Genomic DNA, 60984 nt, shown 5'->3' with positions numbered 1-60984 from the left:
GACATTAAACGTCCTACTTGTACAGTATGTTATATTACATCCTAAAACGCTGACTGACATTAAAAACAGTCGACAAGCATTAACTGCAGATCAATTATCTATATTAATTAGATTTTATTAACGCAGGCTAATCATTCTCAGCTAGTAACTCAACTAGGGATCACAATTAAACAGACGTATAAGACGAAATAAATGTCTGATTTTACATTATTTTGCGCAGTTAATGCATAATTCTTAAATGGATTTGTTTGGATCAGCATGCATTTATCTTACATGACTAATTGAATAATGAATAATTTAATTGATACTGACGGACATTATAGCTTTAGGGAAGGACGGATGTTGCAAACATTTTTTCTACTTTGCTTACATTGTCTAAATTCATAAGAGCCCAGTTAAATAAAACATATTTTGAGGATTTAATTAACCAATAAGTGAAAAAAAGTTTTATTTGTTAAACTTATTCAAGTTTTACCTTTTAACATGCAGGAGCAGCTATGAAGAATCCCGTGCTTCCGTCGCCAACTGAAGCAGAGGCTGAAAAACACGTTAAGGATTATCTCCGCTTGGCCCCAGGGAGAATGCCTTGTTAACCAACTTGCTTTTTTTTTGTGTTTGTTTGTTTCATGGATTAAAATAATAATAATAATAACATAAACGACTGCTTATTTTCATTCACCGTTAATAAAATGATACAAATCATTCAACAGCATGTTGTGTTCTTTCATTCTGAGTGGAAAATACTTGGGTTTAGTTATCATACTTATCACATATGTGTAGACGCATGCATAATCAGTGTAACTAAAGCTGTTATCAATAACAGTAAATATGAAGGAACGTCTAAAATCGTATAATTAAGAACGACGTCTATGCTATGTAAATCAGATGTCTAATAGACGTAACATTCTAATATTAAACGTCTGTAGTACGTCTACCGGATGTGGCTGGAACGTCGGAAATGGACGTCTATGCGACGTATTCCAGATGAGCAAACGCCCTAAAAAATACGTCTCCCAGATGCAAACGCATACATCGCACAGACGTCCCCGCGACGTACGCGTGCTATCTGGGTCGCATACATCGCACAGACGTCCCCGCAGTATCACATAACTTAAACCAAACTTATTTTAAAAACGAAAACTGTAACTTACATCAGCGTGATAAAATCTACGTTAAATTACATAAAACAAACAAATATTTAAAGTGAAATTCCAATTAGATTACATGGAGAGGACGGGGTTTATGACCTTTACTGGGACTGTTTTGTGATCGTAGCTCCGTCTAGCTTTGTTTTTCTGTAGAATCTTTATATTACTATCACGGTCTGTTGTTTAAAGTGATAAAATATAACTTAATTCCCCACCATATTTCTGATATTATCTATCAGTCTAATCTGATTAATTTGATTCTTCACTTTTATTCTAAATCCGTGAGTGCAGTGCTCCTGCAGCGTGTTAGCATTCGTTAGCTTGTCATTAGCGTTTCCATTCGCGCCTATCGCTGTTTTCTTTTGTTTTTCCTTTTTCACAAGTTCATCAAACAACTGTGGTAAGAATCTTTCATCAAGCACGTGGGTAATGGGCTTCTCCTGCTATTGTTATTTGCACTGCTTGCAACATGCTTCATGCAGCCATATCACCCTGCAGCCCAAGACTGGTTGCCCCACTGAAGCTAAGCAGGGTTGAGCCTGGTCAGTACCTGGATGGGAGGCCTCCTGGGAATGGGCCTTGACCTCTCCAAGTCCCTATCCCGGGTCCTGATCACTGTGGAAAAAAACAGTAAACAGATCAGCAGGAGAGAGGGGAGGGGCCAAATGGAAAAAGAGACCAATGTTTTCACACTTCAGGACATCAATACTCTGAAATGGTTTCCTGTTCTTTTTTATGTTTTTGTGAGTAAGACCATGAAGACTAGAATCTCTGACTTGAATGTTTTATTAAGTTAATATGATGTCTGTCACGTAATGTAACAAACATAATTCTTCAATTAAAACATATAAAAAACAAGTAATTTAAACAAATGTGTTTGCACATATCTGTTTGAAGTATGATTGGATGCACTTTACAAATAAACTTTAGACTTTTAGTTACAATGTTTTACAGATCACTGAAAAAATCTTAGAAACTATATTAGGCTTCTTGAACAAAGTGTAATTTGCTCATATCTGAGATATTATTCACTCTATAGCCCTATTCGCCCTGTAGGGAGCATGTAAAATGTGCACATAAAAGGGCCTTAATGGAATTTTAGAAAAATACTTTATTTTTACCTTACTGGTAAGTAATTCAGCCTCTATTATACTCAATACAGTTTCATGTAACAGTCTTTACATGAAGAGGACAATCAAGTGGACAAATGGGAAAACAGCAGTGAGAGGAATCATATATTTGGAAACATCTCTTTTTTATTATTTTGTTCAACAATATATATCTACATATCAGAAATAAATAACACACAATAATAATAACACAGGTAACAAGGTAAACAGAATAGAATTAACATTAACTAATTTAGCAGAAAAATATAGCAAAATAGGTACTTATAAGTTTTATATTTATAGGATTCTTATTACAAGATTTATACATGTACACACTGAGCAATATACAATATACAGTACATACAATATATACAAGGGAATGAGGTAATGCAATGCAATAGTATGAAATGTTAAGCATATATTTACATTCACTAAAAACATCTTTTTTTTTTTCTATGAGAAAATAGGTATGTGTTTCATAGATGGTGTATAATGAATCGGTGAATTGGTATAAGAGGCAGATATAGTAGCAAATATGACTTATTGATATTTTAGCCTTATAATGAGAATATAACTAACATGGCAAATTAAACATTGTACATTGTAACCCACAAAGTGTAAATAATGTTGAGAAAACATGTAAATCTCTGTGCACAGGTAATTGTGAGGCCAAATACAAAGCATACACAAAATAAATTGACGACAATTTTAAGAGAAACTAAAAGGGACTATTATAATAAACGATTGAAAGATAATAAAGGAAATATGAAAATAACATGGAATATATTAAATAATATAATAAAACCAAACTCACAACATATTAAGTTACCTGAATATTTTTGTGTATAATGAACTGTTATGAACAATAGCATAGATGTCGCCAATGAATTTAATTCATTTTTTTATCAATTTGGGGGAAAATATTGCCAAATCAATTGATATATCTAACCAAAGTCAAAATGTTACTTGTAGAATGGAAAAGTAGAATAATGCAGTCCATGTTCCTGGGTGAGGTTCAGGAAAATGAAATTTTATCTATTGTTACTAAATGTGAAAATAAAACTTCTACTGGTAGTGATGGACTTGACATGGCCATTGTAAAATGACCATTGACTGTATTATTAATCCACTGACTTTATTTTTTATTTGTCTATACATTCGGTGGTCTTTCCTGAGAAGATGAAGGTCGCTAAAGTCGTTCCACTTTTTCAAAAATGGAGATGTACATCATTTTAACAACTACAGACCAGTGTCATTGCTTTCTCAGTTTTCAAAAATCCTTGAAAAGTGGGTTGCTCAAAAAACTAAATATTTTTTTAGAAAAACATTAATTAAATATAGCTGCAAGCAGCGATGGCGGGCTCCAGCATCAGCGCAAACGCCGCCCCGGTGGCATCAGGAAAATTGTGCCCAGCGGGCACATGCATTTACAGTAACTCTATGGCAGTCTGGTTTTAAGGATTCGGCAATTAAAGGGTTAATCCAAACCATCAAGACTATGAAAGACACACACACAGAGAACAATATATAAAACTTTAGTAACACTTTTAATAAGGTTTCAGTTATTAACATTAACTATATTAATTAACATGAACAATAATTTTATAGCATGTCAATGTCAGTTAATAGTCAAAACTTAAAAAAAATTTTTTATCTGTTAACATTAGTTTAATGCACTGTGAACTAAAATCAACAAACATTAATAAATTCTGTGAAAATATATTGTTCATTTTCATTTACTAATGTTTACAAATTACACCTTATTATAAAGTGTTACTAAAAAATCTTTATTGATTTACACTGTGTGCACAATTATTAGGCATGTCGATATTCAGATTTTTTTTTTTTCCAAACACATTTTACCAATTCCCAACGACATCAATCTTAATAACTACCATTAATTTTGTATTTAATCATTTATGAGTGATATATAATTGTCCATGAAGGCTGGAAGGAGAAAAACTCCTTATATTCAGGTGTGCAGAATTATTAGGCAATTCTTTTTTTTACAGATGAAATGAGCCAAAAAAAGAGTTGTAACTCAGACTAAAAGGTCAAAAATTATTAAATCCACATGAGAATTATTCAAAACTATTGCAATACAGAAATTGACAGGTGGAGAAAAGACACAAGTTAACTGCAAAAGAATTAAGACTTTTCAGAATAGAAGATGGAATACAAATGAGCTCCCCAAACTTACTGCCAGATTCTGGAACAGGGGTCAGGAACCTTTTTTGACCAAAGAGCAAAATTTTTATTTTTGGTTAAGAGCCATTTTTCAAAAAGAGCATACATATATATATATATTTATATATATATATATATATATATATATATATATATATATATATATATATATATACATGAATATGTGTGTATATATATATATATATAATAACGTTTTAAGAGTAACTTTATGGAAACTAAAATACACAAATATGCAACTAACCATCATCAAAAATATTACATGATGCTGTTTACGAAAAAAAAGAAAAAATCTACAATATATATCCATCTTACCATAAGGAAAATTCAAAAACCTCTCTACAAAAAATAATTACTTTCATGTGATATGTTATAACATCTGCAGAACAGTATGTTATTTTTTTTTGGCTAATTTTATCAGTAAAAGAAAACATGCCTAATAATTCAGCACTCCTGAATATAAGCAGTTTTTCACTTCCAGTCGTAATGGATAATTATATATCACTCATAAATGATCAAATACCAAATGTATAGTAGTTATTAAGACTGATGGGATGTGGAATTGGAAAAATGTGCTTGGAAAATATCATCAGAATATCAAGTGCCTAATAATGATGCACGCCGTGCATAGCATTTTTAATGATTTTATTGATCTATAAGCATTTGTGAAATATTTTTGCCGGCATTACAGCTTAGTCTTCATCTGTGAGCTGAACTGTTTTACTGTTACATCATGAGTTTGTGTAAATTCAGATACATGTCATGTCACAGGATGTCATAGGTCAGTATTTAAATGAGTTTGAAATTATTATTATTATTATTATTATAAAACTATTTGTTATTGTATATAATGATATATATATATATATATATATATATATATAATATATATATATATATATATATAGTATATATTTAGGGGTGTATTGATTCATCGATATGGATTGATGCATCGATGGCACCTAAAAAAAAAAAAAACACCTAAATAACCTTTGTAACATAAAAAACGATTAATCTACACCTAAATAACCACAGTGAAGACTATGCAGTTATTTACATTTTGATATATTAGGGGTGTATTGATTCATCGATATGGATCGATCGATGCATCGATAGCACACGTACAATATAGATATCTGTTATATAAATAGGCAGCTTATTTGGCACTGTCTACATTTTCACATAATGTCCGTCAACGGGTGCATTCTCGTTCAAACTCACCGATTAGGACTCGGTATAAGGCACAAGGTGAGCATATAAGACGCTCGGGATTGTTCGCGGAACAGTCGAACGCTGCGTGAGAAGTTTTCACCGCACACATTTTAAGCGCGTGCACGCACACAGACAGCCGCACGCGCGAATACTAAACTGAGCTATCTTACGCTTTTTTGTGCATGGATCAATAAATACATAATTACATCTAAATGCGCGTTTTGGGGAATATCCTAGTAAACACAGTCGGTTAGGCATATTTCTTAACGTTAACAGTTCAGAAAGAAAAGGCATGTGTATATTAAACCCGTGATTGGTTCTTAAAGTGAAAGCAAACTAATAATAAATCTAATGCTGTCAAAGAAAAAATATAAGTGCTCACTGCTTCTGACTAAATAACCTTTGTAACATCAAAAATGATTAATCTATATTTAGTTTTAAACAGTGAAGACTATGCAGTTATTTACATTTGATTTTTTTCTGATTTTTTGGAAAAAAAACCCCCACCTAAATAACCTTTGTAACATCAAAAACGATTAATCTATATTTAGTTTTAAACAGTGAAGACTATGCAGTCTATGATTTTTTGAAAAAAAAAAAAAAAAAAAAAAAACACCATTAGCAACAACATAAACAATATAAATTTAAAATACTGATTTTTTTTTCTGGTGATTAAAGAGATGTTTAAGTCTCTCTCTCTCTCTCTCTCTCTCTCTCTCTCTCTCTCTCTCTCTCTCTCTCTCTCTCACACATACTCTCAACGCACACACATTCTTCACAGGGCAATGGCAGAGTCATCAGAGTGACTCCTCCTCCAGCCCCCTCCTTTTTCTCACACAGAGAGACTGGCCTCAGAGTGAGATCAGATGACTGACAGTTTTTTAATTTTCTGTTATCCATAGAGCATTGTAAAGTCGTGAAACTATGCATATTTGCTCAGAATGACTTGTCCTCTATATATAAAAATTTTGAAGTGTTTGGAAGCTGCACTTTAAGAAATATAAGACAATTTATGTTTACTTTTTTACTGTTATTTCAATAAATCACTACGGCAAAAATCGTTCAAGCTATCCAAAATCCATTCGCAATTTAAGTTCCTCAATGTTTTGGCATCATGTAGACAAAGTTTGGTGTGTATACTGTAATTCTCCTCTGAGCAGTATGCATTAATTCACAGCTATATTTTTCCAAAAATCCATATTCAAATCAATATAACCGACTTCCTGTTCATCGTAGCTGATGACTGTGAATTAGAAAGTTGTCCGTCTTGATAAGAACAATTTATGTACCGAGTTTGGTGTCTGTAGCTAAAACTAACCCCCTCACTTTTGACAAAAGGTGGCGCTATAGAGTGGCTCCTCCACGCCCCTTCATGAGCTTTTTCCATTGTCTATCTATCATTTATACTGATATGTGTTTTGAGTTTTATGTAATTCTGAGCATGTTATCTGCCTCAAAATCCCCAGAACAGAATATTCAAGTTTGAAGCGTTGCCATGGCAACACTATGTTAGATATCAATATCCCCACAACAGATTTACATCGGCCGTGTTTTATCATTATTCTGATGAAGTTTGAAGCAAATCGAGTAAAAATAAGATGCTGAATTCAAAGCATTTTGAAAATGACACACTTCCTGCTGCCAGTTGGTGGCGCTGTAACTTTGACTCCTAATAGTCACATATATGCGATCGGCATCATACATCGAACAAACCAATGAAGTTTGATCAAACTCAGGTAATGTATGTGAATGTTATTAGACATTTCCTGTTTCTCATTTCTCGCCATAATTCAACGCCTCGCCACGGACAAACCGTTCGAGATATCAAAAATATCTTCGCAATTTAGCATCCCCAATGTCTTGAGATCATGTTCACCGAGTTTTTTGGCAAACAGTTGGAGTTCCTCAGAGGAGTATATCAAATTCCAGAGCATGTGTTTTTCACAAAACCCTAAATAGCCAACTTCCTGTTGGGCGGAGCTTATGACATGCAGTGCGAAAGTTGTTTGGTTTGATGAGATCTACATGTGTACCGAGTTTCATATGTATACGTGCAAGTATGGATGATATATGGCCCTCAATATTCCAGGGGGCGCTGTAGAGCCCCTGTGCCACGCCCGTGTATCAGTCTCTGCCCGGCCCTAATGGCCGCAGATTCCAAGGTGTGTGCAAATTTTCAAGACTTTTTAAGCATGTTAAGGGCCCCAAAAGCCCCCGAACCCTTGGAAAAAAATTAGAGGAATAAAGAAAGAAAAAAAAAAAAAAAAATAATCCTAAGGAAAACAATAGGGCTCTTCGCCCTCCAGGCTTGAGCCCTAATTAAAGCTGCAAGCAGCCTCGCACCCGGGCTCACCACCAGCGGGTGGCTTTTGTAAAACAGCGAACGGCTAAATATATGCGTTTAATGTGGTAAATATAAGAGAAATATGTCAGAGTCATTTATATGTGCCAATATTCCTGCTGCCAGCTGGTGGCGCTATGACTATAACTGGATTTTGTCATGTAGATTTCTTCAGTCCAGCACTTTTATCAAGCATATGAAATTTAGTGCAGATTGAACATGGAATGATTGAGTTAGTATAAAGCATGATGTGTCCTATTGCCAACAGGTGGCGCTATGATTATAATTGAACATTGGCCTTTAGATATCTTCAGGCCATGACTCTTTCCAAATATTTGAAGTTTGGTGCAGATTGGACATTGCATGTTTAAGTTAGTATAAAACAAGCCATTTCCTGTTGTCAGCAGGTGGCGCTATGATTATAGTGAAATATTGACCTTCAGATGTGTTCAGGCCAAGACTCTTTTCGAACATGTGAAGTTTGGGGAAGATCGGACATCTTATGCCTGAGTTACAACAAATTCTATTCCCATGGCGAGACATCGAACTTTGTCACGGCGCCATGGCCCACACCCTTTAATGAAACCTCAAGATGTTCACAATTTAACATCGCAAAGGCCTGTATATTAGACTGACCAAAAAAAAATAAGAAATGTCATAAAAGTTCTAGGAGTAGTTTGTTACGGCGTAAAACATGTCACTTCCTGTTGCCAGCAGGTGGCGCTATAGCGATATCTGAATATTGGCATGTAGATATATTCAGGTCAGGAGTCTTCTCAAACATGTGAAGTTTGGGGCAGATTGGACATTGTATGTCTGAGTTATAGCAACTTCCTTTCTCATGGCGAAACATCGAAATTTGTAAGGCCGCCACAGACATCACCCTTAAACGAAACCTCAAGATCTTCGCAATTTAACATCGCAAAGGCCTTTAGATTACACTGACAAAGTTTGGTGTTGATCTGAATAAATCTCTAGGAGGAGTTCGTTAAAGTACAACCCCTGAAAATGGCAAAAACGACACAAATTTTGCAGAGAAAATTCAAAATAACTGACTTCCTGTTGGGTTTCGAATTTCGTACCAAGAGACTTTTTTGTAGGTATTGGTGTGTTACATGTGTGTACCGATTTTTGTACATGTACGTGAAACGTAGCTCGAGGCGCACTCCGTTGAAATTGTATAGGTGGCGCTATCGAGGCATTTTGCCACACCCAATGGAATATTGGCCTTCAGATGTGTTCAGGCCAGGACTCTTATCGAACATGTGAAGTTTGGGCAAGATCGGACATTTTATGCCTGAGTTACAATAACTTTTATTCCCATGGCGAGACATCGAACTTTGTGACGGCGCCATGGACACGCCCTTTAACGAAAACTCAAGATCTTCACAATTTAACATCGCACAGGCCTTTAGAATAGAGTGACGGAAAAAAAAACATTTATGTTATAAAATTTCTCGGGGTAGTTTGTTACAGTGTAAAATATGTCACTTCCTGTTGCCAGTAGGTGGCGCTATGACTATAACTGAATATGGGCATATCAATCTGTTCAGGTCAGGAGTCTTATCAAACATGTGAAGTTTGTGGCAGATTGGACATTGTATGTCTGAGTTATAGCAACTTCATTTTTCATGGCGAATCATCGAAATTCGTCAGGCCGCCACGGACACGCCCTTCAACGAAAACTCAAGATCTTCGCAATTTAACATCGCAAAGGCCTTTAGATTAGGCATACCAAATTTGGTGTTGATCTGAAAAAATCTCTAGGAGGAGTTCGTTAAAATACAAGGCATGCAAATGACAAAAATGATGCAAAATTTGCTCATAAAATTAAAAAATAACCGACTTCCTGTTGGGTTTCGGATATTGCTCCAAGAGTCTTTTTTGTAGGTACTGATGCTTTACATATGTGTGCCAATTTTCGTGCATGTACGTGAAACACAGCTCGAGGGCTGTTGATTTTTTTACGATAGGTGGCGCTGTCGAGCCATTTTGCCACACCCTCTTCTGAAACCTATATCAGACGTAAATTTTCACCAGGTCTGACGCGTGTGCAAAGTTTCAGGACTTTTCGAGCATGTTTAGGCCCTCAAAAATGCGATTCATTTTTGGAGAAGAAGAAGAGAAGAAGAGAAGAAGAAGAAGAAGAAGAAGAATAATAATAATTAAAGCTGCAAGCAGCGATGAACTCGGGCCCTCGCACCCGGGCTCACCGCCACGGGCCCCGCACCCCCCGGGCTCACCGCCATTGGGTAGCTTTAGTAAAACAGCTAACGGCGAGAAATATGCTTTTAATGCGGTAAAGTCATTTATATGTACCAATCTTGCCGCTGCCAGCTGGTGGCGCTATGACTATAACTGGATTTTGTCATGTAGATTTCTTCAGTCCAGCACTTTTATCAAGCTTATGAAATTTAGTGCAGATTGAACATGGAATGTTTGAGTTAGTATAAAGCATGTTGTGTCCTATTGCCAACAGGTGGCGCTATGATTATAACTGAACATTGGCCTTTAGATATCTTCAGGCCATGACTCTTATCAAATATTTGAAGTTTGGTGCAGATTGGACATTGCATGTTTAAGTTAGTGTAAAATAAGCCATTTTTCTGTTGTCAGCAGGTGGCGCTATGATTATAGTGGAATAATGACCTTCAGATGTGTTCGGGCCAAGACTCTTTTTTCGAACATGTGAAGTTTGGGGAAGATCGGACATCTTATGCCTGAGTTACAACAACTTCTATTCCCATGGCGAGACATCGAACTTTGTCACGGCGCCATGGCCACACCCCAGGGGGAAACCTCAAGATGTTCACAATTTAACATCGCAAAGGCCTTTAGATTAGACTGACCAAAAAAAATTATAAAATGTCATAAAATATCTAGGAGTAGTTTGTTACGGCGTAAAACATGTCACTTCCTGTTGCCAGCAGGTGGCGCTATAGTGATATCTGAATATTGGCATGTAGATATATTCAGGTCAGGAGTCTTCTCAAACATGTGAAGTTTGGGGCAGATTGGACATTGTATGTCTGAGTTATAGCAACTTCCTTTCTCATGGCGAAACATCGAAATTTGTCAGGCCGCCACAGACACGCCCTTAAACGAAACCTCAAGATCTTCGCAATTTAACATCGCAAAGGCCTTTAGATTACACTGACAAAGTTTGGTGTTGATCTGAATAAATCTCTAGGAGGAGTTCGTTAAAGTGCAACCCCTGAAAATGGCAAAAACGACACAAATTTTGCAGAGAAAATTCAAAATAACCGACTTCCTGTTGGGATTCGAATTTCGTACCAAGAGACTTTTTTGTAGGGATTGGTGTGTTACATGTGTGTACCGATTTTTGTACATGTACGTGAAAGGTAGCTCGAGGCGCACTCCGTTGAAAATGTATAGGTGGCGCTATCGAGGCATTTTGCCACACCCAATGGAATATTGGCCTTCAGATGTGTTCAGGCCAGGACTCTTATCAAACATGTGAAGTTTGGGCAAGATCGGACATTTTATGCCTGAGGTTGCAATAACTTTTATTCCCATGGCGAGACATCGAACTTTGTGACGGTGCCATGGACACGCCCTTTAACGAAAACTCAAGATCTTCACAATTTAACATCGCACAGGCGTTTAGAATAGAGTGACTGATAAAAAAAAAATTATGTCATAAAATTTCTCGGGGTAGTTTGTTACAGCGTAAAATATGTCATTTCCTGTTGCCAGTAGGTGGCGCTATGACTATATCTGAATATGGGCATATCAATCTGTTCAGGTCAGGAGTCTTATCAAACATATGAAGTTTGTGGCAGATTGGACGTTGTATGTCTGAGTTATAGCAACTTCATTTTTCATGGCGAATCATCGAAATTCGTCAGGCCGCCACGGACACGCCCTTCAACGAAAACTCAAGATCTTCGCAATTTAAACATCGCAAAGGCCTTTAGTTTAGGCATACCAAATTTGGTGTTGATCTGAATAAATCTCTAGGAGGAGTTCGTTAAAATACAAGGCATGCAAATGACAAAAATGATGCAAAATTTGCTCATAAAATTAAAAATAACCGACTTCCTGTTGGGTTTCGGATATTGCTCCAAGAGTCTTTTTTTGTAGGTACTGATGCTTTACATATGTGTGCCAATTTTCGTGCATGTACGTGAAACACAGCTCGAGGGCTGTTGATTTTTTTACGATAGGTGGCGCTGTCGAGCCATTTTGCCACACCCTCTTCTGAAACCTATATCAGATGAAAATTTTCACCAGGTCTGACGCGTGTGCAAAGTTTCAGGACTTTTCGAGCATGTTTAGGCCCTCAAAAATGCGATTCATTTTGGAGAAGAAGAAGAAGAAGAAGAAGACCATCGGTGCTCGGGTCCTAATAATAATAATAAAGAAGCAAATATAGCTGCAAGCAGCGATGGCGGGCTCAAGCCATCAGCGCAAACGCCGCCCCGGTGGCATCAGGTAAACTGTGCCCAGCGGGCACATGCATTTACAGTAACTCTTTGGCACTCAGGTTTTAAGGGATACGGCAATTAACGGGTTAATCCGAACCATCAAGACTTTGAAATCACATACACAGAACAATATTCATTAAGAAAGTGAAATTAAATGATTAATAAACTTTGTATTTGAACCCTTGCTATTTTCTATTCTAATAAAAGTCTTGGCTGTGGAACATCTGTAATAGAGTTGGCTAGCTGGATGCAGGCTAGCTGGATGCAAATAAAGTCATGCCTTTTATTTTTTCCCCCTGTTTGCTATTTCACATTCTAGTCACTGAAGCGTTGTGGGCAAAGACACAGAAGGGAACTGAAACAATGTGGTTTAAGTGAAGGTGATCATTGGGGTCCAAGCACAATGGTTTGTGTAGATGATGCAGTTTCACAATGAACGTGTCTCTTTTCAAGTAAATTATGAGTCCTTATGTGAGTACTATTATATGCACAACATGAAAATAGATAAGTAATATAGTGTCCCTTCTACACTTTTTTAGTAATGTGTGATAACTTGAGAAATATGTTGTCAATACTATTAAAATAACAAAAAGTAATGGTATTTAGGTTATGATAGCTTTTGCATAATTACTATATTGGGCTTTATTAAAGTTTATGAAAAAAGCATGAATGTATATGCATTTTTTATTTATGCACATAAATGAAACATTTTCAAGTCTTTGAACAGATCTTGAAGTATTTGCTATCTTGTGGCGCCATCGAGTGGACAACATTAGCATTGTGGCCTTCATTTTTGAACAACATTGTGAAAGGGTCCCATATTTTTTGAATGATTATAAATATTTAATGATTAGATTACTGATAATATACCCACATTAAAATCTAATTTACTGATTCTGTATCTTATTTCATGCTTAATCATGAGTTTAATTTTCAACTTACATTTTTAAGCAGTGTTCAATGATTACTATGTGAGTTGCTAAATTTGTTTTTGTTTTTACAATTATAATACATAAACTATATAATGATGAAAAAAGTACAACAGTTATTGTTTTCATAATATTTACTATTGACAATTGTTATTTTGTATTGTAATGAAGAAGGTTTTTATGTCAACAAAAAATGGTCATTACTAAAAATTAAACACTAATTTAATTCATTTTTTTTTTGTTCTATAGGTTAAGCACCTTTTCATGAATATGGCTGTTTCCCAAAGTTTTTATTTTTTTTAGGATTTACATTTAAAAAAATTAGCCTACTTCAAACATTTTAAGCAGCTTGAACAAAACCTGTTGATATTTATTATAGATCACTGTAACTGTCTATAATCTAAAAAACAAGTTTATTATGAAAATAAAAGTGTGTACACCAGTTAAATTGGATGATAAAGAAATTGATAACAATAGTTTAATAGTGCATGTTTTAGGTGTATAGATGTTTAGATGCAGAAATTGACAAATCAAATGTAAAATAACGTCATCGATTTAATTAAATATAGATTTACTTCTCAACAGTTTACGTTCACGTGGCTGTTTTCGTTTATATTCGCCAAGCTATTATGTATTTTTAAATAATCTTATACTTGATTTGTTCGTTCTTGCGACGAAAAGCCAGAATCAGCGTCCTCTGGAGCTCGAGAGATCGATGTTATTCTGCCCTTAGACAGTCTCGCGCTGTCAATTAAACAGCTCACAAACACCTGAATTTAGCTCTTGTTGTGTTCTAATGGGTAAATTTTGTGCATTCGCGGTAACATTTTATTTTAAAAAGCTCTTAAAACTAAATAAATGCTTTAACTGTGAGCTCGCGTTGTGAGACTGCACGCGCTGATGCAGCGGTGATTTCTCTCTGGTCTTTCTCACTGATCTCTGGTCAGACATCAATTATTAATGAGATCTGACACGGTTATAATAACATATGTTGGTTTAGCTTGTCAGTGTAAATGAAACGTGTATTTATTTGTCCGTTCTCGCGCCGAAAAGCCATCACCATGTTCCGGAGCGCAGAGCAATCGATGTGATGTTCAGCCCTTAGACAAAGAAAATCTCACAAGCACTCATTTTCATATGTGTAATATGTTCTTCTAATTGTTTTGTGTTGATTAAAAGGCTGTAGTTTCTATTTTTAACCGATTTAAAAGTGAAACTAAGCGAGACTCCTCCCTTTCAGTCCCGGGAATTGCTCCTGTAGAGGCGCAATTTCTCTCAGACAATGGAAGTCTCTGCACACATACTCAAACAGCATTGGCAGAGAGACAGAGGGAGATCAGATGTCTGACAGTTTTTTTAAATTTCTGTTATCCATACAGTGTTGTATAGTCGTGAAACTATGCATATTTCCTCAGAATGACATGTCATCTGTATGAAAAAAGGTTTTGAAGTGTTTGGAAGCTGCAATTTAAAAATACAAGACAATTAATGATTCCCTTTTTACTGTTATTTCAAAAAATCACCACGGCAAAACCGTTCAAGCTATCCAAAAGCCATTCACAATTTAAGTTCCTCAATGTATTGCCATCATGTAATAAACATGACTCCGATGTTCGCGCGTATCCCCTGAACACAACAACGATTAAATGATGAAGTGTAGGCAATCAGGCGTGAGACGGGCACCAGTGGTCAGAATATTATAAACAAAAGAATAATGATTAGCAGTAGTTCAGAGTCAAGTATCATGTTTGCAATACAAAAGAACCATAATCTGTCATTTAAGGGAAGTGTGAATGTGTCATAGTTTGTAAAAGTTTACCATGATGTGAAAAAAAAAAATATTGGACTCTGTTTGTTACTTTATTTTATTAGTGTTCATTTTTTATATTCAACTGGATAAATTGTTTTAACTTTTTGTTTATGTAGTGTCATGATTTACTTTGGCCAAATATAAAGGTTTATTATTGAATGTTCGTTTAGCATTCCGTTTTTTGTATACCCTTTAAATTTGTTTATTGACAGAGCAACGGTAGCAGCAGCAGTATGGTGTAACAGTTATATGAAACTTGCTATTATTTATCTTTACTCTTTCTTTTCATGGCTTTGAAAAAAAGTTGTCTCTGATGTTTCTTTGCGTCTGTTTTTGCATACGTTTTGGTCGTCCACACCAAGCATTGTTTCTTTTTTTCTAGGAATTAAATGTTTTCTCTGAATCTTTAAAGTCTCTCCGCGGCAGTTTAGCTATTCGACACTTCAGTGTATTTATGTTGCTAGTAACTAGGCCAGAGATATTTTCTCTCTTGCTGACCTCCGTTAAATGAGAAACGAACCGGGGCAAAAAATCGTACGTCAAAGGTGGAATTTCAGAACACATCCACATGTGCAATGTTCATCTCAGCCTGTTTTTTTTTTTTTTTCCCGAATTGAGGTCATAGCAGTTCCTTTTGAAGTATATCGGGGACTTAACATATTTAATGTTTTTCAGAGAATTAGTATGTTCATCAAACTTGCATTTATTTGATTCTAAATATACAGCAGTAATATTGTGATATATTTTGAATATTTGAAATAACTGTTTGTTTATTTGAATATATTTTAAAGTGTAATTCTGTTTAAAGCTCAATTTTCAAGATCATTATTCCTGTGTTTAGAGATACATGACGCTCAAAAATCATGCTAATATGTTGATTTTCACGAAAAACATTAAAGAAAGCTGTTTTATTATTTTTTGTTATTTATAGCAAGTGATTATTTTATTTTTAATGGTTTTATGATGGTTATAGACGTTTCACTAGACATTTCTTGGGGAGGAATTATACACATTAATAGATTACTTGTATTTAGCAAAGATGTATAGAATGAAGCAAACTGGTTATGTAAACATTTGTACTGTTAGGTTAAAAAAGGTTTCTATTTCAAATAAGTGTTGTTTTGAACTGTATATTATTAGAGAAAGAAAATCAAAAAATATATTCAGCTGGTTTCAACATCTTTGTTTTATATATGTTTTTTGAAACCAATTGTGATTAAGATAGCGGGTAGATATAAAGAATTATCTAATTTATATTTTGTATTGTATTTTATGTATTTATATTTCGCTGCTGAAACAATTAAAATTTAGTTGAATTGACATACTAACAACTTACATGTTATAGTAGTGTGGTATGTCCAAGTGTGGACATTGCGTATTTGTGTTTTTATTTGTGGAAAGGGTAAGAAATAATAAAATTGTAAAATTGTTGTATGGAAAAAGGGGTTAACTTATATTATTAAGAACATAAAAATTAAAAAGTGAATGTGTCTGTTATTGCCACAAAATTAATGTGACAAGTTTGTTAAAAAAAAGGAAACAGCCAAAACGTGAAATTTGACGTTGTAAACAGTTTAAATTGCATGGAAATAACAATGGCACAATATGGCTGTACTGTATAAATAAAATTACAATATTTAGAAAAACGAATATGTGAAAATTCATTATGTGATTAGTAGGCTAATAATGAGTAAAGAGTTTTGCGTTTGAAGTAAAGAACAATCTTATTATGGATATTTTTTAGTGAAAATGGATTATATTTGTTATTGGATGGTAGAAGTGTAAAATATTGTTAATTTATTTAATTCAAGGAAATTTAACTGGTTACTGTTAATAACAAAAGTAGGTGATGATGTTCGTTGGTATGCAAATTAATTTTGTATAGAAACAAAGAAATAATTTATATTGTAGTTTTGGAAAAAAGTGTTGGGAACAATTATTGTTGCAGCTAGTACGGTTTAAATGTATTTTTACAATAATTGTTCATTTTAGAAGTGAGTGAAGTGTTGAACTCAAACATTTATGGTTTAAGTACAGTTAAAAATAGGTATAAAGGTTGAATGTTTTATGTATGTATGTATTTATTTATCTATATTTTATTACATTTGTATTTTAGTATTTGTTGGTGTGAATTTAAAAAAAATATGGTAGGTCAAAAGTGTTTTCAGTATAAGGTTATATAAGAATGTGTTGTGTGTATGATTTAATTACAGGTAAAGTCAATGACATAAGCGCGTGTTGTTTTATTTATAGCAATATATAAGGTGTTGTATAATATTAAATATTATCCTAAAAGTAGAAAAAAATGTTTTTTTTTTTAAATTAACAAGAGTATATTTAATTATGTTTGTAGAACTTGATCAAGATTTTAAAAGTTATTTATTTAAATTATATATGTATTTATTTAAATGTTATACAAAAGTTATGAAATAAAAGTTTAGTTATCTATAAACAATTATGTTAGTATTATTTAAAGGTATATTAGAAAGTGTGTGTATAAAAAAAATCTGTGGTAGCTATATTGTATAGATTGCTGAGGGCTATGGAAAGAAACAAATGGACTTCAAGCATTGAAACATGCGGTTTTGCAGCTAATATGTAATTTTGTGGTAAAATCATATCTATATCTTGTTTAGTTATATTGTATTGACAAGTCATGTAGTAGATATTTATTATGTTATAGTCGCATAATTGGATGTTTTTAAATAAAAATTGACAAAAACTATGATAGGCCTATATAAGTAGCCTATTTGCGTTAGATGATATGATCATAGGCCTTTAATACTGATATAAGTGATCACCTCAATTTAGGCCAGCTTATTTTGTATTTAAATAAAGTGTTCACAGGCACATTTGCTTTGTATATTGTGTCCAATTTGGTACATATAAATTTATTAAACAGAATTCCTGGCTAATTTTCAATGTTCATGGCCCACTGGATTTGTTAAATTGTAAGGAACACTACACGAGTTAAACGACTTTTAGTTTAAACTGAATAAACGAAAGTTTGTCTTATTCATTCGTGCAGCACAGGTTCTTTTGCCACTAGTTTAGGTGAGGGGCGTGTTTCAGACGGTAGGTGACGTCAATGTATTTAAACTGCTGAGTATGACGGTTTGGGCACTCAGTTGGACTGCATGTTGAAGTCAGTGTAAAATGGCGAAAAGAGGTGAGAAGTAAATTGTTTTAGTGCAGAACAATTTTGTGATTGTATGTGTAGCGAATGTATCTTAAGTTATTAATATTTATTTTTTATTTATTTTGCAGGCACTGAAAGCAACATGGTTGTTTCCAGGTTTGGGAAGAAAGACTTCGTTGTACCTAAAGGTATATTTGTTGACTAAAGAAATGTACTTAAAGTATTTGAGTAAGGTTTAATAGCCTATATATTTTGTGTGTGGATGTGTGTTTTATTTAATAAAATGTTTTATTTTATTTTTTGACGCATTGTTTATGTGGTTGTGACAATGGTTTTAATTCTTGCAGGTCTGAATGTTTGCTTCTTGACGGATTCCATGTGCCGTGGTTTGGACCAATACTGTGAGGGAGCACATTGTTGGGTTCATCCCGGAACTACTTTGGTGCGTTCAGCACAACAGCACGTCTATCATCTGAGAAGAGTAAACGGTGATGCCTTGTTGATCATCCACATTGGGACAAACGATGTGGCTAGTGGTGTTTCAGCGGAAACAGTCGTTAACCGAATGGCCTTGCTGGTGGAACGCCTTCGTCATTCTTTTAAGTACAAACTGCATTTCGCCATTTGTTCTGTTTTGCCTCGTTATGTTGATGATAAGCAAACTAAACATATTGTGAAGCGTTGCAATATGTTGTTGGAAAGATGGTGTAGTGAGATGGACAATGTTGTTTTTTTGCGAACGTGGAGAGCATTTGTGTCTGGAGGATGTATATGTTCTGAAATGTTCCGGCCAGATGGACTTCACTTGAATGTGAAAGGGAAAGAGCGTCTTTTTCAGTATTTTAAACATTTTTTGTGGAACTTTTGTAATTATATTCTTCGCTTTCCAAACTTGCAGAAATAAATGTCTATGGAAATGTAAGCTTTTTAAAAGTGTTGATGGAACTTATTTATTATACGATATTTTTGGGGTTAAAAGAAATATTCTGTAAATAGCAGTGCAATTATGTTTATACATGCAAATAAGGGTGTGTAATATTGAGACTTATCTCGATATTTTCTTGGATTTTATTGATAAAGATAAATAGACGGTATTTTGCTGAGTCTGTTATTGTGCTGGTACCTTAAGGTCTGCCGGACAGGTGACTTTATAGTTTTTGATATTCTTTATATTCTGTGTGGTTGGTTCATACTGAGACAAATTAATCTTTTCCAATAAGTTTAAACTAATTCACATTTAATTAGTGAATTAGAATGTGACATTTGCGTTGTTACCAAGCAAATCAGCACAGAAATTATTTAAAAGATGATTAGTGCAGGTCATGAACGCATTTAACTTGCAGTTATAAATGCATAAATATGCCTAATGGTTTGATATATTAAACATAAAATGTTGAATACTGATATTTGAAATTCTTTAAATAATAAAAGATACTCTGAGTGTGAAATTAAAGCCGCAAGTAGGTGCTAGCAAGTCTCTGGGTGCGTTCGACTTGAAGCACGGCTGCAGACGGCGATCAAGGAGAGCAGCCGCTTGCAGTCGGGGGCGGAGAGGAAAACAGACACGTCCTGCTCCCGTTAGTGACACTCACGTGGTGTTTGCGTACTTTATCACAGATGAAGTAAATAAAATTCAGTATTTGTCAAATACACAGACGTTTCAGAAACGTTTTCATGAGCAATAGAAACACTTTTTATATACTGCTTAATACAGCGCCATATTTTCAAGAATAAAGTTGAACATAATCATATAGCTACTATTTAAATATTAATACAGTGGGGTATATATGATTTTATCAGTGTTCTATGATAAACGTGATTCAATACAACAGTGCGAGTACATTAAAAAAGCGTTTACTACGGTGGCCGAGAGAGCTCAACGCGCTGCAATTTAAGAAAACACATGCAAATTGAAAAAATACCAGCAAATGAAGAAAACATCTTCATCAGTTTGACAACACAAGTGTTACAAATCCTCACAACACATGAAATTGAACAAACGCGCTGCAAATCCTCACAACACGATTGTTAATTTGCATGTGTTGTGAGGATTTGCAACACTTGTGTTGTCAAACTGATGAAGATGTTTTCTTCATTTGCTGGTGTTTTTTCAATTTGCATGTGTTTTCTTAAGTTGCAGCGCGTTGAGCTCTCTCGGCCACCGTAGTTTACCGTTCTAAAAACACAGATTTGTTTCCATTATTGGGACTGAAAAAGTTAGAATAAACCCGAAAGACATGTGATCGTTATCATGTGGTGAATCTGGCCAATCGTGACACACGTGCGTCGTCATCAGCGCTCCTGCAGTCGCTCTGGAGAAACTGTGGCGGCTCATAAACAAGTTCTTATGGCATGGACTCTGGTCTACAAACATAATTTCTCACCAAGGAGGTACTATATTTGGAACAACAAAGATATCTTATACAAAAATACATCTTTATATTTTGATTACTGGTTTGAAAACAATATTTTAGCAGTTAGCCAGCTCCTAAACAATGATGGAGTTCTATTAACATATAAAGAATTTTTGAATAAATTTAAAATACCAGTTAAACCTAAGAAAATTGAAGTTGTAATGGATACAATCCCTCAAAAATTTTTGTTTCTTCTTAGAAATGCATCACATGAGAAAGATTTGAATTTTGAAGAGATCAAGATTAAAATATTTATTGGTAATACAAATATTATACAAAATAGAGTCTCAAATAACTAGGAATATACTTAATAACATTGTTTATCCTCCAGCTCGCATTTTCTGGTCTTCTGTATTTGGAGATGTGAATTGGCGTAAAGCTTGTCGAATAGTAAACAATTTTTATATTAATAATAAAGTAAAAGAGGTTTATTTTAAAATAATGCATAGAATATATCCAGTTAAACATGTGTGCTTTAAATTAGAAATTGATTACTCTTGTGATTTCTGTAAAGGTGAAAATGGAACTATTTTTCATTTATTTTTTCATTGTATACATATAAAAATATTTTGGATAGATGTGGAGTTTTTTTATTAAGAAAATATTGGATATTTCTTTGCAGTTGAGTGGATTTGATGTAATAATATACTTCAGTGATCATTGAGTTGACAAGATGAAGCATATTTCATACAGTTGTTTAATGGGGAAGTTTCATATTCATAAAATGAAGTGGTCAGGCTACAAACCAAACTTTTCTCATTTTCTAAATAATTTCAAGCTGCATTGTAAGATTCTATGTAATTGCACAAGTAAAAAAGCTATTCGAACTTATAATATTGTAAACAGGTATGCTATTGTATAAAAATATGCCCCCCCAAAAATATATATTTTTTTATGTTGTTATTGTTCTCTGGCATTGTTTTCATATTAATGTTGTTCATCTTTTTTCCTTCTCATTTTAATCTTTCTCATTGTATTGTTTTGATGTATGGCATAATAAAAATAAAATAAAATAAAAGAGAGAGAGAGAAACTTCGGCGGCTGAGTCAGCCGGCTGCTCTCGAAACACTAGGCACGTTGGACTTGCTGCACAGAATGATCACTGTATGACATCAAAGTACAGCGAGAGCGTTAAGAGAGCACACGATCCAATGCATATGAATCGCTCTCACGGTACTTTGATGCCACACATGACAGTCACGTGGCGTCGGCGCCTCTCAAGTCATAGAGAAAACTAAAATAATCAATATCATATTTGTAATAATATCTGGAGACAAACGGCACTCTTCGTGTGAATTTGTTTATTAACTATATGAAACCATATATATATATTACTGTTATGTATTGAATTTGTGATCATTTTTATAGACTGAATCATGCCATGAAAGAACACATTATGTGCACGCGCATTAGTTTAATGTTAGAATTAACGTAATGTATGTGTGCGCTATCTAGGGGTGTTGTGAATGATTTTTCTTTGCAAAATACTCGAAGATGTCAAATTATCCATTTAAAGATATAATTGCAGACGATATCGCACATCCCTACATATAAGCTGACTAGGTAGATACGTGAAATAGTGTGTTTGCGTTTATACAGTCGTGGCCAAAAATATCGGTACCCTTGGTAAATATGATCAAAGAAGGCTGTGAAAATTCATCTGTATACATGTAATATATGCTGTCACTGTGAATTAAGACATGTTTGAGAAAGGAATATTTTACTCAATGAGCACCGCTTTTGATGCATTCATTATTAATGTGCAATGAAAATTAGTGAACATAAGTTGAATAAATATTTTCTTGTTAAGAGCTAGTTATTAACGTACATGAAATGACTTTGAATTAAAAGTAGTGGCCAGAAGCAAATATTTATTTATTTAGTCCGTTTTAAACAACGAAAATTAAACAAAATAAACTTTCTAATTTTAAACATAATAGATACAGTCATTTTGTAGCAGTGTGGAAATGTTTTTATTTCCGTGTTTGTGACTGTTAAAATAAAAGTAATAATAAAATATAAAAATATGTGCATTAAAAATAGGTTTACTAATAGGCTATTATCAAAAGAGTTTGTTTGATTTAACTGGCACAATATGAAGTGAAATGTGCAGCAATTAACTGAGTTGAAATACAAGGCATGCCACAGTTGTATAGCAGCATGTAAGTAATTTAAATGGTCAGTGTTTTGAAGGGGAAAAAGGGATATTTGAAAAACCATTGTTAAATCAATCATGAAGAGTAAATTGATTTGTGAATGTGTGAAACGATCTTATTAAAGGTTTTACAAAACTAAGCATGGGTCTTATTCATTAAGGGGAATTATATTTCTTTATTGTATGCTTGAGGTGTAAATTTTAGCAATTAATGCTAGAGAAGCGCAGTTGAGCGGTTAATGTAAATGTAATTGCTGCCATTGGCATTAGTAAGTGGTGGCATTCGTCGTTAAGCAAATGTATTTTTATGTATATAGACAAAGGAATGAGTTTAATTTATTTATTTATTTATTTTAAGAAGCTTTGGATTTATTGTTTCAGTTAGTAAGGTTTAAATATGCTTACAATAATTGTCCCTTCAACAAAAATGTTAGAATGAAGTTTATAATTACACATTTTAAGTGGGATCTAATAGATGTAGCATTATATATGTATATATATATATATATATATATATATTGTTTGTGTGATATTGGGAAAAACATTGTAGGAAAAAAGTGTTGTTTCAATGTAAGGTCATATGAAAATGTCATATGAAAATGTGCTGTATGAATTTATGGTAATTATAGTTCCAATTAACCATTATTGTTTGTTTTTTTTATTTAGAACAATATATAATACTGTGTTTGTGTAAAAATATTATATAATTTTTTATTCAAAATGTTTTACAGTGTATAGTAATATATTTAACTATGTCTAAGAATTTGTCAAATATATTGGCATTATTAATAGGATATAAAAAGTTAACGTTCAGCATAAACATTTAATCATTGTTTTGTTTAAGTATTATTCAAGGAAAAGGACAAATTCTGTATTTTAACTATCTAGATAAATGTAGCGTAATAACAGGCATGCAGTAGAAACGGTAGTGTGTATTGTATGTTTTACTCTACAGTGTAGCGCTGTACAACAATTTAATTTCATGAACATTTTAAATAAATAGTTATCTGCATTGTCATGAAAAAATAATTCTGTTGTAGAGTCATGTTATTTTGAAATTTGAAATTGTAAGAAGAGCATAAAGTGCAAAAAATGGAAAGAAAAGCTATGCATGTTAACATGTAGCATATCAATGTAGTAGGTGTACTTAGACAACATTTTGATTTGTTTGTTTGTTTACTTATTTATTTGAACAGAAAAGAAACAAAGGGGAAAAACATAAAAAACACAAGGGCTCTGATGAATGGAAATTTTATTCCAATAGAAGACAAGTACCATATGGTAATAAAAAAAAATAAAAAATGTTAGGCTAGTTTTATAATAAGAGCAATGAATCACAGAAAAAGAAATACATAACAAATATTGTTAGGTAAAATTTCACTATTAAGTAACAGTTGTCGATGACAAAAAAAATGAAATAAATAATAGTAGAAGGAGGAGGAGAGATATTTTGAGAAATGAGGGCGTGTGCGGGACTACTACTGATCTGGGGACTACCCACTTTTTGATGACGTCATGCTGCTCTTAAAAAGCAGGTTTCGAGTTTTGCGGCACAGTGTTTCGTAGGTTATCGTGGTAAAATAGAAAGAAGGTTTCTGAGACAGGAGTACTATTGTTTCTGCTACTGGATCTACTTGAGCCATTTCATCAGTTTTCAGTACGGTAAGTGGGAAACTGGTTGTTTTAAAAAGGCATATTTGAAACATTTTAAATCAAAAAGTTTTGGAAATCTGTTGTGTGAATAAAATTAGACAAAACAACTACTAGAACAATTACAATAATAATAAAAATAAAACTTTCTACAATTAAACTAGATATATAACAGTGGCGACAACAAAATTAATGTGAATTTGAAAGGTAAAGTGTGGATTGCAGTAGGATAATTAGACCTAATTTTGTGTTTTACAGTGTTGCGCTTTATTGAAAATTATACACAATGTATCTGAGTTTATGAATGTAATGGTTAGTTAGAGTCGTTCAAATGAAGCATTGTTTAAACGCTTGCATTTGTTCAATGACTGCGCTAGCTCAAAAAAAAAAAATATTATGATAAATTATGATTTGCTTTACTTGTAATAGTAATCTATAGGTCCTTTTGTAGCAGAGTGTGGAAATGTTGTATCCGCGTTTGTAACTGTGAAAAAAAGACACGATATAATAAAATATAAATATGTAAGCATTAAAAATATATTAACCAGTAGACTATTTTCAATAAGAGAAAAATCTACAAGAAATCATTCGATTTTTACTGCATATGAGAGTGAAACGTGCTGTTGTTAGTTAAGTTAAATCACAAGGCACACCACGGTTTTACAGCATTATATGAGTAATTTAAAAGGTCAATGTTTCGAGATAAGAAAAAAAAAAATGAAAACCCATTGTGAGATAACTAATGAAGACATAAAAAGTAAATGGTTTTGATAATATTAACAAAACGATATTATTAAAAGTTTTGTAAAATAAAACATGGCTCTTTTTAAGGTGTCTTAATTAGTTGTTAAATTGTTGCCAAAAGTCAGGAAAAAATGTGATTTATTTATTTATTCATACATTTTTTCATTCATTCTCTTCCATCTTTTATTGATCCTCTAACTTTAGTACTCACTATTGTAATTCTATTCTTATGAAAAAAACTAGTTTTCTAATCTTTTTGTTTTCTTTTTTCTTTTCATTTATTATTTCATTCGACAAAAAAAAAAAAAAAAACTAGCTTGCTCTTTCTTTTTCTATTATATCTGTTTTCTTTTTATTTATTATATTATTTAAAAGCCCTTGCTATGTATACTGTGTTAAGCTGACTTACACTTGTTATAGCACTTGTATATCATTGCTCTTTTGTTGATTTTGATTGCTTCCATTGTCCTCATTTGTAAGTCTCTTTGGATAAAAGAGTCCGCTAAATGAGTAAATGTAAATGAATTTTGCATTTTGTATGTTTTTTTTTTTCTGCATTTAGATTTTTAGTGTTCAAACTATGTTAACACTGTTGTTAGTCCTTGTTTATTTTTGCAGATATATTTTTCGAGTGTAATTTTTCGGACACTAACCTTTTATAATTAGCTTCTACACCTTTTATTTCCTAAAAAAATAAATTGACGAAATTTGAGGTAATAGTAAAAAATGTATTTCATTTTGTAGACAGGTTGATTAATTATAACGGGAGCTTTTGAGAATGTTTAAAAGTGTGTAATGTCAAATATTTTTGCCATTGTTTGGTATGTAATTTTTTTTTATTTGCGTTTCGATATTAGTGTTAAGATTATGTTAAGGCTACTGTTAGTGCTTGTTTACAATGCATTTTCGAGTGCCATTTTTTGCTCTTTCTATTTATTTTTTTTATTGTATTTTATTTATTTATTTTTTGTAAAAAATATTAAGAATTTATAAGGTTTTTGCAATATGACCAGAAATAGGTTTCCATGATCGATGTGGTTGTCTTCAGTGTTAATTTTGACGGAGTTTTAGGATTTTAGTTCTAACACATTAATGTAATGGCATTTGCATGTGTCCTTATTATTTCGCTGCCCTTTAAAAGTGCAATTATTATTTTATACGCATTATGATGACAGAATTATAGAACTATATATATATACTAACTTGAAACATTCTATCTCAGCTTGAATTGGCCATAATTGCTAAGTAATCTAATTTCTGACTGTTTTTCAAATGGAAAGATAGTCAAAAATTAGTTAAAGTCAGAAGAATTGCTATACTTACTGATATTTACCTTTGTTTCAAACGTAGCCTATTTTAGTGTTGTTTTTGTGTGTAGAAATATATTGTAACTCTTTTTACAGTACATGTTTAGCTTGATATCACTTTTATGCCATGAATGATGACAATGTGTTTTTTTTTACTTGTAGATGCCTAAGCTAAAGAGATTCCGAATGCGCCGCACGCAATCGCTCAACAAAAGTAAGGCTGAAGTTTCTGATTCTGTTGCTTGTATGTGCGCGGATGTGTCCGGAATTGTTGCTGCCAATGAGGTTCGGATGCGGTCAGCAGAAGTGAAAAATGAGCTTATAGGAGCAGCTTCCAGTGTTGCTTCAATTGTAAAGCATAAAATACAAAATGTGTGTAGCTGGAAGAAGTCAGTTCTTAAAGACATTCTTAGCGAGGGATCAAAATTATTTAGTGATGGATCTTTATGTCAAAAAATGCTCAAAGGATATGGAGATTTACATTTTTCTCATTGGATTAGTGGTCAACACACTGTTTTCAACAAAATATGTGAAGTATCAGTAGAACAGAGACCCGAAGTAAAAAAGAGTGAGCTTTATGAGAGCGTACAGGAAATTTTCTTTAGTTACGAATCTTGCCTGTTAGCCATAAATGGAGAGTTCTGTGCGATCATGAAGCATAATGATTATTATGTCGTTGTAGACTGTAATGTTCGTAACGCATCTGGTCTGGGATCAGATATAGGCACATCAGTTGTGATTTTTAACACTAATTGGCAAGATCTGATTTTGCACATAGATGCTCTCATGGTGAGTTTGAGTGCAGATACCCTGAATATATGTGGTGTCAAGGTACAGGTTATCGAATCAGAAATGTCGGCATGTAACAGCAGTGTTAAGGTAGAAACTAGTGAATGCCCTGCAAACAACATTGACGAAAGTCCAGTGTTTCCATCAAATGAAAGGAAAAGTGTTCGTGGATCATTTCATCAAGGAGACTTTAAGTTCAAGTGGCCAGGAAGACAGTGTGTTGCTGTTAGTTTGGCTGCTATGGCAATGCACAATGTACAAAGTGTGTTCTCATGGGAAACCTGTGATTTAGACAACGTGGTAAATCTTGGTGATAGCTTGTATTCAGATTTGCATCAAAGTGGTTCAATTACTGATCCAACTGAAGATAAGTTGCTATGTATTCCAGATCTTCCTCAGGAATATGTGTTCAAAACAAATGCGTTCAAATTTGAATATGGCAGGTGTGTTTCTGGAAGTGTAGATGTTGTTGATGGAGAATTTATTAGGTTTGGTGCATGTGTGACATTAGCTGATGGTTTGAAAATTATACTTGACAAATATGACACATGTTTTTTTACCTTGAATGGTAATACTTGTGCCATTATTAAACAAAATACACAATTTGCTGTGGTTGATTCTCATGCACGTAGCAGTTCTGGAATGATTGATGGTAATGGCTTCAGTGTAGCTGTATATCACAAAACATTGGCCAGTGTTTTGAGACACATTCAGAGTTTAGCTGCATGTATGCGTGGACATCAAAAGTTTTTTGAAATAACTGGTGTTTGTGTACACCAAATTAAAATCAGCAAAACATGTCACAGTCAAGCAGAAATCTCAACTGCTAAGACTGAAACAAGGTATTGTGTTGGTAAAAAGAGAAAAATTCAAACTTTGCCTTTAAGTTCAGAAGAAATGACAGAATGTAAGGATGTTAAGAAACTGAAATACAAATTTAAAGAAAACAGAGAGATAATTGAACCAATTTCTAAATGCAGTTCAAATGCAGATGTTATTTGCTTAGGAGATAGAGCTAACATAATGTTTAATTTCAGTCCCTTGTGTTTTGAAACTAAACAAAAATTATGTAGTAAAGTACATATAGAGTTTCAGGGTGAAAATCTACTTTTTCCATCAGACAATGGACCAATGGGCTCTGCTTGTGAAACAGAAAGCATTCTTGAAGACGGAAATTGTTTCTTTCGGGCAGTGGCACAGGTGATGTGTGGTACACAAAAAGCTCACAGAACTCTTAGACTTGCAGTTGTGAAACATATGCAGTTGCACAGCTCTGAATACAAGAATCTTTTAAGATCTCAATACACATCGATGGAAGATTATTTATCTTCTTCAAAAATGAAGTACGTGGGAACATGGGCCACTGAGGTTGAAATTCAATCCACAGCAAACTATTTAGGGGTTGACATTTTTACATTTCACCTTGGAAAATGGTTGAAGTATAGTTGTATGCATGAAAAGATGTGCAACCAAGGCATATACTTGCAACACTCCAATGAAAATCATTATGAAGTTGTTGTTTGTGTAAGACAATTTGAATCTCATAACTGTTATGAGTTGTGTCACAATAAAAAGGATAATGATGGTAAACGTACACGCACAAGACAAAGTGTCAAAGCACAGAGTGAAGTTTATGAAACACAGAAGACTTGTATGTGTGCAGATGTGTCTGGCATTATTGCGGCTAACGAGGTTAGAATGCGATCGGCAGACGTGAAAAATGAGTTTATAGGGATATCTTCCAGTGTTGCTTCAATTGTAAAGCATAAAATGCAAAATGTGTGTAGCTGGAAGAAGTCAGTTCTTAAAGACATTCATAGCGAGGGATCAAAATTATTTAGTGATGGATCTTTATGTCAAAAAATGCTCAAAGGTTATGGAGATTTACATTTTTCTCATTGGATTAGTGGTCAACACACTGTTTTCAACAAAATATGTGAAGTATCAGTAGAACAGAGACCGGATGTAAAAAAGAGTGAGCTGTATGAGAGCGTACAGGAAATTTTCTTTAGTTACGAATCTTGCCTGTTAGCCATAAATGGAGAGTTCTGCGCGATCATGAAGCATAATGATTATTATGTCATTGTAGACTGTAATGTTCGTAACGCATCTGGTCTGGGATCAGATATAGGCACATCAGTTGTGATTTTAACACTAATTGGCAAGATCTGATTTTGCACATAGATGCTCTCATGGTGAGTTTGAGTGCAGATACCCTGAATATATGTGGTGTCAAGGTACAGGTTATCGAATCAGAAATGTCGGCATGTAACAGCAGTGTTAAGGTAGAAACTAGTGAATGCCCTGCAAACAACATTGATGAAAGTCCAGTGTTTTCATCAAATAAAAGGAAGAGTGTTCGTGGATCATTTCATCAAGGAGACTTTAAGTTCAAGTGGGCAGGAAGACAGTGTGTTGCTGTTAGTTTGGCTGCTATGGCAATGCACAATGTACAAAGTGTGTTCTCATGGGAAACCTGTGATTTAGACAACGTGGTAAATCTTGGTGATAGCTTGTATTCAGATTTGCATCAAAGTGGTTCAATTACTGATCCAACTGAAGATAAGTTGCTATGTATTCCAGATCTTCCTCAGGAATATGTGTTCAAAACAAATGCGTTCAAATTTGAATATGGCAGGTGTGTTTCTGGAAGTGTAGATGTTGTTGATGGAGAATTTCTTAGGTCTGGTGCATGTGTGACATTAGCTGATGGTTTGAAAATTATACTTGACAAATATGACACATGTTTTTTTACCTTGAATGGTAATACTTGTGCCATTATTAAACAAAATACACAATTTGCTGTGGTTGATTCTCATGCACGTAGCAGTTCTGGAATGATTGATGGTAATGGCTTCAGTGTAGCTGTATATCACAAAACATTGGCCAGTGTTTTGAGACACATTCAGAGTTTAGCTGCATGTATGCGTGGACATCAAAAGTTTTTTGAAATAACTGGTGTTTGTGTACACCAAATTAAAATCAGCAAAACATGTCACAGTCAAGCAGAAATCTCAACTGCTAAGACTGAAACAAGGTATTGTGTTGGTAAAAAGAGAAAAATTCAAACTTTGCCTTTAAGTTCAGAAGAAATGACAGAATGTAAAGATGTTAAGAAACGGAAATACAATTTTAAAGAAAACAGAGAGATAATTGAACCAATTTCTAAATGCAGTTCAAATGCAGATGTTATTTGCTTAGGAGATAGAGCTAACATAATGTTTAATTTCAGTCCCTTGTGTTTTGAAACTAAACAAAAATTATGTAGTAAAGTACATATAGAGTTTCAGGGTGAAAATCTATCTTTGCCATCAGACAATGGACCAATGGGCTCTCCTTGTGAAACAGAAAGCATTCTTGAAGACGGAAATTGTTTCTTTCGGGCAGTGGCACAGGTGATGTGTGGTACACAAAAAGCTCACAGAACTCTTAGACTTGCAGTTGTGAAACATATGCAGTTGCACAGCTCTGAATACAAGAATCTCTTAAGATCTCAATACACATCGATGGAAGATTATTTATCTTCTTCAAAAATGAAGTACGTGGGAACATGGGCCACTGAGGTTGAAATTCAATCCACAGCAAACTATTTAGGGGTTGACATTTTTACATTTCACCTTGGAAAATGGTTGAAGTATAGGTGTATGCATGAAAAGATGTGCAACCAAGGCATATACTTGCAACACTCCAATGAAAATCATTATGAAGTTGTTGTTTGTGTAAGACAATTTGAGTCTCACGACTGTTATAAGTTGTGTCAGAACGAAAAGGATAATGATGGTAAATGTACACACACAAGACAAAACCTAAAGGCACAGAGTGAAGTTTATGGAGCACAGGAGACAATAGATAATGTTGGTGAAAATTCAAATAAAGATGCATTGGTTAATAATAGCAGCTACTTTAAAAAATATTATTCACTAAAAAGATTCAAAAGTAAAATGAAGGAAAACAAGCAATGTAAGTATCATAAGAACATGGAGTTTCAGCAACATGCAAAAGCTGTGAGTAGGACTAGGTATTATAGTGATGTGTTATATAATAAATCAGTAAAACAAGCAAGTAAACTGAAATATCGTAATGAACAACACAAACATAAACTAAACGAGTACAGCAGAATGAAGTATCGTTACAATCTGCAACATAAGCATAAACTAAAAGAATACAGCAAATTCGCGAAATCTGCAAACATAAAAAAAACATAAGCAAGAATACAGCAAATTAAAGTATCGCGAAGATCTGCAACATAAGCATAAACTAAAAGAATACAGCAAATTAAAGTATCATCCGAAGATCTGCAAACATAAGCACCTAAAAGAATACAGCAAATTAAAGTATCATGAAGATCTGCAACATAAGCATAAACTAAAAGAATACAGCAAATTAAAGTATCATGAAGATCTGCAACATAAGCATAAACTAAAAGAATACAGCAAATTAAAGTATCATGAAGATCTGCAACATAAGAATAAACTGAATACATACAGCAAATTAAAGTATCAAGATCTAAGCATAAGCATAAACTAAAAGAATACAGCAAATTAAAGTGAAGATCTGCAACATAAGCATAAACTAAAAGTCCGACAGCAAAATTAAAGTATCATGAAGATCTGCAACATAAGCATAAACTAAAAGAATACAGCAAATTAAAGTATCGCGAAGATCTGCAACATAAGCATAAACTAAAAGAATACAGCAAATTAAAGTATCGCGAAGATCTGCAACATAAGCATAAACTAAAAGAATACAGCAAATCAAACATAAAAGAGTACAACAAAATAAAGTATCATGAAGATCTGCAACATAAGAATAAACTGAAAAAGTACAACAAATTAAAATATGGTTGCAATGTGCAACATAAACAGAAACTGAAAGAGTACAGCAGGTTGAGATATTGTACTAATGAAACATATAAGTTTAAAATAAAGGAAAGAAGTAAGATAAAGTATGCAAAAAATCCATTACATAAAGAAAATATGAAAAAATATAACAAAACGAAGAAAGAGCACCTAAAACAAAAACAACAGTTGTTCGATGTTGTTAAAAACAACTTTGCACAAAAGGTTAATTCAGACCTAGACTTTGTTTGTTGTGTTTGTCACAGATTGTTATTTAGGCAACAAGTGTTATGTTGTCAAAGAGATCATTACAATCAAAATTCAAGCACAGCGTTATTAGCTCAGAAATGTATTACTGATGTGTTTTTACACAAGTGCAACAATGAATGTGTTCTGCCTTGTAAATTGATGAAATCAAATAAAGGTCAGCTTTGGATTTGCTTTACTTGTCACTCTAAATTGAAAAGGGGTGAAATGCCAGCAGAAAGTGCCATTAACAATCTAGAACTACAACCTATACCAGAAGAGTTGTGTTCTCTTAATAGTTTAGAACAACATTTAATAGCATTGCATATTCCATTTATGAAGATGTTGGCATTACCAAAAGGTGGTCAAAATGGAGTACATGGTCCTGTGACATGCTGTCCAGCTAATCTTAAACACACAACAAATGTTTTGCCCAGAACAAATACTGACAATTCATTAGTGTGCATCAAGTTAAAACGCAAATTAACATATAAAGGTCATTATAAATATCAGTATGTTGATGCAAATAATATTAAACTGGCATTGTGTTACTTAAAAAAACATAACAAGTATTATTCAGATGTAATGTTTAATGAAGATTGGTTAAATGAGTTTCATAGGCAAGATATTGCAGAAAATGATGATAATAGCATAGAGGAGACTAATGTGGAAAATGCAAATGATGATGAGGAGTTACATGACAGACAACAGCACTGTGTTTTTATGGACACTTGCTTACAACCAGTTGATATTGGGCAAGAAGTACTTGATCAATATGTTGACAATATCTTGAGCGTGGCACCTGCTGAAGGAAACAATCCTGTGAAACTGCTTACAGATGAAACTAATGAGGCAAAATGTTTTCCTGTTTTATTTCCTAACGGTTGTCCAACATATCATGACAAAAGGGCAAAGAGATTAACACTATCAAGATATTTTAACAATAGAATATTACATGCAGATGGAAGATTTGCACAAAATACTGAATACATTTTTTTTGCACAATATTTATCAGAGGTACAACAGGTTTTATCTAATGTCTCCATAGCTCTAAGAAAAGGGCAAGGATGTCATAAGTCCATATCAAATGACATGTTTAAAGACACAGACTCTTTGAAAAAAATACTTAATTTTGATGAAGGCTATAGGTTTTTAAAGCCAATAAGAGGCACCCCTGCATTTTGGCAAGGTGTGCAAAAAGATTTGTTTGCAATGGTTCGACAGCTGGGCATTCCCACATGGTTTTGTTCATTTTCATCTGCTGACATGAGATGGACCAATTTGATGTCAAGCATTTTAAAACAAGAAGGAAGAGTAGAAACATCAGATCAGTTAGAATGGTCTGAAAGATGTGCGATTTTGCGTAATAATCCTGTCACTGCAGCACGTATGTTTGATTTTAGGTGGCATTGTTTTCTCAAAGAGGTCCTTATGTCACCTCTTCACCCTATAGGGGAAATTGTTGATTATTTCTATAGGGTTGAATTTCAACAGCGAGGTTCACCTCATGTTCATTGTTTGTTTTGGATAAAAAATGCTCCACAAATAGATAAACAATCTGATGAAGAAGTAGTTGAATTTATAGACAGATATGTTTCTTGTGAGGTGCCCACTGAAAATGAGGAGCTACACAGCATTGTTACATCTGTGCAACTTCATAGTAAACACCATTCTAAAACTTGTAAAAAGAAAAACACAGTTTGTCGTTTTAATTTTCCTAAACCTCCATCGTTGCGAACATTTATATGTCGTAGAAAAGTTGAAGATGTGCCTGAGAAAGATGTGTCCAACAAAGATGTTTCTTGTGATAGTTGTCAAAATAACAAGAGAGAAAAACTAAATGAATGTACAAATCCTGATATTAACGACAAATTAAATGTAAAATATGCTCATGATATAATGGCTACAGTGAAGAAAGCTGTTTTAGATCAGAACATAAAATCTATGGAAGAATTGTTTGGCAGTGTAGGTATAAATCAGGATTTATTTGAAATGGCATATAAGTGCATAAATAATAACACACACATTGTTTTAAAACGACAGTTAAATGAAGTTTGGGTTAATCAGTATAACAAGTTTGCCCTTCAGTGCTGGAATGCTAATATGGATATTCAATATGTAACTGATGCTTATGCCTGCATTGTTTATATAATTTCTTATATTTCAAAATCAGAAAGAGAAATGGGTTTGTTGTTAGCCAATACACAGCGGGAAGCATCAACTCAAGGAAATACTGATGCAAGGCAAGCTTTGAGGAAATTAGGTAGCGTGTATTTGCATAATCGTGAAGTTAGTGCACAAGAAGCAGTGTACAGATTAACAAATATGCATTTAAAGGAGTGCTCAAGACATGTTCAGTTTATTCCCACAGGTGACGATACTGTTCGTATGAGTTTACCATTAAGTGTTATTCAAAACAAATTGGAGTCTGAACATTTGAAAAGCGAAGATATATGGATGACAAGTTTTGTGGATCGTTACAAGAATAGACCAAATCAGACCGCTTTTGATAATATGTGTTTAGCTACATTTGCATCTGAGTATCGCATTGCATATCATGGTACATCTTCTGCTAATAAAATAAAGTTAAAAAACAATTTAGGTTTCATTGTAAAAAGAACACGTACTCAACCTGCTATTGCGCGTTTTGCTAGATTCTCAGTGACAAAGAGTCCTGAAAAATTTTATCAAAGTTTATTACAGTTGTTTCTTCCCTATCGTGTAGATAGTCAGTTAAAACCAGTGGGCTTTAATAATTTTGAACAGTTTTACAGGGAAGGTGAAGTTTTTTTAAGCAATGGATCTGTACATTTAGTGCACACTGTAGTAAATGCAAATAGAGCACTTTTTGAAAAAGATGCAGATATGCTGGATACTGCACAAACAGCTGTAGATAATGATGGAATATTAGAAAATGCATGGTGTTTGCTCTGCCCTGAACAACAATTAGAGCACTTAGAAAGTGCGCAATTAAGACGTGAATCTCTCCAACACATAAACGAAACTGAAAGTTGTATTCCAGATTTAGCTTTTAATAGTGAACCGCTTCCTCAGTTAGAGAAAAAAAAATACTCTGAGTCATGTAGATGGTTTGAGTTTAATTCGTTCTTTAAACAAAACCCAGATGGCAATTTTCAATAAGATTAGACAGTGGTGTCTAGATAAAATTAGAGGAGAAAACCCAAAACCATTTCATATTTTTATTACTGGTGGAGCAGGCACTGGAAAAAGCCATTTAATTAAAGCCATAAAATATGAAGCAACAAGATTGTTGTCACAAATTGCTTTGAACCCAGATGACATTTGTGTACTTTTAACTGCTCCAACAGGAATTTCAGCCTTCCAACTCCAGGCATCTACAATCCATCAAACTTTTTGTATCGGCACAAATATGAAGTTGCCATACGCACCTTTGGGTGAAGAGAAGTTAAATTCTTTGCGTGCAAAATTCCATGGCCTTCAGATTTTAATTATAGATGAAATCTCAATGGTAGATCATAAACTTTTAGCATATATTCATGGAAGATTAAGACAAATTAAACAAACCGGAGATCTTGGTATTTTTGGTAATGTTGCTGTAATCACTGTAGGTGACTTTTTCCAATTGGCTCCTGTGAAAGGTAAACCTCTCTTTGTAGATGTACCTGGACTCGACTTATGGATAAATAATTTTAGTATTGTTGAATTAACACAAATTGTTAGGCAGCAGGACACCACATTTGCAGAATTATTAAATCGATTAAGAAAACGAAATAGGAAAACTCAACTGAGAAAAGAAGATTTAGAAATATTATCAAACTGTGACAATGGGGAAGAAAATAATGATTCTTTACATATTTTTTCCACAAATGATGAAGTTCATGAGCACAACCTAGAGATGTTAATTAAAACCTGTGAAGAGATTGAAACTATAGAGTCTGAAGATTATGCACGTAGTAAAAAGACTGGAAAATCAGAATTACTTGATGGTCATCATGTAAAAGTTTACAATACATGCTTGTCTGCAACATTGCTTTTAGGCATAAATGCACGTGTCATGCTCATTAAAAATATAGATATTAATGATGGACTGGTTAATGGTGTTTGTGGTACTGTTACACACATTGCACGTTCTGATAAAAAGAAGTTACCTGAAGTCGTCTACATCTGTTTTGATGATAATAATGTAGGATTAAAAAGACGTAAACTGTGTATGTCTGAGCCAACAAGATTGTTACAATCTACACCAATTTATGCAGAGGAGGAAAATGTTTGTACTAAAGGTGGTCTTCGTCGACAGTTTCCTTTAAAATTGGCTTGGGCATGCACAGTTCATAAGGTACAAGGTTTAACTGTTGATAGTGCGGTTGTTAACTTAAAAAAAGTTTTTGCTGCTGGACAAGCTTATGTAGCTTTGAGTCGTGTAAGAAATTTGCCTGGTTTGACAATAAAAGATTTTAGTGAAAAAAGTATTTATTGTAATGAAAAAGTCTTTGAGGCACTTAATGAAATGCCCTGTTTTATGACACATGATGATTTAGTTTTGAGAAATCAAAAAAGTTATTTTTCTGTGTTTTTGCTAAATGTACAGAGTTTGCGGTGTCATAAACAAGATTTGATGATGTGTACTCAAGAGCTGCAACCCATGTGTATTGGCTTAACTGAAACATGGTTACCTGAATGCTATCAATCAGATATTGTGCACTTAAACAATTACAACTTTGTGGGTCTTTCTCGTTCTGTGTCATACACAAGCAATTGTCCTCCTTTTAATGATCTAAAAGCCCAACAACATGGTGGAGTTGGATTATATACAGCATGTGATATGGAAAACACTACTATAACATTCCCTAATCTTAACTTGGAGTGCTTGCTGACACATTTTACTAAAAGTGACATATTAATTGCTGTTGTTTATAGGCCACAAACATATCCTTTGTCAATTTTCAAAGATAATTTGAGTAAACTGATCAATTTAATGTCTTCAGTATGCAATAAAAATATACTTATAGGAGACTTTAATAATGACGCATTGAAATCAAAATCTCTGTGCTCTTTCATGTCAGATAATGGTTTTATTCAACTTGTTAAAAAGCCAACAACCGAAAAAGGCACCTTAATAGACCATGTATATGTAAAGAACTTCAAAGACTGTTCAATAAACACCAATGTTGTACCAGTGTACTTTAGCACACATGAGGGAGTTTTCTGTTCATTTCAAGGCTAACATATTTACATTTTTGCTGAAAGATTTTTATAACTGCTTGTCAGCCTGATTTGGTTATGTACAGATCTGATTATATGGTGAACGAGACAAGGACCACGATAATAGAGCTTATCTCTTTTTTCTGGATTCTTGTTAAGCCATTATCAGATTTACACAATTTCATTGTTCTGCTCAGTGTATTGTGAGTGTGCATAATTAATGACAGTGTTATGGCATTGAAAGTTTTTTTTTTCTAATATACTCCCTCTAAAGTCATTATATACAATTATTACTTATTTTATTTATATATTGAACCTGCTTTTTAAACCTATAACATTTACATATAATTTAATTCTTCACAAATAAATTGATGCTCTCTAAGCATTTAAAATTAACAACTTCAACACAAACATTGTATTTTATTTTAAACACATATTAACAACAACAAGAAAAAACAATGCATTTTCTTTTAAACACATCTTTAAAAAAATCAACTTGATTTGGTTATGTACAGATCTGATTATATGGTGAACGAGACAAGGACCACGATGATAGAGCTTATCTCTTTTTTCTGGATTCTTGTTAAGCCATTATCAGATTTACACAATTTCACTGTTCTGCTCAGTGTATTGTGAGTGTGCATAATTAATGACAGTGTTATGGCATTGAAAGTTTTTTTTTTTCTAATATACTCCCTCTAAAGTCATTATATACAATTATTACTTATTTTATTTATATATTGAACCTGCTTTTTAAACCTAAAACATTTACATATAATTTAATTCTTCACAAATAAATTAACTGCTCTCTAAGCATTTAAAATTAACAACTTCAACACAAACTATATATTTGCTTTTAAACACATATTAACAACAACAAGAAAAAACAACACATTTTCTTTTAAACACATCTTAAATAAATAAATAAATAAATAAACTTGATTTGGTTATGTACGGATTTGATTATATGGTGAACGAGACAAGGACCACGATGATAGTTAAGCCATTATCAGATTTACACAATTCACTGTTCTGCTCAGTGTATTTGTGAGTGTGCATAATTAATGACAGTATTATTAGTTTAGTTAGAAACAGACATATATGGTACATTTATCATTTATAATACTTCACAAATACCATAATATTCTTCATACAATATTTATTTTCCATATAGCCTAATAATAACAACAAACAAAAATGCACTGGTATTGGTACTCCTGATTAACCACCAGGATGGGGTTCAACTCCCTGCAGTGTAATTGTTTGTTATTGTTTGCTATAGACTAATTTCAAAGATGTAAAACAATAACAAAGGTGTTGAAACGTTACTGCGCATATCTGGTCCTGAAGCATTTTCATTAGCGCTATTTTTTAAATCTCAGACCTGTCAAAACAATCGTGTACTTTTTAAGTCTAGCGACAGGCTAAAAATAAATAAATAAACTGTGATTGGCATTACCTTAAATATGACTGAGGCGCAAACTTACAAAGAACAATTAAAGTAGTCATCCGGACAGCTCAAAGCGGCTCTGATTGATGCTACGTGCGTGTAGGCTACACGAAAGATGGCGGTAAATGCATATCGCAATCTGGATGCAATTAGCTCCTTAGCGGAAAGGTTGGGATCATTCGTTAATGGATGACATCAGTCTTATGTTTGGTTAAAATGCAGAAATAACAAAACACCGTCACCTTAACGAGCGACTTGGTTTGTCGCCAAGAATTCCGGGGAGGTTTTTAAAGGACACATTCACATGCATTATGGGCCAGTGTAGCCTATATCTACGCAAATATTCATTTTCATATTTAATTCTACAGCGCTCTTCAAAATACATATCACTGCAGCCTTAACAGAACATGTATGTATATTACAGCGCTAAATGAATGATATACTAATCGATACATGCCATTCTAACTGATTTAATTGTTTTGCTCATACACATACAGAAGTAATATTTAAATATTAATTTAAAATAATGATTTCCTATTTAAACCTATTTAATCCGACCGGTCACAATAGGGACCTTAAATAAGGTTTTCATTTATAAAGCTCTTAAAACCTTACTGATTGATGTTTTAGTTAACTTCCTCCAAATATGGAAAAAAAAAAATAGTCTCAATTAAATACATGACCCTTCAGAAATCATTATAATACACTGTTTTTAATTTTATTATTATTATTATTATTATTTTTATCAGTGCTGGAAACTGTTGTGCTGCTTAATATTTCTTAATAACCTGAGATAATGTTAGGATTTTATGAAAAGTAAAAGAACACCATTTATATAATAGAAATGATTTCAACACTACTGTTCAAAAGTTTGGGGTCATTTTTTTTTATATAATAATATTAGATGGTCACATCAAGGAGATCAGGCCCTTTTCTGTCGGAACATGCTGCACAACTCCTTGTTCAAGCTCTTGGTCTGTCCAGGCTGGACTATTGCAGTGCTCTCTTGGCAGGTCTTCCAGCCAGTTCTATCAAACCCTTTACAATTAATCCAGAACGCGGCAGCAAGATTAATTTTTAATGAGCCGAAAAGAATACACGTCACACCTCTATTTATCAATTTGCACTGGCTACCAATAGCTGCTCGCATAAAAGTCAAGGCATTGATGTTTGCATATAAAACCACCACTGGCTCTGCACCCCTTTACCTAATTTCATTACTTCAGACTTATGTGCCCTCTAGAAGCTTGCGTTCTGCAAGTGAACATCGCTTGATTGTGTCATCCCAAAGAAGCACAAAGTCACTTTTATGGACTTTTAAATTAAATGTTCCCACCTGGTGCAATGACCTCCCCAACTCAATCCGACCCATCTTCAAGAATCGGCTAAAAACACATCTCTTCCATCTTTATTTGACCCTCTAACTTTATCACTCACTATTCTAATTCTATTCTTAAAAAAAAATTCTAACTACCTATTTTCTTTTCATTTGTTATAAAATTATAAAAAATACCTCTAACACTAGCTTGCTCTATTCTTTTTCTATTCTATCTGTTTTATTTTTATTATATTATTTAAAAGCCCTTGCTACGTGCATTGTGTTTAAGCTAACTGAGACTTGTTATAGCACTTATATATCATTGCTCTTTTGTTGTTTTTGATTGCTCCCATTGTCCTCATTTGTAAGTCGCTTTGGATAAAAGTGTCTGCTTAATGACTAAATGTAAATGTAAATATCAAAAGCAACCGGCTGGCCATGAGCAGCTTTAAGTACTACACTGCATTTCATCCTCAGGTTCTAGAACATCTCTTGGTGTTCATATGTCACATGTGCTTAAGCACTTCAGGATGATCAGCTGTCCGCCTTTCCTGTGTCTCCCTGTAGAACTCACTGTCTTAGGTGTCTTACATTACAGATGATGGCTTTCCTAAAATCAAAAGTAGAAAAATATAATTATTTAATGCACAATATTCATAAATAATACTATTGTTTGATACATCAGTACATGTTGGAATTAACATTAGAAAACAACGAGTGATGAATTTTTTTTTGCCTACTTACTGCAGTTGTCCGTTTCACTATTCAACATTCAAGTTTACAATATACATTTCTATAACGTGTTACTCACTGCATTTATCTGCTGACAAGATAGCTAGACAACTAATGTGTATTTAATAATAGCCCACATAACGCTTGGCAAAAAACGTTTCACTATTCAAGGACTTTGTTTTCACTAAACAAGAATCAAACCACTAGGCGTAAATTATATGTAAACAATGACGAAAGCACAATTTGGCATCTTACTTGAAGAGTCAACATAAATAAATACAAATAATCAAATGGAGGACAACATTTCTGAATCTAAATTTATGTGCGCTGTAGATCCAAGAGCTGCAAAATGCTATTCTGCTTCTCGCTTCACTGCTGCAATCCAGGCGCGTTTCTTGGAAAAATAAACCCTTTAATTTCCAGTTATTTATACATTAATGTTAATTCCAGGTCAGAGGGACCACCCAACCACTGAGCAACAAGGATCTAATTTTAATTTGGACATTTAAATAAAGTATCGCAATCCCACTCTGCGTTAAGCGCCAGCTGCCATTGTGTGCTCAACCACTAACCGGAAATGTCCAAGGAACAAAGACGTCACTTCCTTAAACCACCAAATATCTTTGGAAAGGGTCTATAACACAAAATATTTACTTCTCCCACCAGAAATGCACATAATAAAACACAATATTTTCTTTTAAACATCCACATCTTGCAATTTCTAGAACTGTGTACAAAAACATAAATAAAAGAAAAAGAAAAAAAGAATTACATTATGCTGTTTACACATTACTTTCACTGAAAAAAAAAAATTCTACAAGATATCTCCATCTAACTATAGGGAAAATTCCTTTCATGAGATTTGTATAAAATATCTGCAGTATAGTATGTTGTGCCTATGTTTTAGGTATAGCAAATAAGTGTTTAAAATAGAATAGAACAAATTATTTATTTATTTTTTGGCTCATTTTATCAGTAAAAGAAAACATGCCTTAAAAATTCTGCACACCTGAATATAAGCAGTTTTTCACTTCCAGCCGTAATGGACAATTACATATCACTCATAAATTATTAAATACCAAAAGAATAATAGTTTTTAAGATGTATGTGATTTGGAATTTGGTAAAATGAGCTTGGAAAATATAATCAGAATATTATTGCACCTAATAATTATGCACACAGTGAAAAAGCATTTTTAACGATTTTATTGATCTATAAGAATTTGTGTAATATTTTGCCTGCATTACAATTTAATCTGTGAACTGAACTTTTTTACTGTTACATCCATGAGATTATGAAAATTTTAGATAAATGTCATGTCACAGGATGTCATAGGTCAGTATCAAATGAGTTTGTAATTATTATTTGCAGCACAAATAAGGATTTTTAGGATTTTTTAAAGATCCCTAAAACTGTCAGAAAAGGATAAGGCCTAAGAGATGTCTTAAGATGAAATGAAAGAAAAAAAAAACACCACCGTTAGCAACAACAAAAACAGTAACAATTTAAAATGCTGATTTTTTTCTTCTTCTGGTGATTAAAGAGATGTTTAAGGCTCTCTCTCTCTTTCTCTATCTCTGTCTGTCTGTCTCTTTCTCTGACAGCCCCTTCCCTCCCTACAATCAACTCACACCATCAACCCCTCTTCCCCTCCCCCTCCCTTCCCTCTCACAGAGAGAGTGGCCTCAGAGTGAGATCAGTTTTTTAATTTTCTGTTATCCATACAGTGTTGTAAAGTCGTAAAACTATGCATATTTCTTCAGAATGATATGTTCTCTGTATGAAGAAATGTTTTGAAGTGTTTGGAAGCTGTAATTTAAAAATACAAGACAATTAACGCTTCCCTTTTTACTGTTTTTTTTTTCAAAAAATCACCACGGCCAAAACCGTTCAAGCTATCCAAAATCCATTCGCAATTTAAGTTCCTGTCATCATGTAGAAAAAGTTTGGTGTGTATAGTGTACTTCTCCTCTGAGCAGTATGCATTAATTCACAGCTATATTTTTCCAAAAATCCATATTCTAACCAAAATAGCCGACTTCCTGTTGGTCGTAGCTGATGACTGTGAAATAGAAATTTTTCCGTCTTGATAAGAACAATATATGTACCGAGTTTGGTGTCTGTAGCTAAAACTAACCCCCCCACTTTTGACAAAAGGTGGCGCTATAGAGTGCCTCTTCCACGCCCCTTCATGAGCTTTTTCCATTATCTATCTATCATTTATACTGATATGTGTTTTGAGTTTTATGTAATTCTGAGCATGTTATCTGCCTCAAAATCCCCAGAACAGAATATTCAAGTTTGACACGTTGCCATGGCAACACTATGTTAGCTATCAATATCCCCACAACAGTTTTACATCGGCCGTGTTTTGTCATTATTCTGATGAAGTTTGAAGCAAATCGAGTAAAAATAAGATGCTGAATTCAAAGCATAATGAAAATGACACACTTCCTGCTGCCAGTTGGGGGATGACACACTTCCTGCCCTAATAGTTACATATATGCGATCGGCATCATACAACGAACAAACCCGATGAAGTTTTGATCAAAATCAAGGAATGTATGTGGATGTTATTAGACACTTCCTGTTTCTCATTTCTCACCATAATTTTTTGCCCTCGCCACGGGCAAACCGTTCAAGATATCAAAAATATCTTCGCAATTTAGCATCCCCAATGTCTTGAGATCATGTTCACCGAGTTTTGTGGCGAACGGGTGGAGTTCCTCAGAGGAGTATATCAAATTCCAGAGCATGTGTTTTTCACAAAACCCTAAATAGCCAACTTCCTGTTGGGCGGAGATTATGACATGCAGTGCGGAAAGTTGTTTGGTTTGATGAGATCTACATGTGTACCGAGTTTTATATGTATACGCACAAGTATGCATGATATATGGCCCTCAATATTCCAGGGGACGCTGTAGAGCCCCTGTGCCACGCCCGTGTATCAGTCTCTGCCCGGCCCTAATGGCCGCAGATTCCAAGGTGTGTGCCAATTTTCAAGAGTTTTTTGAGCATGTTAAGGGCCCCAAAAGCCCCCGAAACCTTGGAAAAAAATTAGAAGAATAAAGAAAAAAAAAAAAAAAAAAAAAAAAAAAAATAAATAAAACTTAGGAAAACAATAGGGCTCTTCGCCCTACAGGCTTGAGCCCTAATAATAAAAAATAATCCTAAGGAAAACAATAGGGCTCTCGCCCTCCAGGCTTGAGCCCTAATAATAATAAACGAAGCAGATACAAGAGGGGTCCTCACCCCATCGGTGCTCGGGCCCTAATTAACGAAGCAGATACAAGAGGGGTCCTCACACCATCGGTGCTCGGGCCCTAATAAACAAAGCAGATACAAGGGGTCCTCACACCATCGGTGCTCGGGCCCTAATGAAATGACTGGTGTGTCACAGTGGCTGCAAAACAACTGTTTGACCTTGAATTGTTCAAAAACTGTCTCAATGTGTTTTTCAATAAGAAGGAAGGAAATGAGTGGATTTATAATTAAGATCAATCAAAAGATCTTCAAATATCAATCAAATATTTAGGTGTTATTTTACATTCTCATTTGAAATTTGATGTGCATGTAAAGAGGCTGTGTAGAGCAATCAGAACAAACTTGAATTGTTTTTACATGATTAAACCGTGTATATATCTCTAAAAGCAGCTGCGTTATACATGCATGCAATGGTCTTTTTGCATTTATCTTACTGTGTGACTGTCTGGAGTCAGGTTTCTCAACTGACTATTAAACCTGTTAGATCTCTATATAAAGAAAATTTTATTAATTTGTCTTTTATTAAAATGGTTTTTAAATGTGTAAATAATCTTGCTCCAGACATTATATGCCAATTAATATCAAAACAGAGTAGTAAGGGGGGGTCACTACAAGAGGTGCAACCAATCAGAACTGCACAGTACCAAAGAGAAAAACTAAATTTGCACAATCCATATTTTCAGTTCAAGGTACACTGCTTTGGAACAGCCTGCCAACTGAACTGAAAATGAAAATAGAGTTGAACTTTTTCCTAAGAAATGTATTTATTTATTTATTTACTTTTGCTTTGTTTTTTGTGTGATTATTGTTTTAATGTTGTTAAAAAAGCCTAACCAGGGACTGGGGCTGCAAATTAGCCTTTGGCTAGAAGCCTATATGTGGAGCATTGGCTGCTTGAAATTGTAGCAATGTTATATTGCATTGTCCCTATTAAATAAACTAATAAATAAAATGTAAATGTATTAATTTAATTAATTATTAATTGTACACTTTAAGGGAACCAAAGCTCTATATTATTTCAAATTCAAAAACAAATGAATACTTTCTTTTGAAAAGTCCTTTTCTCTTTGAATTACAAGCCAAAAACTGTTGCTATTTCAATCTAGAAACCACATGTTTTCCAATCTTTCCATTTGTTCCAGGATGGCTGTTTATACATTAAAGACTAACATGCAGAAAGCCGTCAAAGCTAAAAGACCCTCACACCACTTATATTTATGTATCAATGATAATATGAACATAAATATTCTATATCAGCGTTTATTGCACTTGTTATCTAGCCATGTTACACACAAACTTCCCCATAGTTTCCGAGCCTCCTTTAAACATGGCATAAAACGCCTTTTATGGCAGTAACACATGCTGCGGTCATCGAGCAAACGCTTTACGACGGGACTTCCCTGAGCGTCTCACCTGTGAGGTGTGATGGAGGAAGAGAAAATAAAAGTGTTTTCTATGTTTAGCCTCCATGAGCTTTCCATTCCCCACAAAATTCCACAGAAGTGGGACCAGTACCAGTTTCTGCAGCACTTGGAAAACTTTATTTGGAGCCAATATTTCACAGGCTTTATCAAGGCTGCTAACACAGAGAACACTATGTTGTTTATAAAACTGATTCTATTGGTTACTGTGCATCTGAACCTGAGGAGTTGCCACACACCTCCAGAAAAGCAAAGCCTTGGTGTAAATGAAGAGATCCGCCTTCCCACACAGGTCCAAACACGCCCGTCCTTATCTGACTTCACACAACACACACACTGAACTGTTCTATTTTAGTTTCATTTAATAAATCAATAAATAAATTGATTGATTGATTGATAGATATGTGATTTGTTTTATTATAATATGATTTGAATAAAAAAATAATTACCAAAATGTAGACTGCTATTAGATTTTAATGCACAGAAAGTCCTTTATATCATGTAAGAGAAATATGAAATGCAAACCTAAGATGTGGCCAGAGTTGTTGTGACTTATTTTTTACTGTAACAGCCTGTGGAGTTCAGGACGAACTCTAGACATGCTCCAAACATAGCAAGACCCACATCAAAATCCTCCATGAGGAAAACACCAGATACAATCTAGAATCTGTTTCCAGGTCAAATCGAAGGGGACGGCGAACTCGAACTCAGGTCGACCCGTCCATGACCTCGCTGACCTCTAGACACTCATCAAGCTCAAGCTCAACTCAAAACACAGATACAAACACTGTCGTCAGCAACAGAGCAAATTCAATAGACTGAAATCGTCTGTCTGGGACAATTGGATTTGGTGAGCCTGTGTTTAGCATAGATGACAATCTGATCTCATTTATTTCCCTTCAGATGAAAACTGCATCTGTGCTGATCTTATGAGCACTAATTGGTGAGAGGGAATTAAAAACCACAGCAGGACCAACATAAATACATCAAAAAGTTGGCTGTCATTTAAAATCAGAATTCATGTTTTTTTCTTTTATCAGACAAAAGACAAATAAAATTACTTCAAATAATAATACATCTTAGTTTGAGACTTTTGAACAATTACGGCAATAACAACTTGGTTGGTTTAAAACCCATCCAGAACACCAAAGCAACACACTGCCAACCATATGACACATAAAAATAAAAACTAGTTTCAACATTTTTAAATAGCTAAAAATTTCCCTTTTAAAGTTGTTTTTTGTGTTTCAAGGCAGAATTGAATTTAAATTCCTCTGCTTGTCACATCGGTATCACTTCTCTATACCAAGAAAAGAAAGTTTCACTTCTAAATTCTCCTGAAATCTGCTTCGAGGTTCCCCTAAAACTCAACAGAAGATATAAACAAGCTCATCTAGTATATAAACAAGCATCTGATCTCGCTCTAGCATAGCAAACCCTTATCTTACAGGTCAAAGTTCAATATGCACAAATCTGAAAGCGTTTCGTCAATCATCATCTAGTTCGCTCTACTTATCATTCCAGAGATATGAAGGAGTAGTTATACACAAACACAACATGTCAAAGTGCAGGAGCAGAGATGGTTAAAGTATTCAAAATATCTGATAAAAAAGCAATAAAACAAACCCCGCTGACTACACTCGAGCATCTGAGACGTGCTCACGTTTGTGTACAAAACGTGCCGCGGCTCTTAAAGGAATAGTTTACCTTAAGATGAAATTTCTCTCTCAGGCCATCCGAGAGTTTTTTCATCAGATTTGGAGAAATGCAGCACTGCATCAGTGTCTCAGCAATGGATGCTCTGCGGTGAATGGGTGCCGTCAGAATGAGAGTCCAAACAGCTGATAAAAACATCACAATAATCCACAAGTAATCCACACCACTCCAGTCCATCAGTGAACATCTGGAGAAGACAAAAGCTGTGCGTTTGGAAGAAATAAATCCATCATAGAGACGCTTTTAACTCCAATACATAGAGTTCATAATCCATAATAACACTTCCTCCATCGAAACCATCGTCTGGTCTGAATCAGGAGAGAAAGCTGCACAGATCAAGCACCGCTTACGAGCTAAAACAGTTAATATGGGTGGATTTAGATGTGAGAGACAACAGGAGATGGAGCTTTTCACTGGAGGAAACGATATTATGGACCATAATAACTGGAAGCAACAGTTTGAAGTTAAAAATGTCTTGATGGGTTTGTTTCGTTTGGCTTCTCAAGATGTTAACTGATGCGGTGTGGATTATTGTAATGTTTTTATCAGCTGTTTGGACTCTCAATCTGATGGCACTCACTTTATTCACTTTTTAAATGAATCTTTCGGTCTATTAACACACTTTATCACCACAAACACACATCTTCAAAACTTCTGGCACTCATAGCTAGAACGTCAAGCTTTCTAACAGGAGATAATGCATGATAATGCTACATTCAAAATTATTATTAAAGAGATCATAAACATACTGTTATGGCTACAGGGACCTAGGTTCGGTGCGGTGGTGGTGTTGTGGTTATTTTATTTGAAGTGTGACCTGTAACATGAGCATGAGCCATCAATTAGATATTTCACCTAAAGCACTGAGACGCATGGCTGAGCTTCCCAGGCTGAGGAATGAGAACGGGATCCGGTGGGTCTGAACAGGAGCCAATCACTGGTGCTCACTGGGAGACCTCGCCGGTTATAATCAAACAGAACCGGAGCAATTATTCTATATGAAAACGCCTTTGCAAACTGCGTTCCATTAGCTGCAGGTTTTGATATGTGTGTTTCATTTGTTGTGATTTTGGTACAAATAAATCCACCAGCAATTCACAGCAAACACAGGATTTACACTGAAAGCATTCAGCAGACACCCTTAACCAGAGGGTTTACAAAAAAAAGTGCTTAAATGTCACATTTGAGACTGTTGTGATTAACAGATGTCAAAGCAAGCACTTTAGTATGACGTCTGCTAGAAAAATTAATGAATTCAACACAAATTCACTCTCATATATCTAGCACAAATAATTATATTACAGATATAACAAAGCTTGAAGTCAGACATTTGATTAAAATGAAACTATAAAGTGGCAATATTTACCATGCATGTATTTCTAGCACATTATTTTTCCCTTTTTTACATTAATTAAACAATGATTTTAACCAGATAACAAACCAAGTCAGTGGTTAGACTTGTAAATAGTACAAATAATAATAAAAATAAATAAATAAAATATATAACAATATAATGTACGATACATATTATAATAATAAAATATTTTAAATATTAATAATAACAATAATACTCCTTGCAAGAAGAGTTATACATTTAATTTAATAATTTAATTGTAAATAATGCATAAATGCTATGTGATAGCAATATTTTTACTATGCATGCATGGCATATGTTTGTTCTTTACTACAGAAAAGTATATCTTATGTAAATCTTACATAACACCAGCAATTCAGATGTGTGAGGAATATCGAAAACAAAACTAACTTAACCCAGCTAACAAAGCAACTTACAACATTCAGGAAGATCACTTTATTACACAACGCCTGTGAATTCATTTAAAGAGTGCATGTGTGTGTGTACTGAAATACTCAAAACTGAAATACAGTTCATCAACATACTGTCTGTGTGTGTGTGTGTGTGTGTGTGTGTGTGTGTGTGTGTGTGTGTGTGTACTGAAATACTCAAAACTGAAATACAGTTCATCAACATACTGTTGTACAACATCCCAGCTGGTCAATACAACTACATACAAACACATGGTCGGCAGAAACCACACAAAAACCAGGCTACATCATGCGTGTTTAGTTCATACAACACTCCGCCTAACGTAACCGCAAACACATTAAAGAATAATCACGTAAAATAAACAGAAAATGAAATATGATCAAGATACTCACTGTGAAAGAATCAGCTGACACAACGAACGGTGACTCAGTACAGCGCACTACTTCCGCATTCACAGGCGATGACCTATGCGCCAGCCAATGACGACAGAGCGTGTCTCTAGAGTTGCCCAATGGCAAGGCGGAATCCGCCGCGTACTAGCCGTCCAACAGCCAATGGGGAGCTACGGTGGGTTAGCGGCTCAAACAACAGGACGCCTGAATGCCGCGAGCACACCCACATGAGAACCAATCAGAGCGAGGCTGCGGAGGAGCGGGGGGGGGGGTTTGAGCCTGGTTTGAGCCAATAGAAAATCACAGCGCGGCACTAGGGGACCACGTGGTTCACTCTGCCCGCATCACGGCGCGTCGTGCGAGGCTTGGCGTTTAAAGAGACGGAGCTGTCGCGTCGCGTTATGTGAAACAAAATGTTTTTAAAAGTTAGCTTAGCTTACTACATTTTCCAAGTAGCTTGCCCAACACTGCAAGAGAGATTGTGGGGTATGTTTTAGTAGAAATTATGATATTATAATTTTTTATGGTTGCCATATATACAACTTACACTATTTCAAAGAGTGCCATGAGTATATAAAGGACCCCAAAATATAATTTTGCCCCTCAAGTACAAAGTCTAATATAAACAGTGTGTGATCAATATGTATTTATGCAGAAGTAAGCATAGAAAGAAGAGCACATAATGCTTAATCAGGACTCTGTGTTTCAGATCTGAAGCATCTCTGAAGGGTCTGCTGGCGACTGCTCAAGAGGCTGTCTCAAGGGTTTTAACAGCAGCGTTTTTATGTCCACCCTATCACCAGCAATAGAACTCTATTTCGTGAAAATAGTGATTTCAATACTAGAATAGAAACTAGTGAAATGGATGCCATGCATACAGGTGCAAAGTGTGACACGAACGAGATATGCCCAATCACAGGTACGGCAGATTCAGAGAAACACACAAGGCTTATGCAACAGATTGTATATTGATTTGTTTTTTTTTTTTGCTGTTTGGTTTTTTGTATGTTCTGTTCTGTTATAATATTTTAATTATTTTATTTATATTAAATTCAGTGGAATTCAGACTGCAGCTGCAAGTTGCATTGTGGCTCTTGCATCAGTGCATGGCTGTCTACCTTATATTGAATTGCTTTCTGAATGGCAAGGATAATATTAAAAAACATGAAAGCTAGGCCCCTCTACACTTGTATACAGTAGTTTGTCCTCGCAGCAATGGTTGCTGTTCTCTCAGTAAACAAGTCCAGCCACATCCTGATCAAGTGAGCAGACGCATCAGAAGACACAAGAGGTCATTGATTACTGGTCGGTTAACACAACGTTAAGACGGAATGTTCGGCTCATGGGTATCTTGATCTCAACGAGCTGTGCACGTAGAGCTTGGGCTCTATTCTGCACTGGCTTTCGTTCTTTAATCACAGATGACCGTAGGGACATCAGCAATCAGCAGTCAGTGATGGTACACATGCGGCCGCGTCCAGCGAGCCAACACTCCATCAGTTTCACTCCAGCATGGGATCTGATTCAGCCTCCAATGAGCCTGCCGCATCTGTACATACTTTATATTTTACATTCAGACGATTTTCACGTTCATCTGCACTGTTACTCAGAACCTTTGTCTTGTTTTCCAATACAAAAATTTTTTAAATCAAGAGATATTCAATGAGATGCATAATGGCATATTAATTCTTGCTTGCTGAAAAAAATATTACAATTATGCTTAAAAATTTGCGGTAACAACATTAAAAAAATCACTATCTGCTTTCCCTTTTTCTGACCCCATTAACAGATGTGTTTGTTCTTGTTTTAAGCATAACTTCATATATTAACTTTGCATATCAAGTACAGTAAATGTATTTGATTTAAGGATGTTTGTTAGATATCTTATAAACAAGACAACAAATATTGAGAGACAGAAAATCATTTATGATACAAGAATATATAACAAAACATACAGAAAATATTATGCCCCTTAATCCGATATAAGGAACTGCCACTTTTTAAATTTAAAATATATGACAATATAGTTACTTATATATCATATTGCATGTAATTTTATATTCAACAATACACTCTGTAATATATAATTGTACATAAAAGTGGTGAAATATGTGCAATATATAAATTACACACAATTATGAGGAAAATATTTTGATGAAAATTTATATGGTTGTTACCAATGACATATCAAAATTGTCCAAAACCCCTTAAATTTTAATATAACGTTTAAGTATTTATACCACCACACATATTTCATATATGAAATGCCCATAACTATGCAAACAATGAATTTAGAAAAAAGTTTTATGATTATATATTCAGCTTTATGTAAACCCATGCATTAACTCATGAAAAGTGTGAAATGAATTAGCTGAGGTGGTTTAATAAAAGCTATATTATGTAAAAATGTAATGCAGTTTTTGTCTTCGTTGATATCATAGATGGTCCATGCATATATTGCAGTATGTTGAAAAATATAAGCACTAGCCACCCCCCCCCCCCAAAAAAAAAATGGAAATGTATAATATTATTGCTTTATATTTGCCAACTTATGCCTCCATGCATTTTTGTTTTGTTGAGACTTACTTTTAGGATCAGAAGTTTTCTTAAGAAACATTAAGTTTAATTGAAGTGTAGCTTTGAATGTAGTACAGAAGGCAGGCTGTTGATGACAGGACTGTAGCCCCGCCCACAGCTACTTAAACATTTCTGGGCTTGCTTATCAGTTATATGGCTTCTCACCTGTTTCAAGCATTATTAGTGGTTTATGACGAAATGATGGTGAAACTTGGACAAAGGCAATTCAGTCTTTCAGTGTCCTTAGAGACAAGGTAAAAAAAACAGAGAGACTTCCCATTCAGACAGTCTTAAAACTGTTTCTATTACAGCAAACTGCACCTGCAGCTCTGTCGGAAACAGGCAAACATTTGGCAATGTTCTAGATAACGTTCTGTCAGAGAGCATGATCAGGATCAGGTTTCTTCATTGCTTCACATTACTGTCCAGTCAGATGATCATTTCCCTGAAGAATTCGAGGAACATGCTTGCATGGGGTTTGTGAGGGATTCAGTGTAAGTCTCTTCTGTGTATTTTAAAACGGCATTGACAAAAAAAACTATTTAAAAACATATTTTGATGTCACAAACATGCAGTCGGTTAAGAGTTTCTAGAAGCTTCATATGGTAAAATATTGTAATGATTATAGTGACTACCTCTAGCGTAAAAATCAAAAGTATGTTTTGCCTGCACAATCCCATAATAAATGTACAGTACATTTATTCTATGTACAACTGTATGTATATATGTATATATAACTACCAAGCTTGATATCTGTGTCATATGCCATTAGAATAATCCAGAAAAACAATATATTCACGATTCACATTTTACGTATATATTCAAACCTGTACATATATTATCAGATTTACGTCTGTACTCATGATTTTTACATGTACATGTTCAGTTTTGGTATCCATATATTCAGATTTATATCTAATTCCAATTTACATTTATATATGCAGAATTATAACGACATGATATATATACTATATATATTAACTACACTTCTTCTATACATTCACAATTTGCATTTATACTGCATATTAAAACATTTACATCTATATCATTTACATCTGCTCACATCTTGTGCTATTCTGCATTTATCTATCATAAATTTGATGGACTGTCTTCTCTGTTAATTCATATTTTATGTATTCAGATTTTATAAAATGATTCCCTATTGCCCCAAATGATTTTTTACATAATGCGCGCTTAACAGAGGAAAGTGGACCATGCTGTTATTTTAGTATCACTGAATACTATTATAGTTTTTTGTTAATATATATATATAAAAAAACATAAATCCAATATCTGTATTCACTGTTAAAATGAGTTTAGTTTTAGGCATTTTGTTTGGTCATAGGTATGTTTATAAAAATACCTATATAAATTTTTTTAATACATTTTTATGCTAATCTGTTTATTAGTTTGAGTGTACTTTGAATGGAAGTACTTTCAGTTCTGGCGCAGATAATAATCCACAATTCAAAATGTGCATTGTGCACTTTTCTTTGAGGCACTCCAGAGTGTTGTCCTGTATGATTAATGTATGTTGACACTCACATCATGGTAAAGACTCTGCTGTGTGTGTTGTGTGGGTTGCTGTGTAAGTTGTGAGGTGTGTCTTTGTGTTGTTTGGTGTTGTTGAACAGAGAGCGGGGAGAGAGACTCATCCTGGGGAGAATGGGAACCGAGAGAGAGAGGAGGAGTGTTGTGTGCTAGACACTCTTTTGAGTCTTCTGTGATGGACGAAACGACTGAGAGGACTTCTCTGAAGTTTGTGTGCTGCTGGGCTTATTTGAGTACCTGAAGGTTTGTTTGTTTGTTTGTGTACCTAGAAGGTGTTGTGAGTTGTTTGTTTCTTCTTGGTGTTTGCTTTTTAGTGTTTTGTTGTTTTAATTTAACCTGGCCTGGGAGCCAGCTCAATCAAGCAGGCCGAGTCTGTAGTAGTGAAGCTCTTACTGTCCAATCAGAGACCACACAGACAACATCAAAATGTTACGTAGTCTGCTATTTTTGTGAGTCCATGTGTATACCATTACATATGAATCTACATACAGTACAATCACACATTAACTATATCGTCATGATGAAATGTAAAAATACATGCGGAAATCGCGTACAGTTTCATATTAACACATGATATCCAGTATGTATTTATGCTAATGTGCACCAATAATGTGCCAAATGCATTTGTGTACATACACAGTACATATCTATTCATTCTAAATCCTGTCAATGCTGATACGATTGACTAAAGTAAATAAAGAAAAGATAAACATGTAAAAATTTTATTTGAGCCATATATACTATATATCTTCATTCATTAGCCAGGGAACGTAGCAAATATTATATAAAAATAGATACTAATTATACATCGCCTTATAGCGTAAAATATATGATCAATATCATATAGGGCAATATATGTTATTTATTACTTTTCCATATGAGGACTATAAACTGTATTTTCATTCAATTGCCAGTTGTGATGACGGAAATGTTATATTCCAGGTTATATTAGCACTGTTAGCTAACAATAAAACTACTCTTTATTATATTAGCTGGTCAAAAATATCTTCAGAAGAGACTTTCTGAATGTTTTTCTAAGCTTTATTCTAATCAAAGAAACAAATGTTTTAATGCACTATTTATGATTTCTGTTCTTTTTTTTAGATCTTCATAGCACTGGACAAAGGAGAGCGAGCGTAAACATGACGTTTATGATTTCTAAGCTATTAAAAAAAAAGATGAATTATATTTCTAAATTTATTTTAAATATTTACTAAATATATTTAGTAATCGATAATGTGATTGTAATATGTTTTTTGTCTTTAAACGTTTTTTTTTTTTATTGTGGGGTAGTGTATATTATACTATATATCTTATTTCTCATTGTATATATATACTTATTTATTTTATTTATTTTATTGCAAGCCCCCGGACAGAGAGAGCCCGAACGCTTTATAAGTTTTCACCCTGTGAAATTCTGGGTGGAAATGCCAAAACAGGTGAAGTTAAATCTGCCTGCATTAAAAAAAAACACAGTTATGAAAATATTACTGCATATTATGTATTAAGATACAGCTTTTGACAATTTTTCCCACACGAGTCATTTGCACGTATTTCCATTTTCAAATGATACTTTTGTAATGCGAAGCAAAAACTTCGTCTGATGCAGACGGTTTAAATGAGCAGTCCTTGATAAGATTACTGCCCCACTGAATAAAAACTAGGGACCTGATTAAACTGCCTAATAAAGTGAGGCCTCCTGAACTTGCAACGGAATAGTAGTGTAAGCATGCGAATATTGTTGCTTATATATTTGACATGCCCATGTGCTAATGTTAGCAGAAGATAGAAGACGCTGAGAAGATAGAGAGGAGAGGATCCCTGAAGGTCCAAAAACGTGATCTTAATGTAACAGTGATGGCAATTAGCTCCAGTCTCATCTGATACCTCGGGAGAGTCTTCAGGGTTACATATGAACAACAGTTGTTACCAATATTGAACCACCTCTCATCTTTTTGTTGCCACGGTCTTGTCTTGGCTAGTGTAGAGGAATAGAAAACGTTGGGTGTATCGCGAAGAAAAATGTACACTTGTTTAACGTAAATAAAATGAAACCAATTAATTACAAAAAATGGCTAAGTAAACACAGGAATTAAACATTCAAACTTTTGAAGTACAAAGACCGTGAACTGAAAGTAATATTTCTTGTAAAACAAGCTCAGAGGTATACATGAAGGTATTTAAAATCTATATTTAAAAATTGTCAAAAAGTATATTTGCTTTAAATTATTTTTCAATAAATGTAATTGTAAATAATATTTTACTATGCGACCTCTATACTCTGAGACGCATTTTCTGTATATTATTTTTCAAAATATAAATGCTATTTTTATAAGTCTTTAAAACTATATTTTCCCATCCGCCATATTTCTAGAGGCCTAATCCTAAAATCAGGCTTTTGAGTAGTTCACTCTCACAAAAAATAAAAAATAACAATAAACCAATAATAATGAGTAAAACAACAATAATACATAATATAAATGTTAGCACTGAACAAAAATAATTATATAGTTAGTTTCCATGCCAACACATTTCTCATTTTCAGTTATAGTTTTAAAAAAAAACCTGGTAGTTATAGTAGTTAAAATAACTAAAAAACTGTAATAAAATCTATAATACAGACCAAAAAAACTAAAATTAACCCAATTATTAAAAAAAAAGGGGTAGGTAAAAGTTATTAAACACTAAACCACCAGTTTCTCGCGTGATGATTCTTAAATAACACATGATATGTCACATTTAGCGTAAAATGAAAGGTTGATGTGAAGCTACATATTATTCAATTTCATATTTTCAGTATGTTTAATGAGCACTTCAGAATTTGTAAAATATTAGTTTGGCCCCAGATTATTTGAGTTTATTTAAAGATTTATCTGATCATTGTTTTTTTTTGTAATTACAAACTTCAAAAAAAAAAAATTCCCTTCTATCTTTCTTACAAATTTATGCTAGAGATATGTTTTCATAGGCACAAACAAATGCATTTTAGTCATTTGCTTTCGAACAAGCTATTTTTAGTTTTAGTTTTCTTATGCTCGCTATGCGCTACCTCATAAAAGCTACTTATACTTGTGACTGCTTACTATCCTTACCAATGCAGACTTTAAGACATGCCAAGCAAGCACCTGTTCATGTTGTCTATCGCCGTAGGACGCCTGCAAGTGTTTTCACTATGTGACAAGTTTGGCCTCTCGAAACCGGCATGGCGATATAACGGTCTGGAGACTGACGGCAGCAGAGGATGTGTTGGTGATCTCACGCCATCAGACAAGACAAGGGTGTGTGTGAATGCAACTTTTAATATACAGTGTCCTTAAAAATTAATGCGAATATATAAACCAAATTCATTCTTAAAAAAAGTAAAAAACACTGCTTTGAAATCCAAACTGCCACACTGATGTCAGACAAGCCCACCTCACAGAGTCAAATTTTGTACCTGCTCCTTTTTCCCAGATAATACTCCGTCTTGGACGGTCCGCACTTCTCCCTCTGAATCCCACGGACACCTATGAGGGTTTATGACCAAACTGTTGCAAATTATCCTAACATCCATGCTGAAGATTAATAACAGGCCCCAGAATATTAATGCTGTACTAAACATAATACTTCTGCAGATTGAGACATAAGAATTCAGAATTTCAGAATATTAATTGACACCGCATTCGAATAACATAATGACTCAGCGTTAAAAAATGAGCCTTTCGCTTCAAAGCAAAAAAAAATAGAAAAGAAAAAAAAGAGCCTTGATGAAGTGAAAAGATTCAAGAATTACAATGACACATGGCCTCCTCACCAGCCGGTCTCCACAGAAATAAAAAAACGAAAAATCAAAAAATACTAAAATTAACTACATAGTGCTAGTTTCCATCTCTCTCGTGAGCCTCTCATGAACATGGCGACGTAGGGTGAAAGACGTGGCATTTCAAGGAGTGTGAGGACTGCTGGCACTTTTTAATCAAGAGTAAATCATTATTTAATACTGATACTGCACACTATATGTTTGCTACCCGGGTTTCCGAAGTATGTTCTATAGATCACAATAATAATATTGATAATGTTGCATAATTAATTCAGTAAGAGAGTGTTCAGTTCTCATTAATTATTATTAGTATTATATTATTATTATATCTTATTATTATTATGTTTGTAAACAGCAGTCAGATCAAATCAAATGAGTCAAGCCTTTCATAATGAAATATTCAGAACAGAGACCCATTTGTTCTCAGTAACACACAAAATCACTCCTTACTTATTCATGAAGTATTATACAAAATATCAAAGAACTTCATCAGCGTTAGTTTCCACTGGTCCTCTACTGTTGCTTGTTCCATCCAAAGAATGAGGTTGAGCGAGTCACTGATTGATGATGAAATTAACTTGACTATATGAGATCTGCATAAAAAAAAAATAAACTTCAGTTTGTAAAAAGACTGTCAAAATTTATGACGTGACCCTAAAGGTTAATTGACATATTTTACAACAAAATTACACTTTAAAATTGCGGCAAAAGTAATACATTTATTTCCCAACAGATAGCTGGCTGGCTAAGTCTTCACATGGCAACAGGCTTTAAAATCTGCAAGATGAAGGATCATATTGACTGCATCTGTTGTGTTTCTGGTAAAAAGGAGGGCATCTATTTCAAAAACAATCTAATAATATTTCAATAGTAAACAGACAGGATTGATTATTTATTTCTTTATTTGCCCATATGCATTTAATGCTTTGATGTGAGGCAGTTTAAAATGCGGATATTAACTTTCATAAAAATATATCAGAACTGAAAAAAAATCTAAAAACAAACACCATATTCTAGCATTAATGACCATTTATTACAAATGCTATTCCCTGCAAAATGCATATTATTAGCACTTTTTTTCCAATAATATGCCTAGGACTTTTTCTTTTCCTTTTTTTTGCATTACCAGAAAGAAACTATGAGGGTTTTAAAAATGGATCAGGAAAAGACCATCAACAAAAACAACTAAAAAAAACAAAAGCCAAAGCAAAAGAAAAGAAGAATTAAAAAAAGTGCGCGAAATAAGATGGAAAATAATTATCCGCATTCTATGCCATAATGCATACTTCATTTGCACTTTTTACGCTAAGACAGTACAGTGATTTGATATTTATTCAGTTCACAGCCCGTATAAGCGCACACATCATCACCTCGGAAATTCTAATCCTGCACACAGGTGATATGATTGCCTTGAAGCCGGCACCTTTGAAATATAAAAGTCAGCTCTTGTGTTCGCGAAAGCCCAAGAGCACATCGGAGATGGAGCAGTGAACGTGTGGAGTGATCATCAAAGAGCCGTGGGGTAGTCTTCGAGCGGATTCAGGCAGCGCCAAGCGTCAAATAAGCGCGTAATTCAGACTTTGCTCGTAAGTCAGCCCAAGGAGTTCTGCCCCAGTACCACACACTACACACTGCCATAAAAACTTGAGCATGGAGATCGCAATGTGTTGCAGTACGGGAGGAAACGACACACACATTGTGGAGTACATGGCGAGCCATATAATGTTCTGTTTCGTGCCAGGCAGACAAAGAGCCCGCTAACCCTGTCAGAGACCCTCTGTTAGCAAAACGCTGAGTCATGTTACTGCGCCTATTCACTCAAAAATTATTGAAGCCTGCAAGTAAAGTCTTAGGCCAGAAAAGAAACATACGGAGGAAAAGCAATGAAGAGAGACCTGGGAAGACAAAAGACGAAACATACGGCATGATAAACGATTCGCCTAATTTATGAATTTCACAACCTACTCCTAAAAAGGCTATATTTTTTGTAAATGCAAATACTTTGCAAATCCATGTTTTCATTTGTTTTGCCCTCATTTATATTTTTTTGGTTCATGCTTTTTGATTGCAAGTAGGCTTAATTTCTTTTACTCCCTTTAAATATATCGTTTCTAGCTTTCATCAAAAGAGCCAGCCAAGCTTCTCACACGGCCGGTTTCTTTGTCTCTCAAAGGCCATCCCCGGGCACTTATGCTTCAGAGATCACCTTGTGGCCGAAACCAGCCATTGATGACACAATGGGTGCCAGTCTTTCGACTGCGGGAGGCGTCACACGTCCAAACAAACAAATCCATAAGGAAAACTTGGAGGAAAAGGTCACGTGGCAACTCACGCCATCTGTCTTTTTACCTGACCCAGGTATCAGAAGTATCAGTGTATGATGTTCCACAGCCGATTCCTAGAGGCCATCGATTTTTTTAGATGATAAGAGACAGCATCCACACCGGAATACAGCCGCTCTCAGGCTCATTGTAGTCACCACTTATGAGAGAAACCCTCAAGTATGACATTAATGAACCAGCCATGGGGAACAGATAGAAAATGAAGAAATAGGAAATAGAAGGAAGAAGAAGAAGAAGAAAGAAGAAATCACAAATCCAGAGTGTTAGGTATCCTCCAGCAGAGTGCATACATTTCCGTTTTTATTGAATTATTTTAAGGCAGTGAAGTCCTCTAAACCTTGTCCATTCAGCCCGTATGCCCTAAAAAATATTCACACTGAGATTTTCAGGTTAATATTTCTAAAATTTACAAACACTTTCATGTTCACATTTCTCGTAATTTGTCTTAAGGTAAAATGGACATGCAGATAACACATCGCAATACTGATTTTTTTTTCAGTGACATTTGTTTTATATATATATATATATATATATATATATATATATATATATATATATATATATATATATATATATATATATATATATATATATATATATATATATATATATATAATATTGAATTAAATGACACACATTAAATGTTAAATTGCTGTTAAATCACTATTTTACAAAATAATTGCAATATAATTTTGGAGCCAATTTATTGCAGTCCTATATATATGTTAACATTTAATCCTGTGTCATTTAATTAATTAGGTAATTTATTAATTAATTAATTTATTAATTTATTAATTTATTTATTATTATTATTATTATTATTATTATTATTATTATTATTATAAACAGTATTATCATTTTAATTAGTATTTTGAATTTTTTTGTTATTTACATTTCCTTAAAATTTTTATTTAAATTAACTTTTTTGCATATTTTATGTAATTTTTAATATTTTTCAAAAAACAAAC

At 34.0% G+C, this 60984-nt stretch overlaps 4 protein-coding genes across 4 annotated transcripts; all 4 read left to right on the top strand.

Annotated features, from left to right (window-relative positions):
- The first annotated feature begins 18032 nt into the window (after positions 1-18032).
- LOC109074519 lies at positions 18033-19263 on the top strand. The gene is made up of 3 exons (XM_019090539.2): positions 18033-18371; positions 18470-18529; positions 18689-19263. Exons 1-3 carry the CDS (start codon positions 18359-18361, stop codon positions 19243-19245), a joined length of 630 nt encoding a protein of 209 aa, XP_018946084.1. The 5' UTR covers positions 18033-18358; the 3' UTR covers positions 19246-19263.
- A 9268-nt stretch (positions 19264-28531) lies between these two features.
- On the top strand, positions 28532-29572 carry LOC122144030. The gene has a single exon (XM_042754659.1). It carries the CDS (start codon positions 28532-28534, stop codon positions 29570-29572), a length of 1041 nt encoding a protein of 346 aa, XP_042610593.1.
- Positions 29573-29658: 86 nt separating this feature from the next.
- On the top strand, positions 29659-31605 carry LOC122144029. Its single transcript, XM_042754658.1, has one exon. The coding sequence runs from the start codon at positions 29659-29661 to the stop codon at positions 31603-31605; it is 1947 nt and encodes a 648-aa protein (XP_042610592.1).
- A 572-nt stretch (positions 31606-32177) lies between these two features.
- Positions 32178-35770, top strand: LOC122144028. Its single transcript, XM_042754657.1, has one exon. It carries the CDS (start codon positions 32377-32379, stop codon positions 35623-35625), a length of 3249 nt encoding a protein of 1082 aa, XP_042610591.1. The 5' UTR covers positions 32178-32376; the 3' UTR covers positions 35626-35770.
- Positions 35771-60984: the final 25214 nt, after the last annotated feature.

Source organism: Cyprinus carpio, unplaced genomic scaffold (genome assembly GCF_018340385.1).
Source record: "Cyprinus carpio isolate SPL01 unplaced genomic scaffold, ASM1834038v1 S000006576, whole genome shotgun sequence".
In the NCBI taxonomy this organism is placed as follows: Eukaryota; Metazoa; Chordata; class Actinopteri; order Cypriniformes; family Cyprinidae; genus Cyprinus; species Cyprinus carpio.
Note: the sequence above shows the minus strand (reverse complement) of the source record. Positions and strands in the feature narration are given on the sequence as shown.

Coding starts and splice junctions, on each gene's coding strand:
- LOC122144028 (XM_042754657.1), top strand. CDS start 32,377: ATGAAAAAATATAACAAAACGAAGAAAGAGCACCTAAAACAAAAACAA.
- LOC122144029 (XM_042754658.1), top strand. CDS start 29,659: ATGTCGGCATGTAACAGCAGTGTTAAGGTAGAAACTAGTGAATGCCCT.
- LOC122144030 (XM_042754659.1), top strand. CDS start 28,532: ATGGGCTCTGCTTGTGAAACAGAAAGCATTCTTGAAGACGGAAATTGT.
- LOC109074519 (XM_019090539.2), top strand. Junction 18,530..18,688: donor AGACTTCGTTGTACCTAAAG/GTATATTTGTTG, acceptor TAATTCTTGCAG/GTCTGAATGTTTGCTTCTTG.